General features: G+C 35.0%; 3 protein-coding genes and 1 long non-coding RNA gene across 5 annotated transcripts; 2 read left to right on the top strand and 2 right to left on the bottom strand.

Annotated features, from left to right (window-relative positions):
• Positions 1–24,225: 24,225 nt before the first annotated feature.
• Positions 24,226–24,851, bottom strand: LOC126729029 (uncharacterized). The gene is made up of 2 exons (XR_007656460.1): positions 24,738–24,851; positions 24,226–24,629 (listed from the first exon to the last, which is right to left on the bottom strand). It is a non-coding gene; the product is annotated as an uncharacterized LOC126729029 (long non-coding RNA).
• Positions 24,852–29,398: 4,547 nt separating this feature from the next.
• LOC126725455 (uncharacterized) lies at positions 29,399–32,468 on the top strand. Its single transcript, XM_050430208.1, has 3 exons — positions 29,399–30,289; positions 31,453–31,638; positions 31,862–32,468. The coding sequence occupies exons 1-3, from the start codon at positions 29,825–29,827 to the stop codon at positions 32,138–32,140; spliced, it is 930 nt and encodes a 309-aa protein (XP_050286165.1). The 5' UTR covers positions 29,399–29,824; the 3' UTR covers positions 32,141–32,468.
• An 11,244-nt stretch (positions 32,469–43,712) lies between these two features.
• Positions 43,713–54,196, top strand: LOC126725456 (protein disulfide isomerase-like 1-6). The gene is made up of 12 exons (XM_050430209.1): positions 43,713–44,460; positions 44,754–44,883; positions 47,989–48,154; positions 48,444–48,562; positions 50,776–50,856; positions 50,946–51,035; positions 51,157–51,228; positions 51,318–51,386; positions 52,071–52,151; positions 52,419–52,553; positions 53,602–53,655; positions 53,741–54,196. The coding sequence occupies exons 1-12, from the start codon at positions 43,937–43,939 to the stop codon at positions 53,834–53,836; spliced, it is 1,617 nt and encodes a 538-aa protein (XP_050286166.1). The 5' UTR covers positions 43,713–43,936; the 3' UTR covers positions 53,837–54,196.
• A 5,507-nt stretch (positions 54,197–59,703) lies between these two features.
• On the bottom strand, positions 59,704–70,702 carry LOC126725457 (O-fucosyltransferase 1-like). 2 transcript variants are annotated; one of them, XM_050430212.1, is made up of 11 exons: positions 70,346–70,702; positions 68,679–68,710; positions 68,437–68,590; positions 68,270–68,348; positions 67,599–67,675; positions 67,209–67,297; positions 64,447–64,531; positions 64,048–64,331; positions 62,218–62,347; positions 61,283–61,998; positions 59,704–60,189 (listed from the first exon to the last, which is right to left on the bottom strand). In XM_050430212.1, the coding sequence occupies exons 3-10, from the start codon at positions 68,560–68,562 to the stop codon at positions 61,372–61,374; spliced, it is 1,497 nt and encodes a 498-aa protein (XP_050286169.1). In that variant the 5' UTR covers positions 68,563–68,590; positions 68,679–68,710; positions 70,346–70,702; the 3' UTR covers positions 59,704–60,189; positions 61,283–61,371. The 2 variants fall into 2 exon arrangements, with proteins under 2 accessions (XP_050286169.1, XP_050286168.1); XM_050430211.1 differs by having other exon boundaries at positions 64,447–64,570.
• Positions 70,703–72,089: the final 1,387 nt, after the last annotated feature.

Below are 72,089 nucleotides of genomic sequence, written 5' to 3' on the forward strand. Positions count from 1 at the left end.
AAAAAGTAGAGAAAGTAAAGCAATGGGGCTACATCCCAAAGGCCCAGGAAGTAAGAAAGCATGGCCCAAGCAAGGGCCCAAAGAGAGAGAATGCCCACAAAGGACAAGAAATAGAGCACATTGGCTCGCCACAGGATATAGGCAATGTGGGAGAGGCAGCCACGGTGGGATGACCCTCTTCAAGGAATAAGAATGGGCCTTAAAAAGGCCCGAGGAGGAAGGAATAAAACAAAAGGCCCAATAGGCCAATCCGGTAGGAATTAATGAAAAGTAAGAAAGGGAGGGCATCAAAAGACCCACAAGCCTAACCCAGCAAACAAAATGAAGCAAGCCCAATAAGCCCACATTATTTTCTATAAAAGATGAATACGGGTGGGAATCTCAGTCTTGACAAAGAAGAAAAGGGACAAAACCAAGCTGCAACGGCTAGAAAATGTAATGCCCCAAAATCATATATAATAAAAGTCTATTCAATACAGATAATCCATAAAAATATTTAACATATGCAACTAGCAATCTAAAATCTCATCACAATTGTTAGAGCTCTAATCCCACCAAAGATAAAATATTCTCAAAATAATTTTTCAGTACAATATTTAATACCATTAAAATAATAATAAAATCCTCAGTTCCACAAAATAATTTGTAATTGTTGGCTTCCAAGAATCTCTACTCCAATGGTCCCTCTAATGTATCTGTAAAGGGGAATAAAAGGGGGGGAGGGGGGGATGAGATAACTCAATAAGTGGAATTCACTAACATTAGGGTGTCAAAATGAACCTTTTAAATAATTAATCCATACAGAAAAGCTATAACTTGCAAACCATCTATATTTTAACATCAAATATTTCATATAAAAATATCGTGATATTGTGCGCCATCATGATATACCAACACCATCATATAAACAATTCCCTAGACTTTTCTTGTGGTCAACATTTACGCCCCGTTGACAAGGTTTTGTTGTCCTCTTTTTGGGACTGGAACCCCCTTTTCATCACTTTTTTTAAGGGTGACTCCTTTGAAACCTAAAGGTGCACTCCCTTGCTAAGGAGCTACCAAATGTGCACTGTCGCCTTCTCTAGGACCTTCCCTTGCTTAGGACTAGTTACAGTATGATTGTCTCTTACTAAGAACTAAATACAACACTAAGTTTTTAATCACGACTTGCCAGAGAATTCAAAACAAATCCAAGCTGCTCAAACAAATAATCTAGTCATAGTACTTATGGGTGCCCGAGGACTGAGGATGAAGTTGAAGGGTCTCAACATTAGCCTGAGGACTAAGGATGAAGTCGAAAGGTCGCGGCATTGACTTGGAAATGCTGCAAGCCACAAGCCCAAGGGAGGAAGCCGCCCAAAGAGGAAAAGAAATAAATCATGGTACTCTGTGGTATTCTAAGTCGGAATTAGGATCTGAAAAGAGTGGAAGCCAATGGGCAGTAGGAAAGCTTCTGGCCTAGTGTAGCCTATTGCATCTACATTAAATGGTAGACAACAGCTTTATCAACCGCATTAATGAGGAAGTGGCCTGAATAGTGTAAGCCACAACTAAGTAGGTTCCTTCCACCATCTTCTTCAGATGTGAAAGGTAACAAGTGTCAAAAAATGAGGGAGGTTAGGTAAAAATGGATGGTGAAAATGTGATGGAGATAGAGGTATATAAGAAAAGGAGAGAGCATTAGAAAGGGGATCGGAAAAAAGAGAAAAGAAACAAAAGGAAAAATATTCAAAGAAGAAAGTGAACAACAATACTTTTTATACAAACTCAGTCTCCTCGGGAGCACTTGTGTAGAGCTTGATACTCATTTGCTTCTGAATACAAACCTAATTCTTCCTTGTAGTTGTCCTCGAGTAGAGCCTACTGTTGTTGTTCTTTCCCTCCTTTTACAAATTTTATTGATTTGGGCCAGGTTTGAAAGGCACAACCCATTACTCTAAGTGGGCTTAGGCTACAAACTTTTAGGTCCTTACAATTGGCGCCGTCTGTGAGGACAACAAGTTGTGAAGAATCTGTCCTAAGTACTTATGGCTAACGTAGGCCAAGATAGGGAGGAGTCAGTTGGCTCCCAGAGGGAGAACCAGTTTGTTAACGTGGAACGTAGGAAAGACAGGCAACATACCCAACATGTTGTGGTGGAATCTCATCACACTGAACGTACTGAGTGGAGTCGTTCCAAGTCCAGGAGTCATGTTTCACATGATCAAGAGACACTGAAGTTGCAATGGGAAGTTGATCATTTGCGCAGGAAGTTGAGGCATAGGAGGTGTGATAGGAGGAGCCCATCTTCCCCATCAAGTAAGGGCTCAAAAGGGAGTCGTGATCGTTCATACCAACGCAGGTCTAGAACTGCACCTAACGAGTCCTACTCAGCTTCCTCACATCAAGACAAGTTGGAGAAGAGCAACAACAAACGAGAAAAGGGGCCTTCTCATCACACCAAGGTAAATGATGCTATGAGTAAAGCCCTATAACAGATTTCTAAGTCCCTTTTTGTCAGGAGGATTAATAAGGCTAGGCTCCCTCACCGGTTTTTCCAGCCAACGTTCACCATATATAATGGAAGGACTGATCCCGTGGAGCATGTCAGCCACTTTAATCAGAAGATAGCCGTCCATGCCAGCAATGAGGCCCTTATGTGCAAGGTGTTCCCCTCTAACCTTGGGCCTATCGCCATGCATTGGTTTGATGCATTGGAGGAAGGGTCAATTGGGTCCTTTGAAAAGCTGACAAGGGCATTTGGTGCTAGATTTATAACTTTTAGTAGAGTCCTCAGGCTAGTGGATTCTTTACTGTAGAGGATGTGGCAGTGAGAACCTTCAAGGTTGGCCTCCCGACTGAGCATGAGTTGAGGAAGTCATTAACAATGAAGTCTACCTTGAGTATGCGCTAGCTTATGGATCGCATAGACAAGTACAAAAGGTTAGAAAAGGACCAAATGCAGGGAAAAGGAAAAGCTAAAGTGTTCCTAGAGAAGAGGGATCCTTAGAGAGGAGGGTACCATAATGATCAGCCTCAAAGAGATTTCCCTAGTCATACGGCATCCGCGAGGGTTCAATTGGTCAATTCACTGTTTAAGGAGCCAGTGTACCAGATACTAGAGAAGATAAAAAATGAGCCATTTTTCAAGTGGCCCAACAGGATGGGTGGTGATCCATCCAAGAGAAACCTAAGCCTCTACTGCCATCACCATCGAGACAGAGGACACACCACAGAGGACTGCAGGACCTTGCGTGATCACCTCAATCAGTTGGTAAGGGCAGGGAAACTCAATTATTTCCTACATCAGCTTGTGGAACAGGTCGGACACTCTAGAAATGGGATGCATGGAAACAACACTCCTCAACCAACATTGGGCACTATTAATGTGATCTTGGCTAGGCCAAGGGTGATGTCAGGGCAAGTTCTGAAGTCATGTCCGTAGGGGGGCTCTGACCTGGAGGCCAAAAATCAAACTCCCAAAAGAGCAAGGGTGATGGTCCCCCTTAGCCTGAGTTTTTCCAAGAAGGACAAGCAAGGAACCCTTCAACCACATGATGACGCCCTAGTGGTTACTGTTAGGATTGGGGACTATGATGTAAGGAGAGTACTGGTTGACCAGGGAAGCAGAGCAAAAATAATGTACCTAGATTTATACCGGGGGCTAAACTTGAGGACCGTAAACCTAGATACGTATAATTCTCCACTAATGAGTTTCGATGGCAAAATGGTGGTCCCCCGAGGAATGATCAGACTTCCTGTACAGGTCAGCAATTTGGAGATCCAGGTTAATTTCATAGTGGTAGAAGCATTCTCCCCATACACAGCTATCCTAGGCAGGCCCTAGCTTCACACCGTAGGTGCAGTGCCCTCGATATTACATCTGAATGTCAAGTACCCTACTCAGGGGAGAGTGGGAAAGTTGGTAGGTGATCAAGCCATAGCTAGGCAGTGCCTGGTATCAGCAATAACACAGTAGACTTCAAGACCTGCCGCAGTGACTAAAGATTCAATTCCATAGCAATTAAGGGAGCCTGCAAGGGAGCAGCAAACTGAGACATCAGGAGAATCATCTGACGAGTTAGAAAATGTGATAATAGGGCTGGACCGGGAGCAATATTTCCAAGTAGGCTCATAGTTGCTGCCCATGGAAAAGGCAGAGTTGGTGAAGTTCCTAAACGCAAACCTTGATGTTTTTGCGTGGAATGCGTATGACGTTCCAGGAGTTGACCCCGGATTGGCATGTCACCGATTGAACGTAAATCCCGAGGCTATGCCGCGTAAGCAACCTCTTCGACGATCATCCAAATACCATGCCGAGGCAGTCAGGACAAAGGTGAACAAGTTAAAGTAGGTCGAAGCTTTTAAGAAAATCTTCTACCCTAAGTGGCTAGCCAACACGATAGTGGTTAAGAAGAAAAACGGGAAGTGGCTAGTGTGCGTGGATTTTACAGACCCGAACAAAGCCTGCCCAAAAGATCCCTTCCCCATTCCTAGAATTGACCAACTAGTGGACACCACGGTGGGACATCCTCGAATGAGTTTCCTGGACACCTTTCAAGGCTACTGTCAAATACCTTTGTCACCATCCGACCAGGAAAAGACAGCCTTTCGTGCCCCCAATGGGAACTATCATTATCATGTAATGCCCTTTGACTTCAAAAACGCAGGATCCACTTATCAGAGAATGATAACACAGATGTTTGAAAGGCAGATTAAGAGGAACATGAAAGCATACATTGATGATATGGTAGTTAAGAGCAAGAAGGTAGAAGAGCATATGGCTGATTTGGGAGAAACTTTCTCAGTGTTGAGAGAACATAAACTACGCCTCAATGCATCCAAGTGTTCTTTTGGGGTTAACTCGGGCAAATTCCTAGGGTACATGATTACTCACCGCGGAATCGAAGGCAATCCAGAACAAATCAGGGCTATTAACAGTTTGCACCCTCCTCGAAATCCCAAGGAGGTGTAGAGGTTGACTGGGATGACAGCAGCCTTAAACAAGTTCATCTCTCGGTTTGCGAATAGGTGTCATCCTTTCTTCCAGCTGCTTCACAAGTGGAATGATTTTCAATGGATCGAAGAGTGTGTAATAGCTTTTAACGACCTCAAACAGTACTTGTCCAATCCTTCAATACTTTCTCGACCTGATAAGGAGGAAGTGTTGTATGCATACCTAGCAGTCACCAAACACGCTGTTAGCTTTGTCTTAGTCAAGAACCAAGACGGAATTCAAAGGCCTGTCTACTATGTTAGCAAATCCCTATAACTATCTTCCCTTGGAAAAGGCAGTGCTGGCCATTGTGCATGCCACTAGGAAACTTCCTCATTACTTCCAAGCCCATATTGCTGTGGTGCTTACCCAACTCCCTTTGCAAGTCTTACTAAGGAAATCTAATTACACTAGGGAACCAAGTTGAGAGCCTATGATGTTAAGTACATGCCTCGAAATGCCATAAAAGGACAGGTTTTAGCAGACTTTGTAGCAAAGTTCACTGAAGGTGTTCCCGAGGAGGAAAATGCAGTTATGGGTGTATTGGTCTGATCGGCCACAATTGCCCCCTCGTGGAAAGTTTATATGGATGGAGCTTCCAACCGAAAGGGGGCAGGAGTAGGGATTGTGTTGGTTACCCCCAAGAAGCTGATAATAGAGAAATCATTACGATTGGGATTCTCAGCCACCAACAATGAGGCCAAATATGAGGCCTTGCTAGCAGGGATAGCTATGGTCAGGCTGTTAGGAGGAGAAATGGTAGAATTGTACTCGGACTCCAAACTAATCGTGGGCCAAGTCAATGGTGACTTTGAAGCTCAGGATGAAAGGATGCAGGGGTACCTTGCTAAAGTATAGAATGTCCGAGCTCAGTTTAAGGGTTTTATTTTGAAGCAAATCTTGAAGGGACAGAACTCCCATGCAGATTCTCTAGCAATGTTGGCCAAATCACTAGAGTCAAGTCTTCCTCGGGTTGTTGTTATTGAGGAGATGGACACCTCAAGTCTTACAGGGGCATCTTTGATAGGGGTGTGCAGCCTCCATGTGGAGCCGAGCTAGATGGACCCCATAGTAACCTTTTTGAAGCAAGGATCTTTGCTTGAAGACAAGTGTGAGGCAGAGAAGGTACGTAAAGCTTCCCCTCGCTATTGGCTGTCTGAGGAGCAGAAGTTGTACAAGTGCTCTTACTTAGGGTCATATTTATTATGCGTACATCCAGAGACCATGGAGCCTTTATTGGAAGAACTGCATGAGGGCATTTATGGGAGCCATACAGAAGGAAGGTCTCTAGCACATAGGACCTTAACCCAAGGGTATTGGTGGCCTAGCATGCGAAAAACCTCTCAAGATTATGTAAAAAAGTGTGACCAATGTTAGAGGTATGCCCCAAATATCCACCAACCAGGGGGAATTCTGAATCTTTTGTCTAGCTCCTGGCCATTCACTCAGTGGGGCTTGGATATAGTGGGACCCTTTCCCCAAGCTATAGGGAACCGAAGATGGCTCCTTGTCAGCACGGACTACTTTACCAAGTGAGTGGAAGCCGAACCCCTCGCCAACATCAGGGACGTAGATGCCAAGAGATTCATCTGGAGGAACATTGTCACCAAGTTCGGAGTTCCTAACACATTAATCTCAAATAATGGTTTTCACTTTGACAATAAAGCCTTCCAGAGATATTACAGGGAGTTAGGGATTAGGAATGGGTATTCTACAGCTGCTTACCCTCAGGGGAATGGACAGGCCGAGGCCACCAATAAAGTTATAGTGGCTGGGCTGAAGAAAATGTTGGATGATGCAAAAGGAAAATAGGTGGATGAACTACCCCATGTGCTATAGACCTATCATACTACACCTTGAAAATCAACGGGGGAGACCCCTTTCTCAATGACCTATGGGTCAGAAGCAGTAATCCCCCTTAAATCCGAATTCCCAACTCTAAAAACGGACCAATTCAATGTTGAAGAGAACCACCATTTACTCCTAGATAGCCTAGATCTAGTCGAGGAAAGACAAGAGGTGGCAATGGTAAAGATGGCTTACTACCAACAAAAACTTAAGCAATGGTATGATAAGGGAGTCAAATCCAGACCCTTAGCCCCAGGAGACCTGGTCTTGAGGAAAGTACTGGGGACGGCCAAGAACCCTACTTGGGGCAAGCTAGGTCCCAACTAGGAAAGGCCATATAGAATCACTTCCATTGCTGGTATTAGGGCCTACCACTTGGAAGATTTGGATGAAAATGTAATCTCATGTCCTTGGAATGTAAACAATCTACGGTGTTATTACTATTAATAAATTTTGTTGCCATTCATATCTTGTTTGGTCATAGCTTGTTGTAGATGCGTTTGTGGAGACAATTGGTCTGCTAAATATTCTAAGTGTTAAACAGAACCTAGGTCTTGCCTGACTCCTCGAGTCACAAACCTAAGGTAAATTAACATTGCAGAAAATATTCTAAGTGTTAAACAGAAACTAGGCCTTGCCTAACTCCTCGGGTCACAAGCCTAGGGTAAATTAACATGGCAGAAAATATTCTAAGTGTTAAACAGAACCTAGGACTTGCCTGACTCCTCAAGTCACAAGCCTAGGGTAAATTAACATTGCAGAAAATATTCTAAGTGTTAAACAGAACCTAGGTCTTGTCTGACTCCTCGCGACACAAGCGTAGGGTAAATTAATATTGCAGAAAATATTCTAAGTGTTAAACAGAACCTAGGTTTTGCCTGACTCCTCGGGTCACAAGCTTAGGGTAAATTAACATTACAGAAAATATTCTAAGTGTTAAACAGAACCTAGGTCTTGTTCGGCTCCTCGAGTCATAAGCTTAGGGTAAATTAACATAAGCAAGTTTGCTTGAAAGGACTGAACAGTAAGGGTCGTGGGCATTTCCTCGAGTTTGTGAGGTAATGCCAGCAAGTTTGCTTGAGTCCAAGTCCAATTTCAAGTAAGTGTTGATTGATAATTTATTTAAATTTCATAAGTTAGCCCACCCTTTATGTGGTGATGAAATTACAAACTGCCATGACGTGATTATTATAGAGGAAGCTGACGTGTCATGCAAAAGAACTTATGCAAAGTAAACAGTAAAGAAATGTACAAGTAATTAAATAAACAAAAAAAAAAAGTTTAACTTCAAACCTTTCCATTAAAAATAAAAGAGTTATGGTACAAAAATAAGGAGACAAGGGGCATTGACTATACAGCTCATTACAAAATTTGCCTAAGTGTTTTCTAGTCTAAAAACTAAGCTAGGCTGCTGGCTCCTTTTCCTTGGTCCCTTTCTTCTCCAACTCTTTGTCTTTTTTCTTCCTCTTCAACTGCTCCACCTCAGCTGCTTCCTCTTTGGCCTCTACATCCACTAGAGATGGAAGTTCTTTTTTCTTGTCTTTACCCTTGGCTGAGGTGGTAGAGGGAGCATCACTGGGCTAAGCTGAGGAAGAAAGGGGAGCTAAACTTGGATCTGCTGGTGGCTAAGGGGGAATGGCAGCCAGGCGTAGGGCAGGAGGGTAGTACACTTTATCAGGAGCCTGAAGCTTTGATTCAATGTCCATCCCGCCAGCATTCAAGGCTTGGCCCCACACCTTTAAGCAAAAGGCATGGGCAACATCCCTAAGCTGGGCAGTTAGGCTCTCCACTGTCTTGGTCATGCCGGCATCGTATGCTGCTTGCTCGGCCTCAGCTTTCTCCTTCTCCTTAGTCTCTAGCTGCTTGTTAGCTTGCTTCAGCTCCACCACAGTCAAGACCATCTTATTTTTGGCTTTTCTCTAAGCCTCTAAGGTGTCAGATGCCTACTTTTCATAGCCTTTAAGGGCAGACTTAGCATTTCTACGAGCCTTCTCCACTTTGGCCAGCTAAACAATAGTCTCCTTTAGCTTCTTGTTAGCGTCTGAGTGGGCCTTCTCGACGGCCTCTTGCTTGGCCTTAGCATCCCTAGCTGTATCCAGGGAATGGTCCACCCATTCCTCGGCCATAAAGGCAGCTTGGACAGCTTGCACAAAGAACAAATGCATAAGTGTTATACATTATAGATAGAATTTTTCCATGCAATCAAATGAAAGCGATCACGTACCTTGGCCAGATCTTGTTTAAGGGCGAGGAAGATTTCACGCTTCCTGAAGGATCTTAGGTCCTCCATTTCCTTTGGTAGACACAAGGCCCTTTCCAAACACTCGGCCACTAGGCCAAAGCTGCTCTTGGTGGGATCCCTTAAATTGGCATCATCTAGGACTAGATTGCATGAACTCAGAGTAAAGATGGGCCTCCAGATGGAGTCCTTCCTTGGTTGTTCCCCTTCAACTTCTTTGGAAGTCCCAGTGGAAGTGGACTTCTTTGACTGCCCTTTCCCGATCCAGGCTTCTTTAGCTGGGGGCTGGTGGGAAGACTGTGTAATCTCCCCTTCTTCGGTGCCTTCGGCACTTTTGCCTCCCTAAGCTCTTTTTCTTTTCTTGTCTCCAACATTAGCAGGAGACATGTATGTGGCAGCTGGGGTAAGTGGCTGGGTGACCACCGCCACGACTGGGGAAGAACCTCCAGCATGGGCTGTTAGAAGGGCCAATAGGTCTAGGGTTTTTTCTTTGAAACCCACTGCTGTAGAAGTTTGAGCTTGGGATGTGCTAGGAGAGCTTGAGCGATAAAAGGCTTCAAAATCCTTGTTTGTTACTTCTTAAACATACTCGGATGTGGATTCTTCATCTTCCTCATCCAATGGGAAAGTCAGCTCTTGGGAATAGATAAGTTGGGCAGCTAAGGGAGCGGGTAACTGAGCGTCCTGAGTCCCTTTCGAAGGAGGTTCGATTGGCAAGAATCCAGGGACTGCCACGTCAATTAGAGCCAAGCGAGGGTCCCTGGCTCTAATAACATTCTTTGGACTTTGGAACCATTTGGTAGATGGTGTGTACCCAAGGATGACGTAGGCTACCTTAAGCTATCCATCCTTATGCAGACATATTTCTGATCTAAGGATCCTGTTTAGGTCCTTGAAGTTCACCAAGTGCTTAGCTGGTGTGGTGTGGTATTCGTCTACAAAAAGAAATAAGAGGAGCTGTTAGTGAAGTGAATAAGTGAAGAACTCTCGCATGAACAAAGTTAACTAAAAATCTTAAGTGTTACTCTGGTCCTCGAGAACCCTACCTAGTTCCCCTTCCTGGGTAGAGCAGTGTATTCCATCGTGCCAACCTCCCGAGACAAGAAGAAAATCCTCGTCCATACCTTTGCTTGAGTCAAGCAGGCAGGAGATCAGCTTAACCGCAAGAACCCTACACTTCATGTAATATTTGGTTTTCTCCCCTTTTTGGCTTTGGTACACCCAATTTACATTGTGCCAAGTAAGGTTAGTCCCCATTCTATGGTTTATTGCATCTACAACCCAAGGATCCTAAAGATGTTGGGTGAACATTGGATCATGGTTAACCTATAGTTTATGAGATAATCCCAGGTTACCCTTCCCATAGGAAGTTCCATCCCACCTTCAATAAAGGCGATCATAGGAATGACCACGGACTCAGAAGGTCTGTTTAAGACCAACCACTCACCTTTCTCACAATGTCGAATTTCAACATTATTAGGGATCCTATATTGTGCCCTAAAGGTTGCCCTAACCTCGATAGTGTCCACTAACCTAGCATATCTACCCATGGTCTTTTAAGGGGTGAAGTATGAAACTTGTGAAAAAGAAGAAACAAGGGAAATCAACACACCTACTGATGAACGCAAAGAGTGCTCCCCGGGAGTTTTGTTCTTCAACTTAGATTGCCAAAATGTTCAAAATGAGCCTCATCCAGCTCTAAGTTCTCCTTTTATAGGAGTGAAAAAGTGAGCAACAAAATTCCCACCCATCCATGAGGAGAAATGAGGACCGTACAATCTTGATCAAATCGTAGAACGTGGGGAGACAAGCAGCCGCCTAATGCCATAAATGTGAGATCATGGATTCCGAAGTGCTAGGAGCGTGCAAAGGACAGATGAAAGGACGTTGATACATGGGAACGTATGTGACGCATGCGTATTTTACTTGAGAGACAAAAACTTCACTTTTGTCTCTAAACAAATAGCGAAAGTTTTAGGGGGCTATTGTGGGTGCCCGAGGACTGAGGATGAAGTTAAAGGGTTGCAGCATTGGCTCGAGGATCGAGGATGAAGTCGAAAGGTCGCAACATTAACGTGGAAATGCTGCAAACCATGGGCCCAAGGGAGGAAACTGCCCGAGAAGGAAAAGAAATGAATCATGGTACTCTGTGGTATTCTAAGTGGGAGCTAGGATTTGAAGAGAGTGGAAGCTAGTGGGCAGTAAGGAAGCTTTTGGCTTGGTGTAGCCTGTTGCATCCGCATTAAATGGTAGACAATAGCTTTATCAGCCGCATTGATGAGGAAGTGGCTTGAACAGTGTAAGCCACAACTAAGCAGGTTCCTTCCACCATCTTCTTCAGATGTGAAAGGTAATAAGTGTCAAAAAAGGAGGGAGCTTAGGTAAAAATGGATGGTGAAGATGTGATGGAGGTAGAGGTAAATAAGAAAAGGAGAAAGCATTGGAAAGGGGATCGGAAAAAGAGAAAAGAAACAGAAGGAAGAACATTGAGAGAAGAAAGTGAACATCACTACTTTTTATACAAACTCAGTCTCCTCAAGAGCACTTATGTGGAGCCTGATACTCATTTGCTTCTGAATACAAACCTGATTCTTCCTTGTAGCTATCCTCAGGCAGAGCCCACTGTTGTTGTTCTTTCCCTCCTCTAACAAATTTTATTGATTTAGGCCAGGTTTGAAAGGCACAACCTATTGCTCAAAATATACAAAGATTTATCCATACATACAAGTTTAAATAAGTTTAGGTTATCCCACAAGTTTTTCATATAAAAAAATAGTCAACGTTTCCATACAATATCCACATCAAACATTTATTAGAATATCAACATATTTATAGAATATCAACATATATCTTTGTTATAAGCATAGTTTGAAAATCATAACTCTATTTGGGAAAATCCCCAAATTAGTAAACACTACGTATATCTTATTTGCAAAAATGAAATCAACCACCCTTTAGTCACAATAAATCAGTAGAATTAAAACTTAGCAACACCAAAAATAGGTCCATGAATACACGAATTTCCCACTTAAAATCTGTTTTCATACTTAAACAGTTTAATCTTGAACAACACTGATATTTCCAAAATTTTCCATTTATTTACTTACTAGTACTGTCTAGTTCACTTTCAACTTTGACCCAAAAGTTCTATTTCACAAATTTTCACCATCGATTGATTGGCTGAAAGTATAGCAATTCTATAGAACTCTAGCATTTCATTATACGTCTAACCATCATATAGTCTACTATTCCTTAGAAGCCACATATTGTATTCATATTTGATCAATCTAATAGCCTTCGGAGGACCATTCCATGACATATGGCTATATGTACTTTGCCTAGTCTAATATAATAACAATCATAGGACACCTTTTTCCATTAATATAATGATAGATTTAGATTCATGAAGCCAACACCTATTATTCTATTAGGTACCAAAATAATAGATGCACCGACCCATGTCTTCCTATAAGCGTGAGGACAATTGCTAGACCTTGAACAATTCCAACTTTCTAAAATTACGAAGAACAAAATCATACCTGCAATTCTAACACACAACCACAGAGAAAGAAAAATAAATTCAACCATGTGGTGCCGCTGAAAGTGGGGAAGTCTCTTATTTATATATATACACGTATAGCTCAAAGATAAAAGGCTAGGGTTTTAAAGTTTATCAAGGCCCATATATTTACTTATGCCATCTTTCTTGGGCCTCTTATACCATAATAATTATCTCATTTAAATATCTTAGGCCCAAATCAATTTAATCCATTTAATTGTGGGCCTTCTCTTTAATTTATGTATAAGAAATAAATTAGTAATGAAAATATGGGGTGTTATAGAAACACGTGGTGAAAGAAAAGACAAAGCATGGGGGAGAAGACAACAATGTAATGGCCGAAGCACTACCAACCCATAACTCAGCCAATGCAAGGAAGGTGGGCCCACAGCTAAAGGGATTACGGAGAGTGTGGTTTGGTGGAAGGGGGAAAAGAGTCTATTTTCGGTATCCTACCAGGACCTCTTTTGGGAGGTGCTCTGTTGGGAAAGCATCTTTACCCAAAATAGGTAATAAATCAGTTGTGACCACTTAATGCATACTAGAGGGAATTGGCAAAAAGTGACCCAAGGTTTTACCATTTAAAAGAAGAGAGATAGGTACACAACAGAATGAATTGGGTGGGAGTTTGTCGTGGGATATGTAGTGAAAGAGAGAGAGAAAACACTGCACATGTTTAGAGGGTAGTGGAGGTTGAACCCATGCAGCTAGAAGGGTAGTGGGCACCTTTGAAGGGTGTCTACAATAGACAAAAATGGTTGGTAAACAATGAGGGTAAAAATGAGAAATTTCATGAGTTGATTTAGTATACAAATAGGAATAGTATCCATAAGGGGAACAAGAACAATGACCTAGGCAATTTGAGTAGGAAATTGAAAGAGAAAGAAGAGAGAAAATGAAAGGTGAAGTGAGACTTAGAAAAGAGAGAAAAGTGATTACAGCAAAAACAGCATGCATCAATTGACAAATATTTTTCCTCCCTCACGTAATAAACCCACTATTTGTAATCTCATTGGATGAAGTAGCTATTCTGACCCATCCTCTAAAGTGCATAACTTTATGGATTAATTGGGTAATAAGGTTATATAAGTTGGAGTTCAGGCTCTCTTTAGCCTACTTCTTGCAAAGATTCTCTTTTATGTTATGATTCTGTTGCTCTAACTATGTCTAACCACTAACAAGTTATTTAGATTGACATTCATTCCTGATGCTATATATATAAATATATATCTTGTTTATCTTTTGGAGTGTCTTGTCTTGTGCACAAACTAGTTCTGAGCAGATATATATATATATATATATATATATATATATATCTTGTTTATCTTTTGGAGTGTCTTGTCTTGCCTTGTCTTGTGCACAAACTAGTTCTGAGCAGATTCTGCGGAAATAAAGAGTTAGGCCCAACTTTCTTACCCATTGCAAAAAGCCTTAGCCCAAAGGCACAAAAGGCCCCTACAAATATATATTTATTCAGAAGGACACTAGTTATTAGAAAAGGAGATGTAGAATCGCCTCTACATATCAGTGGTGAATTTCCTTAGGAATGTGATCCTTGTAGTTAACTCTACTACTCCAAGGTTAATACAATAATCTAAACCTTTATCAAAAGTATCCACAATTCTGTTTGACTCATTATACTTATGCTCATCGGAGTATTGGAGACTCTCTTTGAATTGATAGAAGCTCCAATTATATGTATCAAAACAATCTAATCAGTACGCCCAATTCTCATAGCTAGTTGAATTATGAATCAATTTAAAAGACTGTGCTTGGGTCTCATTAGCTCTGGTTCCAAATCCAAGGCAATTCTGGAAAGGTCAGTAAGATTTGCACTAAAGCTGCGAGAATCCGACTCCAGAGTTGAGATGCAAAGCTCAGAAAACTCAGTATGGTTACAAGTTGTTGTTATTAGGGGCTTGCTAATCTCATTATCTGCTTTTGCAAAATGGTGGCTTGAAAGCAAAAGAGAAAGTACAATAGGAATCACTAGGAGACAGAGAGAAACATCAACTTTCATGGCCATTTCTTACAACACAATAAAAGAGCCTATTGCTTATTTATATTGTAGAAACTATTTCCGGCACAAGTTTAAAAGGATCAAGCAATTAGTGTATGTTTTTAAAATCCAGCCTAGTCAAAACCTTTTTTTTTAATGGGATAGTCAAACATTTTTGTCCTCATTTAACAAGTATCACAGTCATGGGTATAACAAAAGAATGGAAATGATAAAGCTGCTCATGAGGCTAAAAAAAAAAAGGCTCAAAATTTAGTTGATGGATGGTGTAGGTCGAATATGAATTCATTGAGACTTGTTTAACCACACTAAACGTGGCCTTAAGGCTGATTTATTCGGATAATTTCATGCAACCACTACATTCTACAAAGTAAAATTAGATTATTTTTGTAGATTTTATTAGTTGTTGAATGGATCTGTAATCCAGGCATACATAGAAAGTATATGTTGTTATAGTAACACTAACTTAGCATACTATTTTTGTATTTCAACCAAATAGACATTTCAACCGAATAGACAAGTGACCCGGTACAAAATAACACATCAACATTGCTATATATCAATCCAAACAAAATACAATTTTAACCCTTAGGGCACGTTTGGTAAAATGTAATGGTGATTATATAATAATAGGGATATGTATTACAAGAAATACAAGATGCCGTAATGTAATCATTACTATTCATTTGTTTGATGACAACACAAGAATAGAACCTTGAAGACAATGGAATGTTTAAATCAAATTGTCTAAATTGTAAGATTAGAATAAAACTTATGATATATTTTAGGAAATATCTTACTCATATAATTATTTCCTAAAAAATAAATATTTTTAAAAAAAAAATTTGAAAGAAATATTAGTTATTTTTTTATGACTTTTTATTTTCATAATTGTTATGTGTATATAGAAAGTTTTTTTTTTTATTTGGAAGTATATTGATTTTAAAAATTAATACACTAACAAAGGAATGGCTACTACAACATTTTTAGAGATGAATAGTTATTCCTCATTTTAAAGAATAACAATTCATAAGAAATGACTATTTCTTGTAATAAAAATATAATCAAACTACTGAATAGCTAAACTATAAGAATAACTATTACATTAGAATGTCTATTACAGTTTACCAAACATACCCCTTAAAATTTTCAATTCTCCTCCACTTTGTTAGTTTTCTTTTAAAGGTTTCTCTATTTAACCCACTTCTCAGTAACCATAAAATGTACAAGAAAAGGTTTCTTCTTTAATTACTCTCAATTTATTATGCTTCTTTCAATTGTAAAAGGTTTCAATATTATCTTGCTCCATCTTTAGGTGGAAAAAAAACAAGCAATTATTTTTATTTTTTTCTTAATAATAGATTTTTTTATGTTAGTATTAGGAATAGACCATAAAAGCATCCAAAATCCAAAATTGCCTATTGCTTTAAACCTAGATTTAGGGTTCCAACACTGGTGGCTCCACGTGCAAGCCAAGGTGGTCACAGGACCACCCTGACTTGCACCTAACTTACAAAAAAATTTATATATACACTTGTTAAAAATATATTATATGCTAAACTAATATCCTGTGACAGCCCTAATAAAAATGTTGAACACCCTAACTTAAAAATTACAAAAATTTGGGTTCAACAAAAATAAGAGTAACGTTACATTCACAACATTTTTACAATAATTTCACAACAAATTCAATGTAATAAACTGTTACTAATTCTAATTTGACCTAAATACCGATATTATTTTTTTACCCACCAATAACAGTTTTTTTGCATAAGATTTATTGCAACAATTTTGTGAATGTAGCATTACTCCAAAATTAATTCAGCCCCCCAAACATAATCCTTAATCCCTTTTATAATTTTTTTTAAAAAAATCTTAAATAACAACAATAAATATTAACCCAAATAACAACAAACATAAACCAAACAAAAACAAGACAAGACCAAACAACAACAAGTGAACAAATTGTTCAACAAAAAGCCTATTATAAAATAAAAAGATAAAATTGCTAATCATTTAAATTTGTAAATCATTCAACCTATTCAATAAAATAATCTCTAATTTCATTTTGCCTTAAAAAAATGGTACTAAGAAAAATATTATGGTTGTGAGTTATTTTTTATGGTAAGACAGTTATACTCTTTTTGACTTTGCAATTGCAACAATTTTGTTCTCCTGGTGACTTGACTCGCAATTGTAGCAAATATTCAAGTTATTACTTTATTAGATTTTGCATAATTTAAATTTCATAGTGACCACCCTAAAAAAAAATAAATAAATCACCCTAAAAAAAAATTTCTAGAGCCGCCACTCAGTTCCAAACCTATTTCCTAAATAGTTTGTGAGCTTTTTTTTTTTTTTTTTTTTACTTTAATATTGTTATAGCTTACAAGATTGAAAAATTCATGAATAAAAGTTAAAAATAAAAAGAAAAGAAAAATAAAGGAGAAAAAAAAAGGGATAAAAAGTTAGTTAAAATTCAAACATTTATTAGAATAGATATTCATTCGAAAGGACACTATTCATTAGAAAAGGAGATCTAGAATTTCCTTCACAACAGTGGTGAATTTCTTTAGGAATGTGATACTTGCAGTTAACTCTACTACGCCAACGTCAATACAATAATCTAAACCTCCATTAAAAATATACACAATTCTGCTTGACTCAGTATAATTCTGTTCATCAAAGTATTGGAGACTCTTCGAATTGATAGACACTCGAATTAAATCCATATTCATTACAAGCTAATCGTGTCTCCCGACTCTCATCACTAGTTGCATTATTAAACAGTTTAAAAGCATCTGCTTTGGCCTCATTAGCTTTGGTTACGGCTATCTCCAAGGCAATTCTGGAAAGGTTAGTAAGATCTGCAGTAGAGCTACGAGGATCCGACTCCAAAGTTGAGATGCAAACATCAGGAAACTCAGTATGGTTGCAAGTTGGTCTTACTAGGGACGAAAGCTCATGCATTATCGGCTTTTGCAAAGTGGTGGCTTGAAAACAAGACAGAAAGTACAATTTGAATCACCAGGAGGCTAAGAGAAAAACCGTATTTTATGGTCATCTTCAACAACACAAAGGATAAGCCTATTGTTTGAAAGGTATTTGCTACACCTATTTATTGAAATCCTCTAGAGTTCCTAGGCTACTCTATTATATAGAGTTCTATTAATCTTTATCATTAATTCATTTATAATAAAAGGTCTAGATTTTTTCATATCATTAACTCACTAACAAATCTCCTAAAACAATGGTTTAAACAATAACTATTCATAAATGATAATTATTGCCTTACCTCTTTTACCTAAATTAGGTTTCTAAGAAAACATGAAGTCATCTTCTCCTTCCCCTCTTCATTTTTCAATTTGTTTCACAAATCGTTTTGGTTGTTAATTTCAAAGCATAGGTTCGACTGAAATGGGACATAAAAAAAATCATATTTTATGATCCTATGTGCCAATTAATCATGTGCTTGAAAAAAAAAAAAAAAAAAACAAACAAACAAAAAACAACATGTATATGCTTAATTTTGATAAAATTAATAGAAGACTAAAAAAATTGGAATGAAAACTCAGGTATCTCTGCCATTCATATATCACATATATATGCTTCACGGTCCATGTGCATAATAATCAATTTTCTAAATAAGCAAATTTCTTTTGCATTTAATGTTGCAATGTCATAGCCACTATCGATTCTTTCGCATTTAAGGTAATAACTATCATTTATAAGTAGTTATTTTTTAAAAATCATTATTTTTGTAGATTTGTTAGTAGATTAATGATATGGCAAAATCTAGAACTTTTTATTAATATAAATGAAATGTTAAGATTAAAAGAACTCTACATGGTAGAGTACCCGAAGAACTCTAGAAGATCTCAATCCCCCTATTTATTGGAAGAACTAGGAGTAATGTTTTGAGAATAATATACATGAAAAGGCTTTGCCAAGAAAGGAAATCCATTTCAAATTTAGAATATAAAAGTATATTCCAAACTTCAAATAAGGAAATATGTTTGGCTTGTGGTTGTTCATTCTCAAATAAATTGATTTTTGGTTTATCTACATTGTTTTGCCACAAAAGCTTTTGAAGTCTAAGAATTTTACACCTCAGTGTGTGTATATATATACCATATTTTCTCCAAGGCAGCTACATTTGTAATTCAAGTGGTTCAAATGAACCCCCTAACTTCAAAAAAAATATTTTTATATATATAAAATATTTTTTATTAATTTAATTACCTTTAAAAATATTTTTTTCACAACTTGGCTTAAATCTTGCATCCTCTGATCACAAATTAATTTAGCCCAAAATTAAACAACATAGATCAACTCATCCCAAAACTAATTAACAACACAAATCACTCTCTCTTTCTATCATGAATCTCATCTCATCTCTATTCTCTATCTGACTTTTAATGTATATCCGACTCTAAAAGTAAAATGTAAGTGTTTGTGAGTTTTGAGTGTATCTCTTTATTATAAATTCATATTATATATATATGTGAGAGTGTGTATGTTTGTTACATGTGTATATTGTTATCGTGTTATAATAACTTTTTGTTATAAAACCAGTGATTCAAGAAAAAAAATAGTAAAGTCAATGATTGTTAAATGTATTATTTATGTATGGATGAGTGTGGTTATATGGGTCAATAATTAGTATAAGGTCAACAATTTATAATATAAAAAAAAACAATAACAAATAAATAATGACAACTACATAAAAATAAAAATGTTATATAAACTTAACAAAATAAAATGGTCACATCTACGTTGACAATAGATAATGACAATTGATAATAAACTATCATGTGACGATTTCAAAATATGAAAACTCGTAGAAAGAAATTGTAAAATTTTATGTATTTGTTTTTTTTTTCAAATAACATAATATATTCAAGTTCTCTTTTTATTAAAATTTTTTTAAGTTTTTTAATGACCTCCCTCAAGAAAATTCTTGAAGCCGCTACTGATTTTCTCTATTCCATTTTCTATTCTCGCGGTTTTCACCCAACTGAACAGACTCTCAATGCACCGTTTGTTTCAATGGAAAACCTTATATGAAGATAATTTTTGGCATTTTCTTATGTTGCCTCATAAGCTTTTGAAGTCCCATAATTTTACACCTCAATGTGTGTGTGTGTGTATATATATACCTTATTTTCTCTCTTCCATTTTCTATCCTCCTAGTTTTTATCCCAATCAAGCAAATTCTAGCAGTTCAACGCTCTATTTGTTTCAATGGAAAACTTTATATGAAGATAATTTTTCGCATTTTCCTATGTTTAAAACTATCTCATATCGGCTTCAAAAAAAAAAACTATCTCATATCTTTCCATATTAACTTAGTAGGAGATAGAATTGTTTTCCATTAAAATTTTTTAGAAAATAATTTTATCTCACAAAATTTTCCAAAAAATATTAATGTCAAAACAAATAAAGCCTTAGTGTATACAAGTAAGTTTTTCACTGTGTCTATTTATATTTTAGAAACTAAGTTTATATATGTTGATCATGATCAAATAATTAGTGTCTCCTTTTCCTTTTTCTTCTTTTTTGGAACAATATACCTGGAAAGCCTTTTGCGCCAAGAAAGGAAATCTACTTAAATTTTAGTGTATACAGTATAAAAGGAAACCCTTTAAACACTTCAGAAAACTTTTAAATTTAATATAAGAAAACATCGCACCTGGTTTTTCATTGATTCCAGATGATCATACGGGCATGTTTGATACATTGTACATTCTATAATAATAATTGCATGGAAATAAAAATAAAAAAAAAAAATCAGTAGAATAAAAGAAATAATAATAGAATAACTATTATTATTTATATATGTTTTGTGAGTCTTGTGACAATAAAAGAGTAGAACCCTAATTTGTATTAATATTATTTTATCTTATCATGTTGTATCAAATTGCGGAATATTCCACAATTTGATACAACATGATAAGATAAAATAATATTTTAGTGAAATATTATAAAATAAATTTATTTATAAAATTGTATTTCACTTTTTGTATGTTTAGCTTAGCATCCTATTATGTTTAAATTGAAAATTTATATAATTAATTTTGTTTTTGTTTGTTCAAAATTATTGTCTTCGTAAATGGTTAAAAAAGAAAAAATTGCAAATTGCAAATTACACCCCTAAATATGGTTAAAAAAGAAAAAATTGCAAATTGCAAATTACACCCCTAAAATTTAGGGGTGCATAGATTTTACACCCTGAAGTTTCAGAATTCGGAATTTACCCTCCTGAAGTTTAGTGGTGTTTGGATTTTACACCCTAATATTTCAGAATTTAAATTTTATCCCCTAAAGTTTGGGAGTGTTTAGATTTTACACCCCAGATTCTAAAACTTTATAGTGTAAAATCTAAACACCCCCAAAATTTAGGGGTGTAAAATCCAAACACTTCTAAAATTTAGGAGATAAAGTTTAAATTCTAAAATATTAGGGTGTAAAATCCAAACACCCTCAAACTTCAGAGAGTAAAATCCAAGTTCTGAAACTTTAGGATTTAAATTCAAACACCCCCAAACTTTCCCCAAACTTTAGAGGAATAATTTGCAATTTACCCAAAAAAAATACAAATATTATAATCTAAATTCACATGTTTGAATATCACTTGGACGTTTTCAAAAATGTGCTTTTAAATTTTAATCTTTTGAACGTTTTCAAAATGGTGCAAAAATTGAACAGATGTTAAAAAAATAACGATCGATATTTGTTGGGCCCAACCACATGGACCCATGCCCAACTCAATCCAGTCCAGGCTTGCAGCGCAAGTGTGGTAGAAGGCCCACTTGGGTAAGGCTTCCTTCATAGCCAATTTCCTTGTGTGTATGTGTGTATATATATATATATATATATATTTTAGTACCTTTGGATTGTATTTAGAAACTTGAATTTGGATTTGGATTTATATATTAAATTAATTAATGAATTTGATTTCAAATCCATTGATTTTAAGGGGCTGTTTGGTTTGTACTGAAGTTGTATTCATTTTCTATTTTCTTTTTTTGTATTCATTTTATATACTCAAATCTTATACTCATTTTTTTGTTCACATCTATTTTTTTATTTGGCATCATTTCCTAATTTGTCTTCCCCTTCAAATTTTTTTTTTCTCTGTCAACCACCAACAAATAGAGAGAGAAAGTGTTCTCTAATGTGACAAGACAGTTGTGGGAACCAAAGATGAGACTGTTGGGTCTTAACTTACTTGGGCTCACAATTTATTTGTAGTGGGCTTGAGGATTTCCTACTCTGGGTCGTTCTCGGCAGAGAGACTCAAAGCAACACTCATTTCTTCTTCTCCCTTGACTGTTTTCTCTCTATTTTTCTGAACCCCTTCTTCCTCCCAAACTTCTGCTATTTATAGCTAAGGTTAGTGGTGAGATTACGATTTCAGCCTCCGTTAGTGCTATTGAAGGTCCAATATTATCTGATTTAAGTGGGTATTTAGGTGAGAGTGGGGTGCAATAATTATGGCCTTGGAACTTGGTTCCAGCTTAGTCGATAGTGCTCGGTAATGCAATTTACCGAGCATATCATGATTTTCCCGGACACGGTTCATACGCTTGTTCGGGAAAGCTTATGCCGAGCACTTATCAGAATTCAAGGCCTAAAACTAGTTTTTACGCTAAGGCAGTTCCAAGAAGGGCTTAGGGCAATGGGGCTGTTCCCGTTGGGCCTGGGCCCAAGGGCCTATATGGGTCTTGGGATCTCGATACCGTACAACAGTAATAGTGATACCCACAAATTTTATTTTTTTACAAAAATGTCACTATATTCATTTTCAAGAAAATGAAAACACCAAAAAGTTGTATTCAGTTTTTGTATTCAAATCCTAACTTTTTGGATAATAAAAATAAAAACTGAATACAAATACAAAGTCAAACAAGGGTTTTAGTAATCGATCCTACAAAAAACTGAAAATGAATACAGAATACACTCCTTTTTTTGCTCAAACTAAACAGACCCTAAAAGTTTTTAAATCCTTGGTGGATTTAGGGTCTATTTGGATACCGCTTATTGCTGAAAACTGAAAACTGAAAACTGAAAATACTGTAACAAAATAATTTTTAAATATGAATAGTGTTGTGTGGGACCTAGTTTTAAAGTTTTTTTTTTCTAAATATTGTACTTGCGGGTCCCTTAAATAGTGCATGGGACCCGCATATAAAACGTCAAACGCAAACTCAGCCCCTTTCAATGCAATCCAAACGGAGGCTTAGATTCTAATCACCCAAATCTAAATCCAAACGTCCAAATTATGCCATCCAAACGGACCATTGAAGTATATGTAGATAGAGAAAATGACCTTCATACGCAAAATCGAGCTTGCCTTTCTTGACAGTGGTCGTGACAATGTTGTGGTCGTGGTTGGGGAGAAAGTGATGAAAAGGTGAAAATAATGAAACGTTACCTGGTTTCAACATCGTTGATTGTATATCAATCGAAGATCTAGTGTGGGGTTGCTCAATTTTTGTCTGCATCATTTTAGATAACTTCCCTTTTTTTCGTCCTAAAAGTAAACAGCATCGTTCCTCTTTGTTATGCTTTTTTTTTTGGTCCAGCTGAGATGGGCGACGTGGAATATGCTTGATAACTAGGAATTATATGAGTGATGTGGCATTACTTGATACATGAACTTTGAAAGTGTACTAAATTGACACTTCTGTATAGAAATTTTTCTCAACAACAAAAAATTGCTAATAGAGATAACGTGGCTAAAAAAAAAAATGAAAAAAGATTTTGAAGTTTAAGGCTTTAAGCGGGTATGCAACCAAATTGCCAAATTTATACAAATTTGGGGCTTTTTATAGTATTGATATTTGATAGTGCCAAATTGCCGAGTGTAGGACTGTAGGGTATGCAACCAATTTTCATGTTTGCAAATTTGACATAAACTTATGACACATATAATATCTAGATATTTCAATAAAACTAGAATTCTTGTCAAGAGTTTCGTAGTTTAACTTTGAAATTATTATTATTTAAAAAAAAAAGTACTAGAGAATCTTAATTATGGACCGTTATAAGTTTTATCAAAATTTTATATTTTGGGGTAAAGATTAATAATTTTTATTTATCATAATTTAGAAATATTTTTTTTTCAAACAAATAAAAATGATAAATTTTAGAGATAAGCAGTAATTGTAATTTTTTTTTTAACAAAAAAAAAATCCTAAAATTTAGGAAATCTTTTTTTTTTTAAATTTAAAATGAAATTTGTTATTTGACATTTATGACCCTATTTCTAAATGAAGTTACCCTTCGTTAATGAGGGTATTTTTGAACCACATAAAAGTCCAGTTGAAAGAAAGGAATCCTCTTATATATAGTATAACTAGTCGCTAACCCGTGCGATGCACGGGATAGTTAAACAAAATTTATACACATTCACTTTTATTGGTATAATCATTTGAAAATAATTCTAACTAATACCCAAATGTAAGAGACACATTGACTTATTATTTAAAGTAGCCTTCTGAAGAATTTACACATATTGTGCAATTGAATCTTAATTTCTCATCAACAATAAAAACATGGAAATTCAAAACATGGAAAGAAAATAAAAATTACAACAATTAATTCCATTATCTTTCATGCTATACTTTGTAATTGTACGGAATTAAGTCAACTCAATTTAAGTAGTTGTAATAAAATTGGCTTCTACTATTCTCTATTCTATAGAGATATGAACATATTGGATTTCTCAAACAATTACCGATATTGCAATAAAATGATTTATTATTGAAAATAAGAAACAAAGAAAATCAGTCTATAGCTTAAGAAACACAATATACTAAAATTAAAGAGATAAAATTTTCGAAGGACAAAATATTATAGATAATTTTAGAAACAAATTATACACTTAAAAGGGTTAGTAATTTATAGCACTTACCCCCCATTATTAGTATACAGACACCAAGTGCGGTCGTCGTAACCCTTTGAAAGAACCTTCCCCAATTGGACCCTATCAAAAAAAAAAAAAAAAACACCCAATTAACAAAATTGATCCAAAAGGGTCTAAAAAGCACACAAAATCAATTCAAAAAACAAAAATATGAGACAAAGTAATTACTTTCCGCTGCCAATGAAATCGTCTTTTGTATTGCTGTTCCAAACTGCAACACTTATCTCTTTAAGGCCTTCAATTAACGAAAACACAAACTTCTATTGGAATACCGAAGTATTATGACCATCTATACACACACACACAAAAAAACAAAATCAGCATAACTCACTATAACTCTATAGAAGCCAAATATAAAGAGAAATTAAAGGGGTTGAATTTGATATTTACCTTTGGAGAGAGAGAGTTTGCAGAAACTGTGGCTTTATATTTCTTAACTTGAGAGAGAGGTAAGGTTGCTAGGGTTTTAAGGTGTTATAATGTTTTTGTTTTTATTTTTTATTTTTTAAATATTGTGCGGACGTGGGCTTTATATTTCTTAACTTGAGAAAGGGGTAAGGTTGCTAGGGTTTTGAGGTGTTATAATGTTTTTATTTTTATTTTTTAAATATTATGCTGACGTGGAAAATTGTGGTGCCAGCAGAGGCTTCGGTTTTATATATATATATAGATTATATATATATATATATATATAAGGCAATCCAAAAACCATTTTTATCCTATGTAAGATTTATAGATTTCAAAATTTAAAACTATGTTCAAGTAGGCAGTTTATGAGTCAATTTTTCATTCATTTCTTAATGGTTCACAAAGAAAAGCACTTGAGCCTACTTCAAAGGACATATAAGTCCTACTTTTATTTTGTCTCTAAATGGCTACCCAAACACTTGCCCAAAAAAAAAAAAAAATCATTTTTCAGCAATTTACGCACTAGAAAATTTGTAATCTATAACCTAAGGGTTTTTTTTTTTTTTTTTTTTGAGAAAGAATCTATAACCTAAGTTAAATGAGACAATATGAACAGGGACAGAGATTATTGGACTTCCGGGTTGAGTTGGGGTTAAAGAGAGGAATGAGACTTAACAAGGTTGGGGAGAGACTCTTTGACGTCCTTTAACTTGACTTAGTTGGAACTAAGTTGATTTTTCTTTGATGAAGCAAGCTTCAATTGGGTTAGATGGGAAATTGTAGGGATTTATACATTAAGATATTGCATTGGATCTGATTCTATAGTTCAACCTTTATGGCATGTTTGGAAGTTTAGAAAGGGAGGAGAGTAGAGGGGAATGGTTCCCCTCCACCTTATTTGGATGTTTTTAAAATTAGTAAGGGAGAAGGGAGTAATTAACCCTTCCCCTTGTTTGGATGTTTTAAAAATTAGGATGAAGAAGAGAGGAGATGATTAAAATAGACAAATTTACCCTTATTTGAAAATAGACTTGCAACATTGATCTATTATTAATTTAGAAATGGTAAATTAAGAAATTTATCTAATCAATAATTTATCTACTCTACTCTCCCTCTAAATCTCTCAAATTTGGAGGAATTAAAAATGAGAGGTTAGAGGTGGTTGAAACCCCTCCAAACCCCTCCAAACTCCTCCCCCTTCTTCCCTAAAAAACTTCCAAATAAGGTAATTGAATTACTCTCCCCCCCTCTACTCTACTCCCCCTCATTTTTTAAACTTCCAAACAGGCCATTACTTCTTATCATAGTTTTAAAAATATGATAGGACCGACCTATTTAACTGGGAATTGAACCCTAAATTAATACGGTAAAAACAGTATAAAAAGGTAGTTCAATAAAGCAAATCATTGGTTCAACTGAAAACTGAACATTTTTTGATTTTTTGAATGATTTGTTTTTAAAACCATCCTTCTTACAACCAAGTTTGGATTTTTTTTTTTTTTTTTTTTTTATAAGTTAAACTTAAGTACAACTTCTTAGGTGTAGCACATTAAATTATCCAATTGAATTCAAACACCTAGTTTGCATTGAATTAATTAGTTCTTGAAAAGTTTAATATTATTTGTACTTTATTGGTCATTACAACTATATATTTATATTTAATTGTATAACCTAGAATATTGTATATAAGGAATTAACTCAATTAAGTACCCTTTCCCTCTCCTTTGTGTGTGTGTGTGTGTTTTTTTTTTTTTTTAGAATGTGTGTGTGTTTGTTTCTCATAAAAGGAATTGAGTAAAAAAATAACTTTAGATTAGTTTTGGAATTGATTCCTTGCTTAAAAAAATGAAAAGACAAAGTAACGAAAAAGACAAAAGATACTAATGTTTATTTGGTGGGGGTTAAGGAAAGTATTCAATTAATATAAAAAGACAAAATAATTAAATATCAAAACCATATTTATAACCCCAAAGTTAAAACAGAAAAGAAAAAGAAAAAGAAAAAGAAAAAGAAAAAGAAAAAGAAAGAGAATAGTATTATTTTTGTTGGTCACTTATTAGCATGTTCCATAAACCTCCCAATAAAAACAAAATGAGTGGAGCAAGATAAAATATTATAAAATAGTAAAAGTGAGTCAAGTGACCACTGACCATGGACGAATCTAATAAAATAAAATAAAAAATAAAAAAGAAGGAGAGAGAAGAAAGGTAAATTACAACTTACTCGTATGTGGTTTGATCGAAATTTAAGTTATTTACCTATGGTTTGAAATTTGATATTTTACTTACCTAATATTAGTTTAATTAGAATTCTTTAACTCACAGTTAAAAATATGACTAAATATGTAATTTTATTCCACTTTTATACCTCTCTCTTCTAAAAACACAAAAAATATAAAAATATAAGATCAAATAAAATCCAAACGAATCAAGCGAAATACTTGCATCATATGATTTCAAATTATAAAGACAACTTAAATTTTAGTAAAACTAGTCGTTAACCCGTATGATGCACGGAATAGTTATATAAAATATGTAGTATCAATAACTGTTCTAAATTCATAAAAACGAAAATTAAACTAAAATGTAAGTTAAGATATATACTTCCCCATATATATTTAACTATTAATAAGACCACATATTACAGATGCAAACTTATCATTATTAGAAATTATGCTGCAAAGAAAGCATGCAAGATAGGAATAACAATTAGATCAATATAAATTCAAAATATGAAGATGCACCAACAGGGGGTGGTTGAATGAAAATTTTAAAAAATGTCTCTCTTCACTTGAGACAATCATAAACCTAATGCATTTGGAATTCAAGAAAGTATTCAACATTGACGAAAATAACTACAAGTGAAAAAAAACAAATCAAATGCAAACCTATTTCAGCTATATAGTAAAATTAAATTTAACGTGATTACATATGTTGGGTAACTTTTTTTTCCTTTCTCAACTAAGAATAATATCAACACAAATTATAAATAAGAAGACCATTAGGTGAGGCGGCTATGTTCATATGTGTGGGTTTTGAAGGTGCTGAAAGCTTCTGCCAATCGATGTAATCCACAAATCTACTGAAGTACTTGTAAATTCCAATTGCAAAAACAAAAACAGTTTTATAAATAAGCAAGAGAGCCATAGTTACTCCATTAAAGTAGAATTCCAATTAACAATTATTAACAGAAATTAAAAATTATTAAGAAAGTTGCTATGGAGGTGTAGTTGTACCAAAATTTGTACAGTATGTTATAATTGTTGACATCACCTCATAAGATTGATTCCCTCCCCCACGCTACCAATAACTTAGCCTTCACTCAGCAAATGAAAATCCATAGTAAAAAAGTCATTGATGAAATCCATAGAGATTTGCAAAACTGAATCTATAACAAAGGGCACAAATCAATGATTAAAAAAAATGAATTATTGATTTATAATCACAAAAATTTTCATCATGTAACGATATTAATACAATCAGGTCATGGTAAATAAATATCTAAACTTGATTGCAAGATTTAGAACTGTACGCTATCATTGAAGGTTGAAAAATCAGCAATCAAGTATTATTCAACGCTTGCACCACTCATAAACATGTATTGTCGGTTGCACAGATTTGTAAAAATCAACAATCAAGTATTATTCAACACCTGCACCACTTATAAACATGTATTGTCAGTTGCACAGATTTGTAAATTGCTAATGTTTATTGAACTAAACCCTAGAAATCAATATAAAAAATTTAGCAAATAGAAAAATCCTAACCTTGATTTGATTTTTCAGATGTAGCAACTGGAGAGGGAGTGCTAAAGGAGAAAATTATGAATGGCTGAAACCCTAGCTCAAGAAGAAGAAGCGTGGCTAGTCAAGTTTTTGTTTTGAAAAAGGAACGTGTGTTATTTATTTTTAAAAAGTCAAATAATTTTATTTAAATTTTTATTTAAATATTATGCTGACGTGAAAAATTATGAGAGTTTCAAAAGTTTCGGTTATATATATATATATATATATATATATATAGACTAAAGTGAATAAAGTTTCAAACTTCAAACTATAAATAAACAACTTAAATTTCAGTCAAAAGTATATAGTAATTTTCAAAAAGAAAAAAATGAAAAAGAAAAAAAGAAGAAATATAATAATATCTTTTAACAGGAATAATTTGGGTTCAGTATACTAGACCTGTTAAAATAATAACATATATTAAAAATAAACACGTATCACAATTTTATAACAAGTTCAGTGTCACTCGACGCAGAACCTAATCTAAACCCTTTTTCAACCGCATCATTATTATAGATAGGCTGCCGACACTTATTCCCGAACCTGCCACTATATTTTAATTTAAGGCCTTTTGTTTTATAGGTTTGGTATAAGCCTCTTCCTCCGAGCCAACTATATTACCCTTTTGCTCACCAAAGCATCATAATTCATAACGTTTGTCCTCGTTGTTTGTTGAGGAAAAAGAAATACCTCTCTTGCTCTCACTTCTCACTCTGCTTTCATGCTCACAGAGAGGGACAAACAGTAGAGTCTGAGAGTGAGCAATCTTTATTGTGGCTTTCTCTTCTTTTTTTTTTTAAATAAATCTTTGTTACCATTTGCTATAACAGTTCGAAATCTTTAGGCTTTAGCTCAATCTTTTGCTACTGAATTCTCTGCTTACTGCTATTTTCTTGATTACCCATTTGGAATTTCTCTCAGAAAAATTCTGGGTGTCAAACAATTCTTTCTAATTTTGTGAATTTTGGTATATACTTCGTTTTTTTTTTTTTTCAAGAGTCTGTGCAAGCACATGAACTAAAAGCTTTCAAATTCAATTGCTTTGTAACTCGTTTAAGCAATCATGCTTTCGGCAAAATCTGAGTCTGATATCACTAGCTTAGCTCCATCATCACCTTCAAGGTCTCCCAAGCGCCCTGTATATTATGTACAGAGCCCTTCAAGGGACTCCCACGATGGAGACAAGTCGTCTTCAATGCAGGCCACTCCAATCTACAACAACAGCCCAATGGAGTCTCCTTCACACCCGTCTTTCGGGCGCCACTCGAGGAACTCCTCTGCCAGCCGTTTCTCGGGGATTTTCCGGTCATCTTCGGGGAGGAAAGGAAGTAGGAAAAGGAATGACAAGGGTTGGCCTGAGTGTAATGTGATTATGGAGGAAGGTGCTTATGATGATCTACAGGATAAGGCGTTTACAAGGCGGTGCCAGGCTATGATTGCTCTGTTTAGCTTTGTGCTATTGTTCACCACGTTTTGCTTGATTATATGGGGAGCTAGCCGGCCTTTCAAAGCAGAGATTACAATGAAGGTAGGCTAGTGAGTTTTAGTTCTGGTAAAGAAAATTTGAAGCATGAAAATGGTGGAGATCAACTTTCTTCTAGTAACTACAACTATATTATAATGATGTTGAATATGTCTTTAGAGTGTTGAAACCATTATAAATTTGCAAGAATTTGATGTTGATTGCTTTATTCCTTCTCATTTTAAGTGTCACTGACTTGTGAGGCTAATATGGGAAAATGGCCATAGTTTCAGAATCTTCAATTATTTGGGTTAGACTTCAAAGAAGTAGCATATAGAGTAGATTTGTTTCAATTGCTAGATTCAGAGAAACCCTAAGTGCACACAATAATGTAGAAATGGAAGATAATATAAAATAAGGCTATGGGAAAAGTTTGATTACTTGGTTAGGTACATATTAAGGGAATAAAATAATAGAATAATCTAATTAGGCAATTATTGTAGGGACCCTTGTGAATGAACTGATGGTTGACAGGTATTACTGCTATATGTATAGCTTATATATCTATTACGCAATGGTTGTGTTCCTTAGATTTCCGTACTTTACTTCCTACAAATTTTATTGGCACGTTAAATCAATTATCAGTTAAAGTGCAAGGCCAATCTCCAGATACAAGGGAATTAATACTTGGTTCATACATGCCTTCAAAATTGAGTAAATTGGGGCAGGCTTTACAAAAGGACCTATCTGCCCCAGTCAATGGTATCAACCTTAGTACGAAATGCAAAGCACTGATTAGCTTTGATTTGATATTTACCGTTGAGCTATCTGATATCATTCAATACCTCATGCTCTTGAAAACCTTTTTGGTAAAAAGCTGAAAGCATGCTCTTCATAAGTTCATATGGTCTTAATTCTTTGAAAAGCTATTTGTGTGTCTGAGAAATAAGCTTCTCATGGACCTTTTAATCATTTTTCATAATTGGACATTCACAACAACTACACTTTCTTTCCCATAATGGTGTTTTATAGTTTGACTTAATATATATGCACAGTTGAATCTCACATCATTGCATCTTAATCTCCATGGAAGCAAGATAATTAAGCTCTCAAGTGGCTTTATCTCTCTCTCTCTCTCACACACACACTTGAATTAGTTCTCTCTTCTGAGAAATTACTTATTTTCTATGTTAATTGCATATATCCTAATTGAAAATATGATCTTGCAGAGCTTGGCAGTAAATAACTTGTATATTGGAGAGGGTTCAGACTCCACTGGGGTAGTAACAAAGATGCTGACAGTGAATGGCTCATTGAGGATGAATATATACAATCCTGCCACATTGTTTGGCATTCATGTTAGCTCTAACCCTGTCAGTCTCATATATTCAGAGATTACTGTTGCAAGTGGTCAGGTGAGAATTAAGTCAACAACCACCTCCACCTTTTTTGCCCCCTATAAAGTAAATCGGAAGTACTAAATGATGAAAGACTATTCAAATTACACTTTTGAAACTTTTGAAGCAAAGAGGACGTGGCATAAATTTCTTAAACCAAAAAGTAAATCATAATTAAGCCATAATAATTTTTTGGGAGCTTGAGTATAACATATCTCATATCTGCCTCTATTATTTGCAGTTGAAGAAATATTATCAGCCAAGAAAAAGTCATCGTACTGTATCAGTTAACTTGGAAGGAACTAAGGTTCCCCTGTATGGGGCTGGATCAAGTTTGTCAGTTTCTTCAAATGATCGTGTAGTTCCATTGACATTGAAATTTCAAATCCGGACTCGAGGAGATGTGGTGGGGAAGCTGGTGAGAGTAAAGCACCAAAAGCAAATATCTTGCCCTTTGGTCATCGACCGCAGTAGCACCAAACCAATCAAGTTCAAAAAGAATTCATGCACATTTGAGTAATTGCCTATCCATTTGTTGCATCTAATACTAAAAGCTAGCAGTGTTGCTGAGCCTGAACTATCTGCAGGCAAATGTTGTCCAATCACATGAACTGCTGTTTGTGTTGCTGAGTCTGTGTGGTTTGTATTTGTGGGGAAGAAAAAGTCTGCATCATGAGAAATCCGTTCACGCATTTATATGTGGTTTACCCTTGTGAGGATTGTGCAAATAAATGTGTGTGTTTAGATATGGATGGTTCCGTATGAGGTGTAATGTTTGTGGGATGTATATTAGTTTCTAAGGACAAATAAGATTGTTGCAAGAATACAACACATTACACTTCCGTTGACCTTGTGTGAAATCTAGGGGGATAACTAAGGGGTATTTGTTCATGTCTGACACTGTTACGTATGAAATCCATCAAATTTAGTAAACACAATAATTAGTTCTATTACCTAGTAATCCAGATGGCATTCATAGCACGAGGTTGTATGGACAAGAAGAACTATGCAAGTTTACGAAAATAGCAATTCTAGTCAAATGAATACCTTTTTACTAATTTTGATTTTGGTGCCAAAAATGATCTCAGTGTGATGATTTCATAGGTGAAGTTTTGGGGCTGTGGCACTTGATAGGAGGGGTTGCATATATTGTTTGCCTTGGTTTCCTCAAGGTTGCCCAAAGACATTGAAAACTTTGAGTTCATATATTATAGGGCATGTTGGGTCACTCTCATCAGACAAACCATAAATATTTGGTTGAAGTTCAATTGAAATAAATTATGGTTCCTCTCAAGTATTTTGATGATATTAACTTTTGGAAATGCCAATTTGTCATATCTCAGCGAGGCATTGGAGGTTTATAGTTAAATAATTACTCCCAAATTCATGTCTCTTAGTTAAACTTTTTATGTTAAGAGTTAGGGCATTCAATCAAAGGTATGGTATCACTTTTTGAGTATAAGCTATAATTCTCACTTCTTATGAATGGATATCCTAAAAACTTAAAGCTGAAAGAAAGGGCAGAAATAAGGAAATTTATAAAAATAAAAAATAAAAAAATAAAAAAAGAGGAAAGGAAAATAGGGAAAAAAGAAATCCCACAACAAAGAAGAGCCTTTGGTGCTTCCCTTGGCCAATTTTTATGTGAGCACAGCAACTGAAAAGGTTGGTCATTAGGTAGGTCGGGGGGTCAAAATTCAACTCGTTTTTGGTTTGATCTCTTCTTGATCCAATTAAAATTTTAAATTGACAAATCTTGAACTCAAACTTAAAACAATAATCACTTAATTAGTTCTATCTGTCAGTGGTATTGAAATGAACATTTTGAGGCAGAGTACATTCTTACTATGTTACAAGCAGCTCAACCTTAGTTCCAAGAATATTTGCAAATGCAATACTAGGGTTTTTTTTTTTTTAATTTATTTTTTTATTATGGCTATTTGTTAGTGGCTATTTGCACACAACCTACACACAAGCCTTTTTTTTTTTACCTGTACCTGGTTTTGACCTAACAAGCAGCTCGAACTTAGTTCCTGACATTTGCCTTTTTCTTTTTTTTCTTTTTTTCTTTTCTTTTTTTATTGAACCATTTTCAATGTATATTTATATGTTAAAGTTTCAATGTATATTTCCATGGCATTTTCCATTTTTTTTTATATGTTAAAGTTAAATTAGATTTTTATGTTGTAGATGAAAATACTAAAGATGTTAATAATCAACTGCACATGTAATTCTTAAATATAAATATCTTTAGTTTTTTTTTTTTTTCTTCTAAAGTTCATTATAGATTTTTTTCCTAATTAAGTATCTGTTTGGATACGGATGAAAGGCCCGCGTCTATGCGCCGGAGGATTTTTTTATTTTTTTATTTTTTTTATTTTATTTATTATTATTTTTTTAGAAGCGTGTATCTTTGGCTTTATGTCACACCGTGTATCTTTGGCTTTATGTAATACCAGTGGATCCTGTGTATTGTTTATGGGACCTACAAACCTTTTTTTTAGCAACTTTTTCATTAAAAATGAGTCTCACGGCATTATTCACACATTTAAAAATTATTTTGCTATAGTGTTTTCAGTTTTCAATTTTCAATTTTCAGCGGTATCCAAACGGACCCTAAGTACTTTTCTTTTTATGTTTATCTAGCATGTTATATTTATTCTTATAATTCTATATATTTAGATATTTTTATAAGTAATTGTTATTTCAAGTTTTATGCATAACATTTCCTCAAAAAAAAAAAAAAAAGTTTTATGCATAACAGGGATGTGCGTTTTCATTGCCTCATTAATAACTATTATAGTTATCAAATTTAATAGTTTTACAATAAAATAAATTGATAAAAAATTCATATTATATTGTGTTATAATCTCGGTAAATCATATTTTCTTTAAATGCTAAAATATACAATTCCATATAATAATAAATAAAAAAAAATCATAATAACTTTTAAGGGAAGGTGGGACAAGTTATATTTATACTATACAACACATTCTCTTAAACAATTTGGGACAATTATCCATTCTTTTTTTTAAAAACAAACACACACAAATAAGGGAGAGGGAAATAGGGTTCTGAGTTCTAAAACAAAGACACACCACAAACTCCACTCAAAAGCTATGATAACTTTTAAGGGAGAGCGAGGCAAGTTATATTGCACACAACATACTCTTTTAAGTAATACGGGACAACTAGGGATGATCAAACTCATTGGGTAGTGGATACCCCATTGGTGCGAGTATTACCTGGCCCATTGGGGGTATTTGGGTATTGGGTAGAGGTATCCCTTACTTACCCTTAACTTTTTGGGATCAGGTATGGGTATTACCCAACTAAACCTGAGTTTTTTTAAATAAAAATAAATAATAAAAAATCTTTTTCCCCCTCTCTTATAGTGAAACCAAAATCTTAAAAGGCAAACAAAAAAAAAACAAAAAAAAAAAATTAAAAGTTATCAATAATTACTTTTAATTTTTTTTTTCTTGATTGGAATTACTTTTAAATTCCTTTATTAGGTTAATGATTATATTATAATCAGTTATCATAATTAAACTATACTTATTGTTATAGGCTATTTACTATCCATTTGATTTAATAGTCAAATAAATAAGAAAACAAATCTATTAATAACATTTAAAACACCATTAAATATTATTTATATTACATGTTTTCATAGCCATTATAAATACATAAATGTGCAGCAAAAACGTAGTGATTGAAAGATAAATAAAAATAAAAGAAAAAGAATTAAAGAATATAAAACCAATATTTATTGTGGGGCCAGAGAATTTGTAATCCCGGTCCACTTTACATTAGGGCCCAAGACCCGCGTTGAGGAGAGACGTTGCCGAGGATGTGCAATGAAAGTCCAAATGGCCTAGAGGTGTAGCCGAGGACGATCCTATCCTCGGCATCCCAAAATTTAGAAGGAAAGAATGGCGCGCCATCAAAGGCAGACCCCAGAGCGCTCCCAGAAGAAATGGCGAGTACAGTGTAGGAGCGGTTCAAGGGAAAAGCTGTTATTACTGCAATTAAGTACTCTGCGCCTGACAGGGCCATGTTCTTTAGCTTTTACAACCACCCCCAACCACTTTGGGAATGGGCTGACAAGACAAGTATCAGCCCTAAAAAGCTTAACCTACACGTGGACGTTTGAGAGAGGGGAAAAGCTAATATAAAAGGAGGAGGAAACAGCCAGAAAAAGGGGGATGGCATGATGTATTGTCTGTAAGACCGTTGAAACCAAGCATAAAAGGGATTATAAGAACACGAAGCTCTTCGGACAAGGTCCAAGAACCGGAGCCACCCAGGCCGTATCGGGGAGAAAGTCTTCTTGGACACACTCAGTTCACCTCTGTGCGATCATCATGAACACCATGACTAATGGCTGTCCGTTCACCAAGGCTTAGCCTTTTAACCCACTATCTACAAATGTTATTGTTTGGGCCTTTAACGTTCGAACCCAATACACCAATTTGGGGATCGTTACAAATTGAGTCCTTACAATTGGCACCGTCTGTGGGGAGGTTTGTGCGTTGGCGCAGGTGGCGGTTAGTCATGGTAGGAACAGGTCCCTGTCAACAAAGGTCCCTCGAAAGAAACAGTTTTGGTAGTAGTGCAAGTTATGCGAAAGCCTCTCCATCATTTCCAGCAGCATGCGGTCGTTGTCCTAGCACAGCTCCCACTCAGGGCCACACTTCGAAGTGCCAGTGGCATGGGCAGTTCTAAAGGCTTCTAACATTAAGTCTATGCCCCACACCTTTGTTAAGGGGCTAATCCTCGCGGGTCTAGAAGCCCCATTCACCGAATTCTTATAAGTTTTGGACAGAACCAAGGTCTTGTATGGTCCTCAAACTCAAACCTATGGAGAAACCAACTACTTCAAGAAAATATAAGTTTTGGACAAAATCAAGGTCTTGCATGGTCCTCGAACTCAAACCTATAGGGAAACCAACTACTTCAAAAAAATATTAGTGTTGGACAGAACCAAGATCTTGCATGGTCCTCAGACTCAAACCTATGGGGAAATCAACTACTTCAAAAAGAAAGTGCTAAACAGAACCAAGGTCTTGCATGGTCCTCAGACTCAAACCTATGGGGAAACCAACTACTTCAAAAAGAAAATGCTAGACAGAACCAAGGTCTTGCTTGGTCCTCGGACTCAAATCTATGGGAAAACTAGTCACTAAAAAAATATAAGTGTTGAACAGAACTAAGGTCTTGTATGGTTCTCGGACTCAAACCTATGGGAAAACCAACTACTTCAAAAAGAAAGTGCTAGATAGAACCAACTTGCTTGGTCCTCGGACTCAAATCTATGGGGAAACTAGTCACTAAAAAAATATAAGTGTTGGACAGAACCAAGGTCTTGTATGGTCCTCGGACTCAAACCTATGGGGAAACCAACTACTTCAAAAAGAAAGTGCTGAACAGAACCAAGGTCTTATATGGTCTTCGGATTCAAACCTATGGGGAAACCAACTACTTCAAAAAGAAAGTGCTAGACAGAACCAAGGTCTTACATGGTCCTCGGACTCAAACTTATGGGGAAACTAGTCACTAAAAAAATATAAGTGTTGGACAGAACTAAGGTCTTGCATGGTTCTCGGACTCAAACCTATGGGGAAACTAGTCACTAAAAAAATATAAGTGTTGGACAGAACCAAGGTCTTGCATGGTCCTCGGACTCAAACCTACGGGAAACTAACTACATCAAGTAAGGCTTAAGTCCTAGACAGAATGGAAATCCCGCGCGATCCTTGGACCCCCAACTCTAAGGAAACTAACATAACCAAGTGTCTAGCCCCGATATAGTCATACCTCGGTCCTCGGACCAGATGCCAAAAACAAGTTAGGGCTATGAATGTCGTCAGGAACGTGGCAAAGCACCCTAGTGCCTGGCGACCCTCTCGGACAGTTCATTTTAGGTTACCCATCCTCGGGTGATCACCCCATATGCAATACAGAACATTCAGCTATTATCCCGGTTATTCTCATATGGTTAACCTACTTCAGGTCGGCATTATTGTGCCCGTCAGTTTTAATAAGTTCAAAGTGATAATTCTTTGTTAACAAGGGTTTCGGCCCTAAGTACTGTTCGAGAGAAAAGGACACCAGCACATCCATTCACAAAATAATTATTGCAGAAAAGAAAGAACACGCAAAATGGGATAAAGTCATCTTTTATTAGACAAAGAAGTAGTACAACGTACAATAAGGGGCTTAAACAAGCCTATACTAGAAGCTAACTACAAGAAGCAAAAGAAAAAAAAAAAAAAAAGGGGGGGGGGGGAATACATGGGAACGATAAATCCTTCAATTTTGCTCTAGCATCCACTAAGCATGTCCGGATGGCACCAGTGATGGAAGAGAAGAAGAAGCAAAGGTACCTAGGTGGCCCCAGTGATGGAAGAGAAGAAGAAGCGGAGGCGCCTAGGTGGCACCAGTGATGGAAGAGAGGAAGAAGTAGGGATGCCAAATCCCCATACCAGCTTTGACAGCAATCGAGCAAGTACTATATTAGCAGCAGTCAAGCGAGAACGGATGGTACCGGTGATGAGAAATCTCAGTGTTGTCGCACCAAAAATTTGATGCAACATCCACCAGCTTCGAATTTTGGCTGAAGGAAGAAGAAGCTCCTTTCTTGCCTTATCGAGGGGAAGAAATGTCTTGAGTCTTTGTTTCCTTTGCCCTGACCGGGCCATCTTGAGTCTCGGAGATATCCAAGGCTTCTGGAGAGGGTGTGATCCTTTCACCCTCATCCTGGCCTTAACCATGTCACCCCGGCCTTGACCATGTCACCCCCTAAGGCTCAGTCACACTAGCAATGGGGACTTTGGGGCACAACTGAAGGGTTAGGGATTTGAAAAGCTTAAAGGGTTTACAAATAAAGTCCCACCGTGCTTCTTATATGGGGGCAAGCCTGACGGCATTTAATCTGTACAAATCTCCAAGAAAAACTACAAACAAGATAAGTCCCGCTCAATTCTTAAAGCAGTCTTCAGCCGTTGGATTTGCGTCGCCTCGTAAAGAGGCCTTATTAAAGGCGCGCCTCATGTACCGAAACGGCCGGAACGCGTCATGGGTAAACTAAAAGAATGTCTCACAATCAGAAGCGTATCCCAAGCTAACGAAGAGGCTCTGGCAGTGATGAAGTACAAAACTTGGCAAGCCGCGGCATAGGCCTGACGTCACCAAAACCTTCCTCTCCATCCGAGGAGCCAGACAGCAAGATTTTGAGAGGCTATTGTGGGGCTAGAGAATTTGTAATCCTGGCCCACTTTACATTAGGGCCCAAGGCCCGCGCCGAGGAGAGACGTTGCCGAGGACGTGCAATGAAAGTCCAAATGGCCTAGAGGTGTAGCCGAGGACGATCCTGTCCTCGGCATCCCAAAATTTAGAAGGAAAGAATGGCGCGCCATCAAAGGTAGACCCTAGAGCGCTCTCAGAAGAAAGGGCGAGTACAATATAGGAGCGGTTCAAGGGAAAGGTTGCCATTACTGCAATTAAGTACTCTGCGCCTGACAGAGCCATGCTCTTCAGTTTTTACAACCACCCCCAACCACTTTGGGTATGGGCTGACAAGACAAGTATCAGCCCTAAAAAGCTGAACCTACATGTGGACGTTTGAGAGAGAGGAAAAGCTAATATAAAAGGAGGAGGAAACAGCCAGAAAAAAGGGGGACGGCATGATGTATCGTCTGTAAGACCGTTGAAACCGAGCATAAAAGGGATTATAAGAACACGAAGCTCCTCGGACAAGGTCCAAGAACCGGAGCCACCCAGGCCATGCCAGGGAGAAAGTCTTCTTGGATACGCTCAATTCACCTCTGTGCGATCATCATGAACACCATGACTAACGACTGTCCGTTCACCAAGGCCTAGTCTTTTAGCCCACTCTCCACAAATATTATTGATTGGGCCTTTAACGTTTGAACCCAATACACCAATTTGGGGATTGTTACAAATTGAGTTCTTACATTTATTATTTTACCAAAACTATAATTTGGAAATTAAAAAGACAGAGTCAAATGTTATGAGAAAGTTTAACGGATCTTCTTCTCATTCTAATAAATTAAATAACCAAAAAAATACTCATTAAATTTATGTCTTACTAATTACATATTTACATAGATGTCTTTTGCTGAATTGAATTTTTGTCTGTGATTATAACATGAATTTGACTTTCAATTATATGGAAAGTATTATTACTACTTATTCATTCTTTGTAAAGTCAAATCTCTTATATCATGATTTTGACTTTCACTTGTAGGGAAAGTATTGATGCCATTAGGATCATTACTTCCCAAAAAATTCTAAATTCACATAATTTGCTCACAAAATTTTCTTAAGAATTTATAAGAGAATATGTTAAATAAGAACATATTACATCATTCTTCCTACTAATTACTAATTGATTTTGTTTGTGCATGTCAACCTTCCTATAAAATGCATATTAAGATAATTTGTAAGATTACATTAATCAAGTCTTTTTATTTCCTTAATTTATTTGATCATTTGTACATATTTAGAAAGTTTAAATTAGTTTGTTTGACACTTCAATTCGAATTTTTGTTTATAGCTTAGAGATTAAAAAAAAAAAAAACAAAACAAAACAAAACATGTATTTGATATTTTAATTACCTGAACAAAAACAAAAAAGCATGAGTGTTTTATTCCACAAGTGGTGGGGTTGAAGACTTTTATAATTAAAAATTAACCAAAAACAATGAAGTGGTAAGTGGTTTGTGCATTTCCTCTTCTTTTTTTAAGTATTATGCACAAATTAAAAAAAAAAAAAAAAAATTTGGGCTTGGGTTAGGTATGGGTATGGGCATTCACAGGTAAAAAATTTGGGTGGGAATTAAGTATTGGTGATAACCGGGTTTTGGGTTCGGGTATTCATGGATAAATTTCCCATCCCTTAATGAGCAATTACCCATTCTTTTTTTGAGAAACAAACACACACACACATGAGAGAGAGAGAGAGAGAGAGAGAGAGAGAGATGTTCTAACACAAAGGCATACCACAAATTTCACTAAAAAGCCATGATAACTTTGAAGGGAATATGAAGTAAGTTATACAACACACAACAGACTCTCTTACTATGTCTTTTGAGTAGAGTTTGTGATGTGCCTTTTCCCTCTCTCTTGTATGTGTGTTTGTAAAAAAAACAATATTTTATTTTAATAAATAAAATCTTATTTTTTTCTTGTTAAACACAATATTAAAATATAGAATTCCATATACAAATACTATCATAATAAATACTTATTAATAAATATTATTATTATCAAATTTAATACTTTATCACAAAATAAAGTTAAATTAAAATCATATTATGTTATAATTACTATTTACTGACTAGTAATTACTAAAGAGTGTGTTACTAAATTATTAATAATACAAAAAATAACTAAAATTGAATAAATAAGTTTGAAAAATCAATTTTTTAATCATTTTTTCACAACATTGTCAAAGACATTTCATTATTATTTTATGATTTGTGCTAATAAAATTAATGTTAGTGATAGAATTATCACTTAAATAAAAGTGATATTATTTCAAACACATTTACCATCTCAACCATGTTGAAAAGATTGGGAAAATTTTATGGGTTAAGCTTAGGTGGACTTGACACAATATGGATCAATATCGTGTTGTGTTCAATGCGCTAATGCATTGGACTTAAAATCCCTGTCCAAAATTTATATGCTTAGCATATTTAAAGGAATATAAGTACAAGTTTCTCAAAAAAAAAAGGAAGGAATATAAGTACAATAACTTGAAAGAAAAGAGGAAGTCTACACACACACACACAAAATTGACAACATTTCACACCTAGTCGATGTGGCATATTGTTAGGACACGCTTGGTACACTAAATGAGGATTACGACATGAGTGGTAATCTTTATTGGGCAAAACTTAAGTACAGTACTTAGGTGTTATTCCTTAAGTTTCCTTCTTAAGATTATGCCATGTGAATTGTTTTTCAAGGGATGAAAGTGTATTTTTTAATTAAGTGGTCAAATGACTGAATTTTAAGAGAACCTAAGGAACAACGCTTAAGGTACTACACATAAATTTTATCCATCTTTATTACTATGAACATGATTGTCAAAATCGCGATTTAGATAGTAGGATCACATGATTTTACGATCCAACCCCACCAAAACATTTAGAATCGTAATAAGATTGTAAAAATGGTAGGATCGTGTAGGATTGTATAGGATCGTATGAGATCCTACCGATCCTACCAAAACATCAGTGTTTTTTTTTTTTTTTTTTCTATGTTGTGATGAAATGGCTTTTTATTTTTATTTTTTATAAAATTATGTTAACCTAAGCAAATGTTTTCTAGTTTTTAGTTCACTTGTAATAAAAATGAAGGAATGCTTCATTATTTCTGAATGAAGAATTTATATTGGCTTTGCTACATTTTAAGCTATAATGTTGTTAAAGTTTTTTGATCAATATGCTAATTTGTGTTATAATATTACTAAAATGTTTTTCTTATATATAATTTTATTAGTATGCTTGTATTTGTATATTGATTGATTGATTTTTTTGAGCACGCTTTGTAATTGTTGTTGAGCGGTATAACTTGAATAGTTGAGTGTGAAGTTGTATCTTGATCTCTTTTGCAGCTCTAATATACAAATATACAATGTCTACATAGATGATAAAATGGTTGATGATGATTAGGACGATGGTCATAAGAACCCTATAATGAGAATAATTAAATATTCACTTCACCTTAATATTAATCTTGCTTTTGGATTTCATATTTTAGTTAGTTAGTTTCCATTTGATAACTTATTTTGGGTTTTAAACTTGGAACTTGGAACTTAGAACTTGGAAAATATTTCCATATTGTTGATAAATATTTTGATATTTGGTTGCTAATTAAACATTTATTGAACTTTTTAGATACATTGGGTTAAAACGTAAATATATTTGTTTCCTTAGTAGACGTAGCGATGTAAGACATGCAAATTACATCATATAATGCAAATCTTTATTTTTTTATAGATAAATTCACAATTTATGTGATTATTCAACATACAAAGTTATTATCAATATGTTTTTTGCTTTAAATATGAAAATATGTAGAATCTTATGATCTATGATTTGATCCTACGATCCACAATCCCACCTACTTCTCGCAATTCTACGTAAGATTTCGATTTTGACAACCTTGACTAAGAATAAAATTTGTTGTAATGGAATAATTAAACCTATTCATAAGTTTGGTTGTGAATTGTAACATTAGAATCAAATTTAAGATATATTTTAAGAAATATCTTACTCATACAATTATATTTTCTAAAAAATAATATATATATATTATATATATATATATATATATATATTAAATTTGAGAGAAATATTAGTTATTTTTTATTTTCATAATTGTTATGTATATATGGAAAGTTTGTTTATTTGGAAATATATTAATTTTAGAATTATTACAACTATATAACTATTATATGTTACAACACTTTTAGAGAGGAATATGTATTTGTCATTTTAATGAATAGTTATTGGAATTACTATTCCTGTTAATAAAAAAAATAACCAAACTAGGAATAGCTAAACCATTATAATAATTATTATATTACAATGTTTTTATTTTTTATTTTTTTTGGTAATAAAAAAAAATAAGGGTTAGCTAGGTTATGTTAGCTCCTGGATAGGGCGTTAAAGTTAAAGCCCATGGGTCAACCCGTGCGAATATCCACCAACAAACTCTTGCTGATAGTGGGATTCGAATCTAGGTAGGTTAGACGAAGTGTTTGAACCTTAGCAGCTGAGCCAAGCTTCCGTTGGCCATTACAGTATTTGTTACAATTTACCAAATTTTACCCTTAATTAGGTAAAAAAATGATGGTAGCAGTGGGTTTCAAAAAAAAAAGTTAAGAACTAGCGAAAGCTTGCAAATAAAATTATTGTGAAAAATGTAATAAAATTCGTTGTGTATGAGTGGGATAGCATTGCTAGAACCTAGAAGGGAAAAAATAATAATAATAAAAATAAAAAAATAAAAAAATAAAAAAAAGAAAAAGAAAAAGAAAGAAAGAGGAGGAGGAGGACCGAAATGAAAAAGAAAAGAAGCCCTTTTGCCTGCACGACTGCACGTTTATCTCAGTCTCCTTATTTCCTACTTGACCAAACCTATCTCTTCTAACAGTAAGATCTTCCTTAGATTCATATATAGCTTCTCAATAAACCTTCATGTCCTAACTCAGATCTCATCCAATTCCCACCTCAAAAGCCCAAAAACTCAACATTCATATATAGCTTTCACAATCACCATGTTTACAAGAAAACCCACTTCAAGATTCATCTTTTTCACCCTCATTCTTGTCCTGTTTCTGAGTTTTCTCATCACCATCAAGGCTTCTGACCCCACCCCAAATGCAAACGATGAAGAAGATTTGGAGAGTCTTGAGGAACTAATAGCATTGGATGAAGAGGAAGAGAGACAAGAACAACAAGAAGGGTCACACAGTGTGAGGCCATCAGAGGCTGAGGTTTTAACCAAAGCCCAGAGGATTGTTCTTGAGCTTAACAATGATAATACTAAGAGGGCCATTGATGGGAATGAGTTTGTGCTGATTCTGGGTTATGCACCTTGGTGTGCAAGGAGTGCTGAGCTTATGCCTCAGTTTGCTGAGGCTGCAACTTCACTCAAGGAATTGGGGAGTCCCCTTTTGATGGCTAAGCTTGATGCCGATCGGCATACGAAGGCGGCCTCCACTCTTGGGATCAAAGGGTTTCCTACTTTACTTCTGTTTGTCAATGGTACTTCTCAAGCGTACACTGGTGGACTTTCAGCGTGAGTAGCTACTCTCCTTGTCAAACTATAATTATTAGATCAACACAGTTTCATAATTCTCATTCATTATTATGTCCTGCATAGGATGGTTTGTTCTATAAACTTATGGTTCATTCATGTTGTATTTGGTTTCTTGTAGTGTTACTTATTCAACTTAAATCAAATAGCTTTTCCTTAATGGTGCTGTCATAATGGTCTATGCTATAGTTTAACAATTTGTTTTGAATGAATTTTTGTATCTTGTCAAAGCATATGTATGTTTTCATGTGTTTGTGGGGTTAATTTTTATTCAGGGAAGAAATAGTGATCTGGGCAAGGAAAAAAACTGGTGTACCTCTTATTAGAATAAGCTCAGTGGCAGAGGCAGACGAATTTCTTAAAAAGTACCACACATTTGTTATTGGCCTGTTTGAGAAATTTGAGGTATGTGAATTCGAATCATTTTAAGAATTTTACTAGAAAGATGATGAAATAAAAATATCAAACCATGAATATATTATCTATATAATTTATGCCATGTTCTTGCCTTGATGGTATATATGTTCTTGTGACCAGTATCATGTTAAAAGGGAAACATTACTGTGTGTTAAAAAGGTGTTGTATCAATCTTTTTACTATAATGGTCTCACTATATGTCATGGTTCATGAATGAAACTATTGGACACTTGAGAAGCAATGCTCAAAACAAGTTTGTTCTCTTCCACCGAGATCTGGTTTTCTCTTATCTAATTCTGTTAAATGACACTTGGTGATTCTGAATCTAGTCCTTTCACTTGTTAATAGCACTTGTTGTCTTTAGACTATGTTCACTAATAGCTAGGTCTTCTTTTGAAACATCTCCTACAACCATTGAAACTTAGGGATTGGAAGTGATATGACTAGTGACTACAATGGAATGTGCAAGCATAAACTGAAAAATAATTGATATATTGTGACAACTCATTGAGGAAAATTTACTACATGACTAGAAGAACCAATTAGAATCGCAAACTCTCTTTCTTCAAAATCTCTCTCACTTTTTTCCCCTATTTTGTCTGCTCAAAGCAATGGCAACCTGTTCAATAGGTCTCATATGTCTGATTGTTCTTTCATTTATTATGAATGTATCTCTTTACTAGGTTAGCAGTTTGTTTCTTGAATTTGATATACTTTCATGTAAGTACAGAAATTGTAACAGGGAATTGGAAAGGAACTGAGTTCAATAAATTATTCATAATTGACCTTTAAATATTATAGTTGAAATTGGTCTTTAACCAGCATTGAGTTGGGGAGAAAGATTTTCTTTTATGTACATAATATGTAAAATCCAATTATAGAGACAAATAGTGCAGAATGGCTTAGTTAAATATATGTATGTGTAATGATGTAAGCATATAAGCATAAGCAGCCATGGCCTCCGTGAAAGATAGACGATGCTTTAGGTGCAGAGCAGTTATGGCATTGCCTAGCATTTCACCAAGAATCATCTTGGTTGGCTGGACTACTTATTTCGTTCTTTTGAGTTTATTTTGAGTTTATTCTTGCTTTAGTGGCCAACCGAATTGCAAGACTTCAACGGGGCTTTCTATGGGGTGGCCTAGGGGATGAGCCCAAATTTCATCTTGTTAATTGGACCACGGTTTGTACTCCACTTTCTTCAGGTGGTTTGGGGATTAGGAACTTGAGAACCTTTAATGTAGCTTTATTAGGGAAGTAGTTATGGATATTTGGGCAAGAAAGGGATGCTCTATGGCAACAAGTGATAGAGGTGAAGTATGGTTGTGATTGGGGTGGTTGGTATTCTAGCTCATTCTTTGGTCCATATGAAGTTAGTTTGTGGAAAAATATTAGAAGGGGGTGGCCCTCTTTATCTCGGTTTATTTTGTATGAAATCAAAGATGGATCAAAAGTGCAGTTTTGGCTAGATTGATGGTGTGGAACATCTTCTCTTGCAGATTGCTATCCTGAAATATATAGGATTTGTTGAAACAAAGAGGCTAGTGTGGCTGATCTAATGAGGTACACCAATGGAGTCCTTCATTGGGAGATATATTTTTGTAGGGATGTACATAATCGGGAATTGGAAGCTTTTTGGAGCTTCATAAATACAATTTATAGCACTCTTGTAAGGGGGATTGGGGAGGATAAGAGATGTTGGCTACCTTGTAAGAGTAAGGGGTTTATGGTTAGTGTGTACTACCATCTTCTAGTTAGCCATAGTGAGTAGTTTTTCCCTTGGAAAAGCATTTGGAAGCAGAAGATTCCTTCTAGATTGGCTTTCTTTGTATGGACTGTTGCCTTGGGGAAATGTCTGACAATTGACAATTTAAGGAAAAGAAAGGTATGCATTTTGGATTGGTGTTATATGTGCAAGTGTAATAGTGAAACTGTTGACCATCTATTCCTTCATTGTCCAGTTGCTCTGGAGTTGTGGGATATGGTTTTTGGTTTATTTGGAGTTTGTTGGGTTATGCCAATGTTTGTTGTTGAGCTTCTTGCTTGCTGGCAAGGTCGATTTGGTCGCCATTGTAATGGAGATATATGGATGGTTGTTCCTCATTGTTTGATGTGGTGTATTTGGAAGGAAAGAAGTAGTAGGTGTTTTGAAGACAATGAGCATTCTATGCCTAATCTCAAGCTTCTATTTTTCAAAACCTTATTGTACCGGTTCTCAGTGTGGAGAAACCAACCTTTTTCTTCAATTTTGGATTTACTTGATTTATGTAATTTTTGTATTTGATATGTTACACCCCTATATACTCCCTATGTACTTGGGTGTCTCTTTTTTTTTTATATCAATAAATCTTTATTACTTATCAAAAAGAAAAATTTGCGGTGGTAGAATCAAATAGCTAGGTCACACCTAATCAACAAGCAATTGGCATATCAATAGCAATTAAATTGATTGCTTATCAAATATATACATATATGAGTAGCAGTCAAGATTTTCTTTTTGCTAAAAGTTTCTAAGCACTGTGGGTGAATATGTGGAAACTTTGTGGCATAACGAAAAGATGAGTGAGAGCCACGTAAGATAATTTAGTAATGCACGGATACTGTTTAGCTGCATCAGGAAGAGTGATTTGATTCAAGGAGAAGTAGTAAAATCTAAAATGTAGGGGAGGCCTAAAATAACATAAGTGGATCTAGTAAAGGATACATATAGGGACTAGGTAGGTAACAGAGAATATGATTTCAGAAAGAGAGGATGGTGGAAAGGGATGTGTGTAGTTGACATTGATTAGTTGAAGAAGGATTCATAAAGATAACCCTAACTTGATTGGAATTAAGCTTAGTTGGATTGAGTTGAGTTGAGCTTTGTAGACAGTCAAGAATTTGTTAATAGTGATACAATGTAAGAAATCAAAAATCAAGAGTTGTAGAATATGGTACATTATATCAAATTATCACAATTTTTTCATTTATTAATAATTGCATGCAATGTTTCATTAATACAAGAAATAGAAGGTTTTCTTATTTATTTATTTATCTTTTTTGTGGATAAGTTTTCTTATAAGTCATGACTGACATAATAAGAGATATTCACAGGGACCTGATTATGATCAATTTGTTAAAGCAGCAATATCTGACAACGAAATCCAGTTTGTTGAAACAAGCAACATTGATGTTGCCACAGTTCTTTTCCCAGACATCAAAGATACTAACCATTTCCTTGGGATTGTTAAAAGTGAGCCAGAAAGATACACTCCATATGGTGAGTATCTGATTTGGTGATAATAAATCTGTTACTCCTGCTGTTTTCCTGGAAAGACTAATTAGTGACATTTTATTTATAAAAGAAAAAAATGTGTATATGTTAATTTTGAAATTTCTCCTTTGTGATGCTCAGCTTTCAATTATTCAAAAGGGGTTGACATTTCTTGATGTACTTTGACACTTAAAACTTGTCTAATGCTTTGGTTCTATAACATGTTTCCTGAAAATTACACAAGTTGGCCATAATTTACTGAGGGAATAAGTGATGAATTTGTTTGGATTTGCAGAAGGGACCTTCAAAATGGACAAAATATTACAGTTCTTGGACTACAACAAGTTGCCGTTGGTTACCAAACTGACTGAGCTAAATTCTGCCAGAGTTTACTCCAGTCCTGTCCAACTTCAGGTTGCTGATATTTCCTTTACTTAACTTTCCCTGTTTCTTGATTTGTTTTCAATATTGTATATATTTCCTCCATTTTCTTTTAAGTTTAATACTATGCGGTTGATAATTGTGATATTGAAAAGATTATGAGTAATGTATGGAGGTGGAAAGCCCTGCATGTTCTGTGCTTCCAATCTGCATAGAAGTACTGTTATGAAGAGGTATTGTAGACCTCACACCTAACAAGGCTGAATAGAGGATTTTACCTATGATAGTCACTTACCAAAATATGCTATTGATAATGATGTAATGGGGAATAAAGAACTTATAGAAGATGAAATGATTCTCCTGAAATTAAGCTAATGTGGTACCTTTGGAGATATATATATATATATATATTTTTTTTTATACAAGATAGAAATTCTACTCTAGCCTAATCTAAGTAAGTGTATATGTGTGTGAAAGCTCATTTTTGGAGACTTGAATCCCGGCTTTTGCCCCCACACCCTACATGCATTTATACTTGTGAAGTTACTATCGCATCAAGGGTGTGCGGTGGTTACTTTTGGATATCTATAATTTTCAAAGTTGTCTATTAATTATGGGATGCCTATTAGAAGGTGTTGGCAAAGATCTATTGTGTTGTAATTTGGGCCTTGGCTAGATGCCATGACTCCCAATATTTATTGCTTTGTTAGAGTGTATTGTGGACTTGATTTTGTAAAATTTCCTATTTACCATTCATAAACTACTGAGTAAAATTAGACAAAACTCTTAATTTGATGAAGATCTAGTGTGTTATAGCTTCAGCCTTGGCTAGAAGCTATGCCTCCTAATTTTTCTTGCTTCGTTAGGGTGCATTGTGGACTTGACTTTGTAAACATGCCTATTTACCAGTCATAAAGTACTGGGTAAAATTGTGCTTGTGGAAATTTTACTTGAAAAAAAAAATCTACGGAGTAAAATTGGGTTAAACTCTTAATTTAAATTTTAGGCTTTTTAAGGGCCAGCTCAAATGTGACATTCTAAATTATGGACTGTTTTAACCCCTTTTTCCTGCCAATTAAAAGTTGATTTTCTAATGACTGATATGTAATTTGACATCCATCATTCCATCTATTTATTTACAGGAGCTAAGTGGCAAAGAAAATAAGTCATAAAGTAGGCTCAAATGGTTTGTGTTTAACCTCAAGGTAGCACAATTGGCTAGGGACCACACCTCATGGAGTGGAGGTCACTAGTTTAAATTCCCCCCTCCCATCAATCCCGCCCTCGGGGCAAAACTTATCAAGAAAAAAAAAAAAAGGATTATGTTTTACTGTTGTAGACGCCAGAAGCCAAATGCAATTTACATCAATCCTTTTTGGAAGTTTTTAATTTAGCACCAAAATGGGCTTATCCCAACAATGGGCTACCCATTTCTTCCATTAAGCTCTATGTAGAGCCAGAATGCTGTCATGCTTTTCTAATTGTTTCATTTGGCCTTCTTGCTCTACACGTTCAATAATTCACTCATTGCTGCTTCATCATAGTTCTTTGTCTCTTTGGCTATTCTTTGTCTCGATGGGGCAGGGCTCCTTCCATTTTAATTTCTTTTCATCTTGATTGAAAATTCAATATACCCAGCCAGATGCATCACAAAATTCTGTTGCTGACCTAAATTACAGGAGAGTTTGTAGCATTGATGCTGTAAAATGTACAGTTCACCACTGTTTTACTAAAAAGTCAATTAGCTCCAGGAAGCATGCTTATGAGATTTTATATATATGTATATTAGGAAAAGGAATGGATATATATGACCTTTCTTAGTATTGTTTCTTATGTACTTAAGAATTCAGGAGAACAAATATAGGAAACTTGTTGCGCTAAATTGTTTGTTTTAATCTCTCTTAATTCTGAGTTGCTGAACGTTGAATTATAAAGCAACTTGCCTATATTCTGATGCAAGTTTGAGCCTGCAAGCATGATTGTTTGGACCCTTGATCAAAACCTATATACATAACTTTTTAATGAATATATGGAACCTGGTTCCTCCTGCACTCATATATATGTCTACTATTCTATTTTTCAAGATGCAATTAGTTGTTACCTTTTATATCAGTAGTTTGTATTTCTTTCCTGTAAAGCATCATATCCTTGGTGAAGCTTAATGCTAATCACAAATTATACATGCCACTACACCAGAATTGCTTATAAGGTAAATTTATTAATGAGTTGTTTTCATTATCGGCCAGGTCATTGTCTTTGCAGAGGTTGATGAATTTAAGAATCTTCTTGAGCCTCTTCAAGAAGTTGCAAGGAAGTTCAAGTCTAAAGTAACTTCTTTGACCTACATTTGAAGCCATTATAGCAATTAGGAATCTTCTGCTGGCGTGATTATCCTAACATAATCTTGTGAATGCAGATGATGTTCTTGTATGTAGACATTACAGACGAGAACCTTGCAAAGCCTTTCTTAACTTTATTTGGGCTTGAAGAAGCAAAGAACACTGTGGTTAGTTCTCCAATTAGCAAACTAAAATTAACTGCTATTTTGTTCCTATAAACTTTTCTTTTTTGAAAAATATTTTGGTGAAGCTATAAACTGATGGTATTGTTTTCTTCTTGTTCAATAGGTGACTGCATTTGATAACAAAATCAGCTCAAAGTTTTTGTTACAGTCAGACCTGACCCCAATTAACATAGAAGTAATATAACTTTCTTTTTCCAATTTAAAATTTCCTTTGGACATATATCTTGAATAACTATAATGATTTTCTGAATTGGCTTTTTGTAGGAGTTCTGCACAAGGCTTCTGGATGGAACTCTTTCTCCATATTTCAAGTCAGAGACAATACCAGATAATGTGAGTTTTTTTTTTTAAATAGATTTTTTGCAACTGTGATTGTAGCTTGGAGCATCCTTCCTAGTTATTCTTTGTTAGAAAATTCAGGAATAATAGCTCCTCAGATAGCCAATTAGTGCAATTTGGTGACATCTTAAAAGTCATTAGGAAAAGGATAAAGTTTCCTCCAAATCAAGTTGGATGAATCTCCTCCAACCCATTATATGGTGGTTCGTAAGACCAATTACACGTCTTTTAATTACATGACTCATTAAATAATCTAAACAAATTGCATGACTGTTCAATAGGTCATGTGATTAAAAGTTCACATTGCAGCTTATTTGAGTCGCTAGGTAGAGGTTGGAGGAACTTTCTTTTAAACTGATATGGAGGAATATTCTGTTCTTAAGAAAATAGCTTAGAATGTTTAGTTTTATTCTTTAGTTCTCACTGTATAATATGTCGTTAAATGCACAAACATGAACTCATAAAAATGCTATCAAATGTGTATAGGTTCATTTTCAGTCCAATGCATAAGCATAACATGATGGACTTGATTAATTTTCTAAGACAAGAATGAACCAAAAAATATAGAAAATGTTTGTTTTTTTATTTTGTTCTATGTTTATAATCTTTCAAATTTTTATTTTATGTTTATAAATCACTGTAATCTTCTAAATATGTTTTCTATTGTGAGAATTGCAGAAAGAGGCAAGCATCCAAATCATTGTAGGAAAGACATTTGATGATTTGGTTTTGAGCAGTCCCAAGAATGTTCTTCTGGAGGTTTGATACTTTTGTGCCTTCCATCCATTTTACCTTTGCTCCTGACATCTAAGCATTGTTATTTTGATGGAAGTTGAAATATGAAATATGTGATCATAGTGAGCATTTTCTTGGTAATACATTCCCATTACACAAACCATCATTCCTTTAGCAGCCCTATGGTTTCAGAATTTTGTGAACTAATTTTTTTAATTTATTTTTACCTATAAAAAAAAAAAGAGTTCAATTGTCTCCTCAAAGAACCTTTTATTGACTGTTGGAAAACAGGTACATACACCATGGTGCATCAGCTGTGAAACCACTAGCAAGCATGTTGAAAAGTTGGCAAAGCACTTCAAAGGCTTGGATAATCTGGTCTTTGCAAGGATAGATGCTTCCACTAATGAACACCCAAAACTGCAGGTAAGTGCTATGAAAAGTTGCATCAGTGCATTTTTTTACTATGTTGAGTATGCAGTACTTTCAAAAAGTCAGTCCTTGTGGGGAAACCTTGCTTTTCAACTGGTTGAATAAAAAGGACCTAGATTCCTATTAGGGGTAATATGACATTAAAAGGAAATTTGATTAGTTTTTTATGCTCTGTTTCCCATATCTTCTGAAGGTGTGAATTCATCCCTCATAATCAAGTGGTTTGAAAGCATAAGGCTATCTATTAAGGGTGATATTAAAAGGAAATTTGATTAGTTTTTGATTTTCTTTCCCATATCTTTTGAAGGTGTGAATTCATCCCTCATAATCAAGCAGTTTGAAAGCATAAGGAATTAATTTAAAGCTCTGTTAGGCTGTAATCTAAAAGGAATCAGGTTCTGACCTTTTAGCTTTCTGGTAGCATGATGATTTCTTGTTGGTAGAGTGAGTGAATGATGCTTTCTTGGTCAGCATTCAAGGATGGGCAAACCTAAACTATTGCAACAAAAAATTTAAAAACAATAAATAAAAAAATGAAGGGAATCTAAAAGAGGTAAAGAAATGGAAAGAAAGGAGTCTCTTTACCTAACTCCCTTTGCATGTGCAAGTGGAAGAATTATTAGTGAATTATTGTAATAGATCTCATTAAAATGCATTGCAGGGGGGAAAAAGGAGTTCCTTTATTTTTTCTCTTGCCTTTTATTCTCCTCCTTGTTTTTCTCTTTTAGATATGTTTGAGCATTGTAATCTGTTTTGGTTGTCTCTCCCTGAGTATTTATCATTGTTAATGAGATGGCATTTCCTTTCTTATAAGAATAAGGTGGAGGGTGAGGTCTTGAATTCAAAATCCATTATATGCGTGTGTAATTACCAATAAAAAAATTCATATTAAGATTAGAATAAACATAGTTCAGGTTTCCCTGTAATTAAGAATGTTGGAAGCTCATTAATGAGGAACACTTTTGGCCTTATAGCTTTTATTAAAGTTGTGAGATGGAATAATGATCTGATGAGTGTCCTTTGTTTTTGTTTGATATTGCAGGTAGATGAATATCCAGCACTCTTCTTATACCCAGCAAATGATAAAGCAAATCCGGTAATTATTTCATGGCATATCTATATATATTTATTTTGACTTTTGTATTCCAGCCAATTGATGGAAAAATTTACTATGCTTGCAGATTAAACTATCTACAAAATCCGGTTTGAAGGAGTTGGCAGCATCTATCAACAAACACTTGAAAGCCAAAGATCATGTCAAGAAAGATGAATTGTAGAAAAATATAGCGACTGAATATAAACCCTAAAGAAAATGATACAGGATTAGTTTTAGCCAATAGAATCCCGAGAGAAAAAAATAGCACTCAATCAAGGAAGAATAAACGTTCTTTTGGCATCAATATGTGCATTGTTGGTCAAGGTTCTTCCATAGTAGCAAAATATATATAAACATGTCTTTCTTCCTTACAAAGTAGACTGTAGACACTGAGTTAAGGGGTTTTGTTTTGTTATTCGTGACAGTGATATTGTCAAGATGACTGAGATTAGTTTAGCTAAAGTTTCATTTCATTTGATTATGTAACTCTATTGAAAGTTTATGGATAACTGAAGTATCAAAAGAGTCCTTTGATAAGCAATTTATACGAAAATTTTATAGACGAATGGATATTGAAAGGGACATATAATGCCTTGAAGTGTCTCAGGACACAGGACACCTTGAAGCCCCTGTCAGCCTTTGTAAACATTGAATAACGTTTTGGGGCATAAAAACACCTGAATAGCTCTAGGAGTACAAATTTTTATATTGAAACTACTGCTTCCCAATGCCTTCTTTTTCTCCTGTATAATACCAAGATAGCATGGGAGAAAAGGATGAAGATCAAAATGGTAACGTTTATATGCTGACCATTTTACTCTTAGTTTTAGATCTGGTACCAAGATCCTCAATAATCCATAAGAAAACTGTGCTCAGCCACAGCCCATTGCATGTTGGTTTTATGCCAATGAACCGGTCATGTCAGTGTCTATTAGGATATTCATGGCTTGGTGGGCTGATATCTGGCGCGGGAGGTTCAGTGTGCATTATTATTTATTAGTCGTTTCTATGTGAAAAATCAGCAATTGAAAGCTTTCCAAGTTTTGGGTTCTCTGAGTGTGTGCGAATATCAATGTGCAGTTATTTCACTATGTGGGCGTATTACTGTTAGGCGGTTGCTTGGATAGACCCAACAGAATATATTGCAATAAAATCTTAGTGTCGCCCCTTCAAGGATAGCCCAAGTGGTGGGTGATGTATCTTAAACATAAAGGTCCCAAGTTGTATCCACCATGTTATTGCTCGACTCATGGAGTTTTTGGGTCATCTTATGGGCAAAAAGTGGATGTTATTATTTATTTATGTTTTGGTATGCTCTGGAAAAATACCACCAGGATCCCCTCTAGATGTCTATTGTAGGAAAACCTGTCAAGTTTTCTATTTCAGTAATATTTTGTTCATTTATGTCTGTGAAATTATCCTCTTTAATTTCTTGTTTTACTATTTTTGCTTCTATCATTAAGTATTGTAGAGTTACTAGTTTTATGTTTGTTCCATCTTGTTTCATTTCTGTTTTTCCTTTCTTAGTCTTTTCTCATTTTCCATATTCTGTGACATGGTGTCCATATTTCCTACACTTAATACAAGCAATAGGTATGTCTATAGAATCTTTCAATTTTAGCAAACAACCTTTTTTATCTTTTAGGTGATTAGGTAGATTGTCTATCAATTTCATTATTACATCTTTTTGTTTCCTTTTTGGGATAATTACACTTTATCCACCTGTGGTTTGCCTCTAATTTGACTTGCCTTCCTGTGGTTTCAATTTTGACACTTTACCCACTTGTGATTCCCTCCGTTATTAATCTGTAACTCACCTCTCTTCCAGCTGTTACTCTAATACATAATATGTCAAAAACAAAAGTCCAAACAGATCAAAACACTCCTCACTCCCAAAACTCACTCCCATCCAACTTGCTCACCAAACTAAGATCCTAGATGCTACAATGTAATGCGCTTGAGATAACTGGGTTTTGATCGTGCAAGCAAATCGAGCCGAGGAAGAAGGAGACACAGTTGCTCCTCTGTTTAGCTTCTCAACATTGTTCAAGACAAATCGTAAGGAAATTGCTAACTTTGACAACCCATTAATTTCTTTATTTCTCGTTCTTTCTTAAAGCCACATATCTATCATTAAAAAGGGTAGTAGGCTTAAGGCCATCTTTGTGCTTATACAACATATGACTAAAGCTTATATCTAGGATCTTACCTCAAATTATGGATACACAAAACCCTCTGGTGATGGTGGCAATTTGGAGATCAAAAAATTATATTTGAATTTGATTAGTTTTTACTTAGTATTAAATAACAGAGGAAAATACAGAAAGCTCACTTGGAAAGATGGTGATGGTGGTGTGGCTTTTCCTATTGGTGAGCAAGTTGGATGTGAGTGAGTTTTGGGAGTGAGAAGTGTTTTGATTTGTTTGGGCTTTTGTTTTTGACATATTATGTGTTAGAGTAATGGTTGAAAGAGAGGTGGGTAATGGATTAGTAACGGAGGGAATCACATGTGGGTAAAGTGTCAAAATTGAAATCATGGATAGGCAAGTCAAATTAGAGGCAAACCATAAGTGGGTAAAGTGTAATTATCCCTTCCTTTTTCTTTTATTGACTTTGAGTGGGTTAGTTGATTTTAGTTCTTCCTTTTTCGTTACTTGGTCTATCTCTTTCTATTTAACGTCAAACATTTCCATTAATTCATTTATTACATCTTTCTCAAACTCTAATTTACTGATTTGTTTAACAATTTTATTATGTCTATCACATTGTTTCTTAGTATGTCCATATTGTTTACATTTATGACAAATAGTATTTCCAGTGTGTTTGTTATTTTTCTCATTATCTGATGACTCAGTGGTATTTAAAACTATTATGTCTCTTTTTCTGTCTATATCTAAAGGTGAATTTAAAATTTCTATCTTTTTAGTTAATTCTGCTAAATTATTATTTTGGGTATATATTATAGATCTTTCAATTGATTTTAGTCTTTCATCAAATTTTTCCTTTAAACTATCATTTTTCTTAGGACTGTTATTTGTCCATCCTTTGTTGACTAGTTCTTCTAGGGTACTCATTTGTCTTTCTTTTTCTATATCTCATTTTATATCTAATTTCTTATGTATAGCTTCTATCTTTACAATGGTATCATTTTGTCTTTCAATTTTCTCTAACATCTCTTTTACTAAGCCTTTTCTTATCATTCCTTTTTCTTTGTCTTCATCAATTATGTCTAGGTTCTTCTTTTGCATTATTTCTATAGCACTAGGATTCTTTCCTTTGTCTTCTATACATGCTGTTCTTTCTATTATTAGGTCATCTTTCTTATTATTACTTTTTTGTCTTTCTATGTCATCTTCTTCTTGCATTATTTCTATAGGACTACTTTCTTTCTCTACTTCTATCATTCCTGACTTTTTTTGCACTATGTGACTATCTTCTTTACTATTTGTCAGAATTGTTTTTAGTGTCTTTACGTCGTTTCTTTCATCAATTATCTCTATTAGACTATCTTTTTTCTATTTTTTATATCTTTTTTACTATTCTTTTGTCTATTATGCCAATTATCTATCATAGTTTTTGAAAGGGACATATAATGCCTTGAAGTGTCTCAGGACACAAGACACCTTGAAGCCCCTGTCAGCCTTTGTAAACATTGAATAACGTTTTGGGGCATAAAAACACCTAAATATCTCTAGGAGTACAAATTTTTATATTCAAACTACTGCTTCCCAATGCCTTCTTTTTCTCCTGTTTAATACTAAGATAGCACGGGAGAAAAGGATGAAGATCAAAATGGTAACGTTTATATGCTGACCATTTTACTCTTAGTTTTAGATCTGGTACCAAGATCCTCAATAATCCATAAGAAAACTGTGTTCTCAACCACAGCCCATTGCATGTTGGTGTTATGCCAATGAACCGGTCATGTCAGTGTCTATTAGGATATTCATGGCTTGGTGGGCTGATATCTGGCGCGGGGGGTTCAGTGTGCATTATGAGTCATTTCTATGGGAAAAATCAGCAATTGAAAGCTTTCCAAGTTTTGGGTTCTCTGGGTGTGTGCGATTATCAATGTGCAGTTATTTCTCTATGTGGGCATATTACTGTTAGGTGATTGCTTGGATAGACCCAACAGAATAAATTGCAATAAAATCTTAGTATTGCCCATTCAAGGATAGCCGGTGATGTACTGTAAACATAAAAGTCTCAAGTTGTATCCACCATGTTATTGTTCGACTCATGGGGTTTTCAGGTCATCTTATGGGCAAAAAGTGGATACTATTATTTATTTATGTTTTGGTATGCTCCGGAAGAATACCACTAGGATCCCCCTCTAGATGAGATGAATAATCAGTGCATGAGTTCTCTTTTGAATGGGTTCAACAAAAATTAATGCAACCTTCTAGAAAAGTTTGCTAATAACAAAAGATAATTTATATACAAAGTTTCTCAGAGGTGATTTTAAATTAAACACTATATTTTAAAATTTTCAATTAAAATTAAAATTTTAATAGTTTCAATTCGTCCTCCTTTTAGTCAATCATTGTTAATCGAAAGAAATAAAAAATAACAAAATTGTAGTTGTGAAGGGAGTGGGATGAATAGAAAGCCCCACAGGCCCAACGCTCAGAAAAACTGAATGTGGGAGGGAAAGATATTGGGTCCAACCCAAGGCAGCTATAGAGAGAATGAGACAAGTAGTGACAATAAATAATGAAAGGACTACAGCAAGACCAAACCCGCTAAGGAACCTCATTAGCGCTCGACATACGGCCAAAGAGAATCTTATCCTTGATCCAAATAAGGAGATGGGTAGGTCATGGAGGAGGCGAGAAGCCCTTAAAAACCAACAAAGAACTACAACTAACGAACCTTCCCTGGGAAGGTAGCTCCTAAATCGAATAACATTCACTTTCGTATTAAATGACTGTACCTACTTTTTTTTTTATAGGTAAAGGACTGTACCTACTAGATAGATCGCATTTAATACTGAATGATCTATCAGAACAGTGCTCTCCACCCATTTATCTACTCACTCCCTCAAAAGGAAAGAAGAGATTTCTAATAGGATATGTATCTTCTTCTTCTCCCCTTCACCACAAAAAAAATTAGAGAGAGAAAGAAGTCATTGGTATAAAACTATAAATAGGACTCTTTCCCTATTTGGGGAGGGGGGCCGGGGGGTGGAGATAGAAAAATTAGAGAGAGGTGTAAAGTTTTAAGTGCTTATTCTCATTAGTCTTATGATTCAGTTTCCTACCTATTTCTCCCATTGTGTATTTCATTCCAAAACATTACAAACTAATTGTGTTGCTCATTTTCTTTTTTGTATATTGATCCCACTAGTTAATACATCTCTTGAATCCGAAAGTCACACACACGTGAATCACATATAATATTTCATCACCAAAAATACTTTAAAATGACTTTTAAATTCCCAAACTGATAAATACAATTCAATAAAGATGTGATCATTATGTGAGTTTTTTGAACAAAAATATAACCTAGTGTTCATGGGATGGGGTTTTGATTCCTAGACAAGTCTCAGGTATAATTTATTTAATTTTTCAATACTTTCAGTTAAAAATTACTCTATGAGGTGAGGAATTGGAACGATTTAAAAACTTCAAGGTTTTATTAGAGGTGTTTTAAACTAAGGTAAATACAAAAACCATCATTGAGTTTTGGGCTAATATCAGGTAATACTAAGACTTCTCAAAAATATCCAAATTGTTTCCCAAGCACAAATGACAGTTAATACCATTTGAAAGTTCCCTACTCCTCTAATAGCTTATATTGACTTCACAAGTCTCACAATAACTGCATTATAGTAATTATATGCGCAAGAACGTGTCTAAATAGTCAATGATGGTTAAACAAAAACTAGAGTTAGGGAATGATTCGAATGAAGCAGGAGAAAGCAGGGAATGCGATGTTAAAGTGACCTTTGTGCTTAGTAAACAAATTGAATACTTTTAAACTGCTTTGGTAGCACTTGGCATTAACCCAAAACCTCAGGGATAATTTTTTATCCTTTAAACTATAGGATTTCATTTGGAATTATCCCAAAACTGTAAGGGACGCTTTTATTCATATTTTGCTTTCTTCAAACTTATTAGCGGATGACTGATTTGTGTCTTCATTCTTGAGCACATTGCTCGAGTTGTATTAATGGAGTTACTTTGAACAAACTCTTTATAATATACATCAAACTAACTTAATAAAGATGTGACAAAATGTAACCTACAGCTACAAGCACATTATTGATCAAACCAGGCCTAAACACTGTTGTTAAATTATGGTCAGTGATACAGCCTTTCCCTATTGAGCAAGTCAACCAGATATCATTCATAATCAATTAGTAATTTTTTAAAAGCTCCAGTTCATGTGTACTCTGGCCAACTCAAAGCATTGAACTCCTCTTCATTATCTGTATGACAGTATTTCTGTGGTCCAAACCTCAGGAAACATGAATCTCCAACACCTAACAGATTTACTAACCATATCTCTTGAGATGAAGGCCAGCAAAAGTAACTGAAAAACCATAAACTTTAATGATCAGATCGGATCAAAACGATAGGAGCTGAAATTGTTATCATCAGTCACATAGACTTTTGTTGCAAAATGTAAAAATAAAACTGAAGAATAGGAAGAACAATTAAATAGAAAAGAAAAGCATGGTAAGCATACATAGATGCAAATTTTGGGCATTGGCAATTCTCATGGACTACAAAGAAAAGAAACTAAAGAAACACCAACAAAAATCAAGTAGCAGAACTGAAATGATACAACGCAAGAAACTTTTTAAAAAAACCTGGAAGCCAAAGTCTCAGGCTAGGATCAAGTTACATTTGTTAATGTTACACCACTTAAGAACTCTTTATTGGATTATTTTGAAATTTCTATCATTAGATTACATATCGTCTTTGTTCTTAAGATACATATCAAGTTGTGGTAATTGGATGTTATACTATTTGATCTATAAACTCATATTTTATGTATACTTTAAAGCACAAAACTTGAAATTTAACATTTTGCAAGCATAGAAGGTATAGAGTGACTATAATCAAACAATGGATTTATCAAATAAGACTTCCAATTGTAATATTAATAAAAGTAAACTAGGTATAACTCGAAACTGATCATATATATTTGGAGAAAGCAGAAGAAAAATGCCAACATCAAATTTATCATCCACAATATGACTCTCTAGGTATGTAACTGAAAATAATCATCTGCATAATTGAAAATATTCAAGCTAAGGATAGACAATATTTATCTTGAGAAACAGGGACCAGTAAAAGGAATGACAATATGACCAGTCATTATTAACGTGGAAAATTTTAAACTATTAAGGAGAAAAAAATTTTATGTGACCAACCCAATCTAATCTATTAAGGATCCATCGATGACCCCAAATTTTCGGACTAAGGCTTTGTTGTTGTTGTTGTGAGTCAACATCCTTTTTCAGTTTTCTCTATCACATTCTTAGTAATCATCTTTTATACCTCATTATATTAGCAGAAAATATAAGGTGTATTTACAAATCTGCGAGTTTAGCATTCAAGGATGATAGCTAGATCACTCCAGTTCTATACAAAAGACATTTCTCATATATGAAGATTACCTGAAAGGCCAATATGGTTGAGAAAACCCATTCTTTTCATTTTGATATATGAAGGTTCATCACTGAGGTAGAATAACACCAGCTAGAAGTCAAATTTCTAATCTTTCTGCCTCAGATACTGTCGAGTTCAATGGGGTCAATGGTTTCAAGTCATCAGTTGTTTCACTCTTCAACTGGCTGCTTAGAATTTGCAGATCATCTGGGGGACATTTGCCTGCAGGATTCTGTGGTGAAGTTTGACAGAAACATTCAGGCCAAGGATTTGCATAGAAAGACTCTGGTCGAACACGTTGATGGGGTCTACCAAAGTTTTTTTTGAGCATGACACGCCTAACAGCTTCATCAAAACCTTCTCTCCACCCTTTCTCCCAATTAATGAAGATACGGGCTAGAGCTTTCCTGTCAGGTCTGATTGTAGTCTGGAAGCCATTGTAGAGGCGGTGTCCAAGGAGATTGTTTGCGAAGTTGCTTGGATCATCATATGTTGGCATGAAAATGTTCGACTGGAGACAAACCACGTAATCAACAGCAGACTGTAACAGCCCCCCAGTGTTCTCAACAAGCTCATCTGTATGTTCCACAGAGCTATGGTTCTCAAGGCGAGGAAAAAGCATCTGAAATGGTTTCATGAATCGATGCCTACAAAAAAGTTCCCCTGAAGCTAGGTATATTCGAGTAGAATTGTCAAACCCCATTGCATGTAGAATAAGACCAACCTGCAGCGAAAAGAGACACGACAAAATGAAGGCATGGCCAGTCTATGGCCTATTACCAAAATCATCAGGAAAATACCACAAGCACAATGAAGTCACTCATTCCGTGTGTAACATATTAATCTTCTAATAAGCCTTGACAAGCTTTGACCTGGCAATGTAAGGAATAAAAACTAAAAAATTTCCAGAAACAGATTGAAAAACTGTGACAAGCAAGATCACCTCTTCTGGAGTTAATGGGCATTTTCCAATGGCCCTCCTTTTGCCATAATTGAGTACTTTCGATTTAAAATTGTCCTTTCTATACTTCTTCAATATCGCTTGCTCTTTAGGTGTAAATATATTCAAGCACCTATTTATCACATTATCATATCTTTGAGGTTAACCATTAACAGTATTCTCATTCAAAAAATTTTAAAATCAGACTTCATTTACTGTTTAATATAAATTTATTTTTTAGGTAAGTAATACACACAATCAATGGTTTTGAACCCACGATTTCACCCTTCACCTTGCTCTTACAGGAAAAAGAGTTGTCATCTAAGCTAGAGCTCATTGCCTCATTATCCATAAATTTATTATAATCCCCAATCAGCAATGTTGAAGCATACTAAAGGAAAATCTTTAAAAACCAGAGGAATTTTATCCAGTAGATCTACAAGAGAGTAACCATCAAATTGTGCATAAATGGGATCACCGAGAGCTTGCCATGAAACTGCTCCCAGAAAAGTCAAAAAAGAAACTCCCTTTCAACACTTCTAGAAGGCTCATTTATGCAGGTTTTTATGTGGGCCCTACACCCCATAAATCCACCATTTTTTCCCTCCAAATTGCAATATAAAGGTCCAGAAACTGCTAAAACTACACAATCTAAACCTCAAATTGCGTCAGTTACAAACTTTAACAAACAAGGAACTAAGTAGGAGCAGCAGTTAGTCTCTTTGGACTCGTGTGATTGCTAATATGTACATCACCCACCCCAAATATTAAGGAAGAAAATAATAAAAAGTGAGAAATTTTTTTTTGAAAATATGTCAAAGAAATTAAAATCAGATGTGCACACATCTTTTGTTTCTTTTTATAGGCCAAGATTCACAAAGGAAATTAACAGAATAGAAAAACAAGCACGCATGTTCTTTGGGAAGTCACTAAATTTTAGTGTTGATGTGTTCCACTGACCCTCATCTCAAACCTTACATCATGGGAATCCTTGATACATTACCCGCACAGGACTTGGAACAAATGCACATGCCCACACAATAATATGCATTCAAGTATGCATCATGCCATCAATATTTAGCACACCTTTAGTTTAGCAACAACTGACATCTTATAATTTATAACTATTTTGTTCCTAACAATGCTACCATGCATGATAGTATCAGACTATTTACATAAGAGAAGCCCCATCCAAGACATAAACAGGATACCCATCTGACATAGGATAGATTTGGGGAATCTGTCTATGTGTTCTTGTGGTGGGCTTTAGGATAGGAAAACTAATGATATTGGGATTAATATGATGAGGGTAAGGCTTAAGATTTTGTAGATTGAACTGTGCTGGCAAAAGGAGGCTGGAAATTGACAAACATGCTTGCTAGAAATACTGGACAGCACCAAAAAATTTAACACAGACATTTTCACTGTTTTTTTCCTATGTCACTATCATTTAACAGCACCTATTCCAATAGGTGGTGTTAAACCAGGGAGAGGGAATATGTATCAAGATATATTTCTTTCTCAAATTCTCATAAATATAGTTAAACCCTACTACAGAATCTACAGATAGATAGGATAATTGATATAGCCTGATAGATAAATGAGCAATGCTTGTACAATTCTTTACTGTTCAAAAAAATAACAAATATATTAGTGGTCATTTTACCACTTACCATAAACACATTTTCCTATAACCAAATAAAATATGCAAACACAGCCCTTAAAGTAGGCAAAAAAATCAATCAATTAGTAAGTATCCAATCCCCAGCCCCCTTTCACATGCACAAGCAAATACAAGTCTATGAAAAAATTATAATAAAATTAGATACATACCCAGAAAATGCCAGCATATCCATCTCGAAACGAAGATGTATAGACATGAATTGACCTTGAGACCGGAGCTTATCAACTATCAATTGACTTAACTTCATAATATGTGGCTTAAATCTCAGAGCATCATAGTTAACTCTGCATCTCAATCTTTGGTACTCAGGGTTGTCAATTTCTTCTGCCAAACAGTGAGAAAAGGGGGTGAGATAAATGGCACCATGTTCCTTCATCTTCTCTAAAGCAACTGTAGTATACCAACTGATAGGAGCATCTCTATTGGGTTTAATCTAAGTCAAGTCAAAGGGAAATAAATGTGAAAAAGAGGAATGTTAACATTTCAAGTACATAGAAGAACTTCAAATATTTCTGCTCATGGTTGTAAAGAAAACAGTAATGTTCAACCTGGAAAGCTTTAATCTTCTTGGTTTTCCCTTTCTTGTGAATTTCTTGTATACTTTTAACAATCTGAACATCAGACCTCAACATCCTGATAAAATGTTCAACATCATAGATATCATGGAAACCACTGAATAGAGTAAAAATATTGTGAGTTATTTAATCAGAATTAGAAAGCAAGATTTGACAAGAAAATAAATAACCAGGGATCATGCATTCTTAGGACAGAAGCTTCTTGCGAACTGATGCTCAGTGGCATATCAAATAAAACACAGCAAATTGCCATAGTTAGATGACAATCTTTACCTGACTGCTTCGTTCAAATTCCAGAGGGAACCAATAGTAAAATACCTTGCACTCAACTACAAGCATTTCACATAAATTTGAAAAAGATGATGTGTAAAAGAAATGTCAATCATTATATTATTTGAGAATGCAATGGCAGCCAGGCCATGAAATACAGAGAATCAGATGCTAATAATTGGAAAAACCCCAACTAAGTTGTATATTTAAATAGTGAATTATATAAAAGCCATAGATGCATAAATTAACCTTGCACTCTAATAGATAATTTCTCCACATATTCAGTTACTTTTCCCCAATCTATGATCTTAATTACTAAAAATGCCACTCTTAAATTGAAATATGAATATACCAGATTTCAATTTAATTGAGGATAAGTTCTGAACATTAGACGGGGCTAGAGGACCATTAGTTATAATCAAAACTTTCAGATAGAAAAAGCTTTCAAAAATGGCACATTTTTTTTTAAACATTGGGCATTCAATGCATTTAGTCACATATAGTGATATAGTACAAAATAAATGTACTAAAAAAAAGAAAAGAATATTGATTTGAGCAAGCAACATGTGTTTCTAAATCAGAAAAGTTTGAAACAGGTACACAATAATACATGTCTGAGTATGATGACGACAATTCAATGATTTTAAAGGAAGGTGGGAACTCTCATAGGTGAACCAATCACAATGGAGATTTGAAAGTGAATGGTGAACAAGGAGGAGGAAGATGGAGTAAAAAACAAATTGTTCCCTCTTTGTTTTTTATAATAAATTGCTCCCTTTTATGAATCTTCTAAAAACTAAGAACAAAAACACCAACATGCCTTAATACTCATTCGATATTTTTATTAACCAACTCTCTCTTATTTTAGTATAATAACACTTATATATACTCAAAAATCTTAGATTTTCCTAATGGAACTAAAACTCCTGCTTTGACTGCTAAACGAAATCCTACTTAACTAAAAAAAGACTGTTAAACAAAATCCTAATTGAATTGAACCAAAACCCACAAATAAAGACCCATAAACTAAGATTTATTTATCAATAAAACAAAACTTAAGGCCTACAACAATGACCTACAAATGCGACAATTACAGAATTGTGAAAATTCTCTTCACTCCAGAAAAGCCAAATAAACAGAGATAAAATACTAAAAACCTAATGAATGTTCTTGGGATTTGTCTTAATTTTAGGCTTAAAAAGAAGATATTTTTTCTCTAATTACACTAAGGTTTCGTCACTGCTTAGCCAAAAAGCCTATTTGACAGATCATGATAAATTTTCAATTTCACAGCGGTATCACACAGATATTTGGAATCTGCATCAAGCATCTCAAAATTTTAAGGCAAAACCATACCCTTTATCTTACATTCCTTGAAACCCTTAAACCCCCCAAGTTCTACCCAATGATTAGCCATCAAATGGATACTAGAGACAGCCCCAAAGAACCCAGTTTAGTAGCTGCCAGAAATTTCAAGAAGGCCATTTGATCATTTCCATTTTCTTGCATCCATTGATATTCAAGCTTTTCAAACCTTATTCAACTTATAACAACAAAAAAAATTAATTAATTAACAAAACTGCATTCTACAATTCAGAACCCTAAAAGCACAAATTCTCCAAAATTTAAGCTTACCATATAAGCATTCTTAGACAGATGTCAAATGTGTCCTATGTCACCTAAGCTACATGTTCCATTAAACATGCCACTCCCCAAAATCACAAAAATCACTAACTCTTACTGGTTATCAATCAAATATTGACTACTATAAAATCTTAGATACTCTAAATAAAACGACACAAAGAAACTTCACTTAGATGGAAAAAATATTGCTCCATATTCACATTAACTATCCATTTGTTAAAGTTGATTGCATTATTTGAATGACTAGGTAGATACCAATTTATGAACACAATGAAATTATTCTAATACTTCCTTTCTTTGCATTGCAAAACTAGTTAAGATAGCAATTTTGGACGTTACCTTTCACTCAGTATTTCCCTTTCAGGGGTTTAAACTTTAAACAGATGAGTGCAGAGTGCTTGTAGTTGGTCATTTCTTATTCTCCATCTTTTGGAAGTTATTAGGAGGCTTCTTTTGTAATTGTGGTTTCTCATCTTTTTATACATAACAATTTCATTTATTCTTCTTCTTTCTTGCTAGGTACTTAAATTCTATTATCACACTAAAAACTTGAATGTAATTGGTCTTAGCTTCTCCAGATAGTCAAACAGTAAATGCAAACGGAGTCCTCCATTTGGGGGCCCTCTTAGATTAACCTGCAACTATTGAATAGGAGAATTTTCAGGAATCAATTTGTTTAATCTGTGTTCCTGCATGGATGTCTAAAGTATTCACTCACAGAAGAGATGAATAATACAGCAATTATAAGAACAAATACATCAGACCAAACAGATTGGATAAATTTAAAGTCATACAAGGTACAACTATTTGAAAATAGATACCTGTTATCATGCCAAAAGGAGTTTGTGCCCAACTTAGGTAGCACTAGTGTAGCATTCATGATTCGTGCAACGACAACCGAATTAACAATCTAACAACATCCAAAAGAGCGTATATTAATTTACATGAAACAACTCCATGATAAAATAAACACCCTCATGTTAATGCTAACTTCATTTAGCATACAGAAAATATGGAATCTTAAAATTCTGGCTTGGCAATAAAATTTGAATAGCCTCACTTATCATGTAAAAGCATTTAGTTCGCTTCTTTTGTTTTATACCAAAACAATAGAGCTAATATGATATTTGTCTAGTATCCCACAAGAAAATTATAAGGACCCAAGAGTAAAAAAGTGAAATGAAGTTCACAGCAGGGGAAAGGATACCAACCCCAATACGTTGCTGGTTCAGACCACCATTACAGCGAACAAGCAGATAGCCATTACTCTCACTTGGAGCTGGAGGAGCTGCCACAAGGTAAAAGACAACCAAAAATTCTAAAGAAGTTTAGCACAAAAATATCTATCAAAAAAGAGTATGGGCAGTTTTTATTAAGCACTGCCTTATTAAACACAGTACACACAAGATTTTTTGAAACTAAAATTATGACTTGGAAACATGTTTTCAATCCTCAACAATTTCACAATATTTTCAACTCAAATCTTATATGGCAAGCAATTACGGAAATATGGGCCCACACATTTTGAGTTAACGAAAAACTAATGTGCACTAACAATTGCCCAATGCAACTACAATACTTTTATAATATTTTTAACTCAAATCTTATATGGCAAGCAATTCCTGAAATATGACCCCACCATGGCACCATTGATATTACTTTTTCAACCACCCGTAATAATATATGTCACCTAGATTTATTGTGATAATGCCATGGGGCTAGCATTTTCTTGTAAATAAATAAATTTATTTTCTAAAAGCAAAAAACATAGAATTTTTTTTTTTTTTTTTTTTTTTTTTTTTTTGTCTTTTCTTCTGATAAGTTTAGCATAAAATTCACACAATGTTATCATAGGAGCATTGTTTGAGAAAACGAAAAGTACATACGAGGTCAATGAGATCGTGGCACAGAAGATGACCTCCAATCACCAGAATCAGCAGCACCTCTCCAAAGTTGCAAAACTGTTGTTAACAAACAAGTCATAATAAGTGACATTCAGAATTCCAAATGATAACCTCAATTATCTGAAGCAAACAAAACAAAACAAACCTGGGAGCCATAGGCGGAGGACCGAGAATTGGCGGCGGCGGTGGTGGAGGATGAAAGGAGGAGGAAGGAGATGGTGCAGATGAAGAGCACTAGTACAACCACCACAATTGATAACCTCCATACCATGCCCTTCAATGGATGATAATGCCCTACCCTGATTGCACCACCAATCATCATGATTTTATATAAATCAAAACATCAAAATCACTATCAATAGTTGAAGAGAGTTTTAAGATAATTACAGCTTTTTAAGTATAATCTGAAACTACATGATGACGATGTTGAAGGCCAAAATTTCACAAAAAGCCAATTCCATGAAAAATAAAGAAGGCCCAATTCAAGCAGCAAGAAGAATCAACATTAAGGCCCAATTTATGTTCAGATTTACAGCAAAAAGGTCATCAAAAAGTCCAGCAAAATCCAGTGAAAGAACTGGGCCGGGATACCCAGAGGCTGCCAGAGGCCCGGGATCCTCAGGTAATGCAGCACAGTTACTGTGGGATTGAAACGGCTCAAGAGAGGTACCACGAAATACAAGAAATGAAGAACAGAGATGTCCTTCTCAAGTACCCACTGGTGCAGCAAAGAATCATAAAGTATAAAGCAAATATTCATGAACAAAGGAGCTGTACCACAAGGAACCAAGAATGAGAAAATCATACGTAGAAGCAACTGGAAGAGAACTTTCAACCCAACAGTAAAAGATTCCAATTATTTGGGAATAATGACAACAAGGAAATAACACCGACAGCTAAGTTTGAAAAGTGAGAAATCTTGAAGGAAGAGAGATTGAAGGCTAGGACGCCCCGGAATGGAAAGTCAGCAAGTGACTTTTAGAGAAACAGTATTAAAAGATGAAAACCATGAGAAAAAAGGGAAGAGACCAGCTCCTAAGAAAATGACACAGCACGAGCTCTGAGGGGAAAAAGAAAGAAATCACTAGTACCATGGAGCCCTAGAAAACACACTATAAAAGGAAGAGAAAACCCATGTTGAAAGGGAAGAGAATTTTCAGTAGGGAGAATATCAAAACAGAGTCATTAGAACTCTGTAAAATTTAAGAAAAACAGAGGAATGTCTCCCAGTATCCTAGAAACAGCCACTATAGCACATACTTGGATTCAAAAGGATTCAAACTTTGCAAGTCTTAGAGGCTTGAATAGCCATCAAAGTCTGTAATTTTTGAGCTTATTTGAATCTTGTATCACGTCTTAGTGAGCACATTTGTAATCCACAATCAAGAAAAATAATGAAATATTTCATATTGATTTGAGAATTTCTAACAATTACTTTGCATATTTCTTTACTGCTTCTTGCTGCTCAATACATATATATTCTTGCTTGTAAAGCTGAGTCCCTGCCCAAGCAAAGCCACTCAGACTTGAGTTCCAAATCCCACAAGTCTTGTGCAAAAGCATAAGTCTGTAAGAATTGGGGCCAGGATCCTCGTGGCTGAATCATCCTTATGAAATTCATTTACATATATGTATATGTATTAATATATATATATATATATATATATCCTAATCTAAGAAACTAACAATCATTTGAAGATATGTGCATTGTATAGTTGTTCTTGTGTAAGACCTATAAAGGTAAAAGGAAAGGACAAAACTCCATTGCATAACAAGCATGGAGAAAGATTGTATAGTGCACAGAACCAGAGATTCTGGGTTCTTACAGGCCTAATACGCCCCGGGATCCTACGACAGTACATCCCGGGATCCCACGACAGTACGCCCGGGGAGGAATCGCATTTTTGCCTTGAGGAGATTTATGTGACTTGCGCACAACTTGGTTCGTAATCAGCCCCCATTTAGCTGCGGTGAACCAAGCCCAGTCCACCAAAACACAACTATTTGGCCCAGGATCCTTGGGCCTGTGTGCTAAAGAAAAAAGCACTCTCACAGACGATAAGCATAATCTTGAAGATAACTCTGCAGAGCACTTTGTTGAGAAGATTGAGTCACAAACAAACTCATGATCATCTTCATCTGCTCCCGTGGATGAAGCAACATTTGGTGATATATGATATATCTTTATCCTGCGTAACGGTAATAATGAAATTGTTTGGTTTTTGAAAATTGAAATTTGTGCTTATTGGTGGCCGCTCCATGGATCTATATTGGGCTCGAGGTTGGAGAGGCTGAGGAACGAGAGTGAGTGGTTTTCTAATGGGGCTGGCTCTTTTGATTTATATTAGTTTTGAGGGTAATGGATTGGATCTCAATCATGGGTTTTAGTGCTAATGTTTTTTGGGTCTAGACATTGGCCTGTTACTTTGGAGTTTTGAATTTTTTTTTTTTAAAAATAATGGAGTTTGAAGTTTCAAGTGCATATTTTTGGGTGTCACCATTATACTAGGGTTAATAGTTCATTTGAATGGGTTTTGGAGGTGCATGGCTAGTGAAGGAATTAGGAAATGGGTTGAATGGTAGTTGAAACAGTGAGTTTTATTATTGATTGATGATAGTTACATGCTGTGTGTACAGGATATACATGTGTTTTGAAAACACGATTTCACAATTATAACTAAAATCAAGTTTTTAAAACATGATTTCAAATAAAGTATATATGGCAGTGTATAACTTAGCATGTACAACGATAATTAGCATTGTTCGTTTAGCAATGACAATGAGAGATTGAACATAAATTTGTGTTTGGTTGCCAATAAAAAATTGAAATCTATTTTCTTGTTTTTCTAGCCACATGATCTCTATTAGCAATAAGATGGAACTAATAACAGAAATGTCAATTTGGTGCACAATCAAAATTCATGTATCAAATGTCATGTGACCCATATAAATCATATTTGTCAAATATATGCAACATTACCCATGATCTATGATTCATTGTATCTTCTTCATGATTCATGACTTTGGATATAAATTCATGATTCATTATTATTATATAGCTACCACGGTCTCCCTTATTTATGATGTTGAATGACAGCATGAGGTGGAGGGCTCTTTTGATTTGTTAGTTTTGAGGGCTGTGCACTGGGTCTCAGTCATGGGTTTGAGTCGTTTTTTGGGCCTACGCAACGGCCAATTCCTCTGTAGGTAATTTAGATATTTGGGTGTCACCATTATGTGTGGTTAGACTTGGGAGTTCATTTGAACGGGTTTTGGTGGTGACTCACTGAGGGGATTAAGAAATGGGTTTGTTTAATGGTAGTTTAGATGGTGAGTTTCATTCTTGATTTAGCCAATTTAGCCATGATAATGGGAGATTGAGTATAAATTTGTCTTTGGTTGCCTATAAAACTTCTAATTCTGTTTTATTATTATTATTATTATTATTATTATTATTATTATTATTAACTTTTTTAAATTTTGAAGTCAAATGGTCTCTATTAGCAATTGGATGGAACTACTAACAGAAGCGCCAATTTAGAGGAATATCAAAGTTCTTGCATCAAATGCCACATTACCCATATAAATCCTAACGGTCAAACATATGCCTCTTAACCCATACAAGTCCTCAGGATAAAAACTAAGGAACTCATCTGAATGGCACTCAAAACTAAAAGCCAAAAATTCTATAAGAAAACTAAAATTAGAAGAGTAATGTTTATTACATATAAACTGTTATTGTTATGTATAGTTTTATATACACTCCCAAAAATAAATGAAATTGTTACTTGAAGTCAT

This window comes from Quercus robur, chromosome 5, assembly GCF_932294415.1.
Source record: "Quercus robur chromosome 5, dhQueRobu3.1, whole genome shotgun sequence".
Lineage (NCBI taxonomy): Eukaryota > Viridiplantae > Streptophyta > Magnoliopsida > Fagales > Fagaceae > Quercus > Quercus robur.

Bases quoted from the DNA above. Each gene is read 5' to 3' on its own strand.
- LOC126725456 (XM_050430209.1), top strand. From the start codon at position 43,937: ATGTTTACAAGAAAACCCACTTCAAGATTCATCTTTTTCACCCTCATT. The intron at 48,563-50,775 runs GTTGCTGATATT...ATTATCGGCCAG, and splicing joins CCAGTCCTGTCCAACTTCAG to GTCATTGTCTTTGCAGAGGT. The intron at 50,857-50,945 runs GTAACTTCTTTG...TTGTGAATGCAG, and splicing joins CAAGGAAGTTCAAGTCTAAA to ATGATGTTCTTGTATGTAGA.
- LOC126725455 (XM_050430208.1), top strand. From the start codon at position 29,825: ATGCTTTCGGCAAAATCTGAGTCTGATATCACTAGCTTAGCTCCATCA. The intron at 30,290-31,452 runs GTAGGCTAGTGA...ATGATCTTGCAG, and splicing joins AAGCAGAGATTACAATGAAG to AGCTTGGCAGTAAATAACTT. The intron at 31,639-31,861 runs GTGAGAATTAAG...TATTATTTGCAG, and splicing joins TTACTGTTGCAAGTGGTCAG to TTGAAGAAATATTATCAGCC.
- LOC126725457 (XM_050430211.1), bottom strand. From the start codon at position 68,562: ATGGTATGGAGGTTATCAATTGTGGTGGTTGTACTAGTGCTCTTCATC. The intron at 68,349-68,436 runs GTTTGTTTTGTT...TGTTAACAACAG, and splicing joins CCTCCGCCTATGGCTCCCAG to TTTTGCAACTTTGGAGAGGT. The intron at 64,571-67,208 runs GTATCTATTTTC...TACTCTATTCAG, and splicing joins TCCTTTTGGCATGATAACAG to TGGTTTCCATGATATCTATG.